Raw genomic sequence first — 63,763 nt, 5'->3', positions numbered from 1 at the left:
TTAATTCATTTCATTTATGTATAAAATACAACTTGGGTTGGGCAGAAAATTGGGAAATATGAAAAATTTATTTCCAAAGGGGTCAAATGATTCGTTAAAAGCCTATTTCATTGAAGCTCATTTCCACCTCGGTGCCTATGTTAATAAGATTTATCGGAAAACCCAGGCATCGTGCAAGAGAAGCCAATGCACCCAAAACGAGTGACTGTTTGGTGCGGATTTTGGCTGATTGGTTCTTCGGCAAAATTGAAGTGGAGAACTTGGACGGCATTTGGTTTCAACAGGACGGTGCAACGTGCAATACAGTGTCAGCCACAACCGATATTTATGTTACGCGAACAAACCAGCAAGTAATATCTAATTGTTGCCCTAGGAAAGATGCAGAAAGCTTAAAATCAGGTTATGTTAGTGAGTGATCGTTATTTAAACAGCATTTTATTCATTTTGTTGCATTTATCACAACTATCCTGTTCCTGATTAACAAATTTATTCTGTTACCAGGACTTTCAGATTGAATTAATGAAATAAATGTATTAAATTCTGGTTGTTTCTGTTTGTATATTTCAGAATGCTGTTGTTCTGACAACTTCTTGTCCTTGTTGTGAATCGGTTCATCGGTTTATGCAGAGAGGCTTTGGCCTGAAACACTTAGCCACAAACTTCATACCGGAATGATTATTCGCCGGTATGAGTTCGAATGTGTTCCTTAAGTTGGGATTGCCGTGCAAATTTGCGAGTGCAATGAGGACATTTATTTTGGTCCCTGTCGTGAGTTTTCATATGGCGGCGCAGGTTGGTTGTTGAATGGAACGTTTTACTACAGACTTTACACATGAATGGCTTTTCGCCGGTGTAAGTCCGAATGTGGTCCTTAAGTTGGGATTGCCGTGCGAATTTGTCAGAACAACGAAGACATTGATGTTTGTCCTTGTCGTGAATTGGCATATGATGGCGCAGGATGTCTGCCGAATGGAATGTTTTGCTGCACACTTTACACTGGAATGGCTTTTCGCCGGTGTGAGTCCGAATGTGATTCTGAAGTTGTTCTTTCCGTGCGAATTTGCCAGGGCAATGAGGACACTGGTGTTGGTCCTTGTCGTGTGTTTTCATATGGTTGTGCAGGTACCGTGCCGCATGGAACGTTTTGCCGCAGACTTTACACATGAATGGCTTTTCGCCGGTATGAGTCCGAATGTGTTCCTTAAGTTGGGATTGCCGTGCAAATTTGCCAGGGCAATGAGGACACTTATGTTGGTCCTTGTTGTGACTTTGCATATGAAGGCGTAGGTTGCGTGCCGCATGGAACGTTTTGCTACATACTTTACACAGGAATGGCTTTTTGCCTGTATGAGTGCGGATGTGACTCTTCAGCTTGGACATGTATGGATACGTGGCGGAGCAATGAGGGCACTGGTGCTTTTGCTTGTTTCTATGCACATTACGAGTAACTTTTGGGATCTGCGTTGTAGACACAGAGAACTCTGCAGCGGCGATATTCTTTTGGAAACTTTGTCCCCTATTTGACCTCAACAGTCGCTTCTCCCAGACTGCGGATTGATTATCAGTGTGTTCTGATTTTTCTTCACCATTAGTATCCATTTGATTCAATGTAGGGCCTTCGGTGTCACACCTGATCCACGAATTATTTTGACCTAAAGTTGATGCTGGGTCGTCAGGAACCGTGATGGTCCTTCCTTCAACAGAAGCTTCCCTTTCGACATCGAACGGCTCCGTTTTGAGAATATTATGTTCATGTTTCAGCTCAGTATCTGATGGCTGATCCTGCTGCTGCTCGTCCATTGTTTCACGTTTCAAAAGTGTTTCCAGCGATTCTTCCTCTGCCTCAAACAAGTCGTCATGGAGATTATAATCGTATGTACTACTTATCTGTTGTAAATTAGAAACCGTTTGGCTCGATTGACAATCCTCTCCTGAATCTCCTGTGACAACATCTGTTTTAACTAACGATTCAACGCCATCGCTTTGCTGAATGCCACAGTCAGAATGCTCTACAGTTGCTTCGAAACCCGTCAAATTGGTGGTGTCCGCTTCTTCCTTAACCCGTTCGACTTTGACATTGTTTAGAGTGCACAGCGAGCGATACATATCCAGCAAATCCAAGCGCGATGTGCAAGTCGAACACAAATACGATGGAAATTCTGCCAATAATTTCTTCTGTAAAATGATGAGGAGCATGTCGCAATCGTTGTTACAAAAGCCGGAGAGAATTCCATTTTGAAAAGGTATATTACCTGAACCTTGGTACAGGCGAATATTTGTTGGAAAAGATACGCGACCGATTCGTCGGAAGTGACCGGCTCCAAAGCGCCATCAGCCGACAGCCACCTTCGACACATAGGCGAGGTTCTAGAAACAAATTTGTTATTACACATATTTATCCTTGTCTCCCGGCAACTTACGCGGCTGATAATGGATCTTTAGCAGGGTTAGCAGTTTCCATTTCGACTCCAACAGGTTTTAACAGAGAAAATCTTGGACGCTTTGCGATTGTTTACCAAACAAACGTTTCTTTCCAACTGTCAATCGTCGATTTTTGACAGCTCCTTTGCGGCCCAGGTAGCAAAAAGATGGTCACTCAGAGATGCTGTGAGTTGCTGAACACTGTCAATTTATTCATTCGAACGAAATCGTTCTCAACGGTTTGGTAAAATTTATTGTTTTCTAGCTGTTCCCGGCCTGCGTCGCCACCTCAAATGCTCATTTAATCCTCGTTTCTCGATTATCCAACGATTCAGAGGATCGGGCTTCCCGTTGACGTATCCGATCGGCTTCCCTTTTCGGTTCCCGTTGGATACACGGCAAAACTCGCACCAGCTGAACCTGAAATGAACCTAAATTTTATATCGGAGCGCCCCCTTTTTAATGTGGGAAGGGATTTCAAACGTTGTCCGGAACATTTCCCCTTTCCTAAATTTCCCACCTGGCGAATTTGGTTCGATTTGTTTTATGTTACGTTTGTATGGGAGCCCCCTCTCTCGGGAGGTGCGGGAGGGTCAAACTTTTCTATTCACAGTCCGGTGTCACGAAACTACGCTAGGCAATAGAAGAGACAGACAGAAGAGACATATATAGAAGACTACCAGGCTTACTTGTTGTTAGTATTAGGTAAGGAATTCAATATAGAGAAACAAACATCTGTAGGCTAAAAGTTGGGATCGACGGGGTAAGGGTAAAAATCCGGCAGGGTGAAAACTTCTCACAGGACGTTGCAAGCCGAAAGAAACAATAAATTGTAATAATCATGGTAAAAAGCAAAGCAGTTTAGCTACTGAACAGCTACTGAATAATAGTTGATTTCTGTGTTAAACATTGTTTAAAGTCATACAAACTTTTGCCACATACTGTAACTGAATTTCCCGAACTTCGAGAAACTTCAGGCTCGCAATGAAACACCGATTCCGACGGTTGGCATTTTGAATTTGCACTACGACATCTCGTTCGCTTTATTCTATCTCTGGCGGTTTGCGATTAATTTACGTGCTTCCTAACTAACTACAACGAAAGCGTCTATCGCACACTCGCACGGTACTTCCCTGTTTTAAACGCGCTTAGCTCCTAACATTCTTATCCCGTCACCCCGTCAGATGCTCGTCGTCTGCGGTGGCGTGAGGGGCGTCCAAGCGCTGCCCGTGACGGTGTTTAGCGCCGACCGGCCGGGGCTTTGCGGCCCCATCTGTCCCGTGGCCGAGCCACCCGGTGAAGAGGTTACCGAGCCGAGGCTCGACACGCCACCCGTCCCGGGTGCCGGCTCGGGGCTTTGGTTCTCTACGCACTGCGGTGCCGCTGGTCCGTGCGGTGGATGGTGGGACGAGGGAACCAACGACGATCCTTCGCTCATGTGGTGATGATGGTGGTGCGTGTGGTACTGCAGCGGGGACGACGTGCCCGTCGAGGGGTCCAAATGTCGATGCGGAACGCCCACCGACGTCAGCTCGGTAATGTCCGAGGGGTGGTTATAGGTGCTACGGGGAGGGGAGTGCGATTAGACACGTTGCGCCGGGGTCGGACTGCGGAGGCCCCCCTAGACTCACTTGATCTCACCGATCATGGGTATGTACTCGGCCGTCGGGTAGTGGTAGCTGCTCTGGTACATGCTGAAGTCGCCCGCACTGTGCCAGGACGTGGAGTAGCCCAGGTTGGTGATGGACGGTGCGTTCAGCACGTTACCGTACAGCTGGTGGTTCGGTGACCCGACCTGCGTCGGCGTCGGGTGATAGATCTGTAACGAGTAGGGTGCGTTCGTTAGTGAGCCGCTGCAGCGTTAAACCGGACCGAACGTACCTGATGACTCGGAGGGGTGTAGATTTGCTGCGGTGAGCCAGACGCCGACTGGTGGTAGACGCCCCCTTCCATTTGCGAGCCGGACACTGGGATGTAGGGCTGCTGCTGTTGGGGTGTGAGCCCGGCCCCGTGGTGCCCGCTGGTGGCCGGATAGCCGGGCGAGGACGTGGCGTACGAGGGCGACCCATTCGACGGGGTAGGTGAAATGTTGGGCGCGATCGAGTTGGGACTTCCGCCCGGGTTCCCGGGTTGCCCACCCTGGTTGGAGACCGTTCCGGTCGCGTTGCTCCAGTAGGAACCGGCCGGGGTGGTCTGCGTTTGCCAGGTCGACGGGTACGAGGAGAAGACCGGCGACGGCACTGTGTCCAGCGGGAGGTAGGATCCGTGCTGGGGCGAAGAGCTTCCACTGGTGTTGCGCGAGCGTTGCGTCGTGTACGGTGCGACCCGGTTCGAGCGGGAACCGGCGTGCGGATGCGGCTGGTACGAGCCCCGGTCGACGGGGGGCGCCACCGGAGCCAGCGGGGATTGGGCCGTCGCGTACGACGGGTGGAAGTTGAGCCAGCCGTAGGTGGAACTCTCGCGGGAAAACACCGAGTCCGGGCGCTCCTTGGCGTCCAGGAACGCCTTCGCGAACGGATTGTACTTGATCTTGAGCGAGGTCACCTCCTCGTTCTGGTACGCCGTCACCGCGATGAACTGCGTCTCTGGGAACGGGTACGTGTGAACGTTCCGCTGGTCCCGCGCGTCCGACACCACCTGCACCAGGTGGACCCGCGGCTCGTACTTGTGCAGCGAGTTCAGCATGATCTGCCCGTTGCCGTTGGTCTTGTTCGTTAGCTTCACCTTGGCGAACGAGATCGGCTCCTTCATCCAGTGCTGGCCAAAGTTCGGCGACTCCGGGTGCACGTACACCGGGTTCGGCGGCGGCGCTTCTGCCTTGCCGCCCGCTACCTGCAAAAGTACCGGGGGGGAGCAATCGTTAGCGGAGATGCACAGGCGGCCATTGCAAAATGGGCCCAAGGGCCCCCAGGGCCCCGTGGTCCGTTCTCATTAGCACCACCGGATACTTGTTGTTTCAGTGCATTAATTAGCGTAATGCAAATAGTTTGTTACGGAATAAACAAGCGGGTGGTTCAGGTTCCTTCCTGCAGCGGCGGCCTCGATGCATCTGCCCCAAGGGCTGCACCGCGGCTGATGTTTACCGACACCACCTTCAGCGGATGTGCGGTCCGCGGATTTCCCTGAGTGGCGCGATTCAGAACCCCATCGGGCCGCGTGTTTGTCTAATCATTGGACTGCCCTGCCATCCTGGGCGCAACTTACCCACTCGCCGTTGACGTACTTCCAGCGGTGTGAGTCGACTTGGGAAAATTCCAGCAGCACCGTGTACATGGCCGTCGGATCGAGCCCGGTGGCGGTCACCTTCACCACCGGAAACATGCGCCTGCCGAGTGAAAACCCACCGAGAGGAGTGTTAGACCTTCACGAGCACCGCGATCACGATCTCGATCCCCGATCCGCCCTTACCTGCCGTTCTTGGTGACGATCATCTCGTTCGTAAGGTTCTGGAAGCGTATCCACAGGTCGCGATCGTCGAGCGTGACCGAGAGGTTGCGATCGCCCATCGAGCCGCCTGCCGAACGGTGGCCCGTCATGGTTACCGCGCCCGAGCCGGATTGGCCACCTAAGCCGCTGGTGCCGTTGCTCTGAGTCCCATTGGCTGAGTCGCCACCGTTCATTCCGCCGCCGCCGCTACCGACCGGGCCGCTGTTTGTTGAGCCAGTTAAAATTGGATCAATGGCGGACAGTATGTGCGACGTTGCCATCGCCTCGACTGATCTCATCGATCCGCAAGGAGCTACAGCGAGAGAGAGAGAAGGGAGACCAGAGATGAAGGAAACAAATAAACGGGGCGCAAGTGGCGAGTAAAACAAAATGGTTGGGACCCCATTTATTATTGGGTGACGTTCGGTGACGGGCCACTTTTACTTATTCCTTCGCTGCCGTCGGAGTTTCTTATTTTGTGGCTCCCCCCCACCCCGCGCCACGCGAAACCCGTCGCATCGAGATGTCCGACGCGCAGACCGGTCAGTAATGAAATCAACCCGTCCTCAAACAGCACCACGGTCTGTTCAAATACACCGATCCGAGCGCAAACAAATCGTAAAACGTGTCGTGTCTGTGCGTCGGTCCGATCCGCTCGATCTGCTTTAACGCGCCTTTTGAAGCAGAGCTTCAAACGCCCGAGACCCCGGACCGGACCGGGACGTCCAAATCTCAACGCCACGGTCCGGACACTCAGAGCGAGGCGGGCCAAACACTTTGGGCTTCGGGTTTCTCGTGGCCGTGACCGAAGGATGCGGGACGGCGACGGCGACGGCGAAAGCGCCACGGTGTGTGTTTGACGATAGACACAAAAGGAACCCACAAAGGCGTCCACGGCGTAGAGATGGGCGCGTGATGGAAATAATTACTGGAAGATGGTGGATTTCAAAATAAGAAAACAAATCGCAAACATGGCCACCCCGGAGCTGCGGGTAAAACCGTATTTTGTCGAACTTTTTTTTTCCCCGAATGCCTGCCGGATGAGGTCACGTCACTTATTCAGGGGTGCCCGTTTCGGGGTGCCCTTTTGCGGGCGCCCATACAGTCAACTAATGTTCATAATCAACCGTCACGTCGGCCGGCAACCGGAGTGTGTCGGAGTCGGGCTTAATTTATGTCACACGACTCTCGAGGCTTTCAATTACTGACCCGCTCCCGAAGCTCGTGAGCCCGTTCCCGGGTCGCCGGCCTGCACCGGTGCGATCAGCCGTAATCCGACCAACCGACCGGACCGTGCGCCAACCGGCGTCGGCTGGTGGTGCTCGGGGTCGCCAAGTTTGGCTGGCTGGCCGGCCATTATAAACGAATTAGCATTCGGGACCGGTGACGTCGTCGGTGGCTCGAATTGGAAGCGCAAATATCGACGCAGGGTCAGCCCAAAGCCCGCGTTTCGGTTGCCCACACACACACACACGCACTTTGCTCGATCAAATATCGAGATCACCGCCATCGATGCGTGCGTAAAGCTCTCCCAGCCCGTCACATGTCCCGGTGGCCGCCAGACGCGACGTCATCGAAGTAGGCGGCGTGCAAACAAAAGAGCGGGGCACTCCAAGGGGCACTGCGCGTAGGCCAACGTGGAAATTGCGGTGTTCACAAGCTGACGATCGAATCAGAATCTCGGGCTAATAAACGCTTTCTTCGCGCGCGGCTACCGGGGTTTCGGTTGGCCGATCGAAAGACTTCAATGCGCGGGAAGCGGCGAACCTCGCGCTTTGATTCTCGGCTGCGGCCGGTTTTCGGTCCGGTCCACACGGGACACGGGTGAACTTTGGAAGACGGGTGAGCCATCAATGCCATGCGCGAAATTGCGGGTGATAAAGATGGGCTTGATGGGAGTGTAGAGAGAAAAAGAAGTCGCAACCGACGGGCGAAGCTGGGAAAATGGGAGAAAAAAGCTAAACATGAAACATAAATCAGAGAAATATTAATTGATTCATCAACAAAACACTCAAGGACGGGTTTATGGCCTCGGCAGCCGACGATGGATGGAACCGCTCCCATGTTCAAGCTGTTTCGGTTCGGGTTTTCGGTCTCTCTTTGCTCCCAGCGGAAGACCGCCTACGGGCGACCATCGGGGCACCGGGACACCGAAGTGTGACAGAGGGATCACCAGGCGGTCGGGCGGGTTCTTTGATTTTTCCCACCATGCAGCCCTCGGCTATGCTTCCGTCGTCGATCTAGCCGATCCCTTCACCCGTTCGGTTGCGTTCGGATTCGCAATTGATAATTTTTAAAATGAACTGCAACTGGTGGAAAATAATTAAGCCGGGGCTGACCTTGCCGCCACTTGGGCCCTGCCGAACCGAGCCGAAGCCGGGGCCAAAGCCGGTCAGCTTCTGTTCTCCCTTCTCCTTCTCGCGGACGTTCGCGCGTTATTACGGTCAATTCTTGAGATCCCTTTGGCCCCGCAGTGGCGGTACTTTGGGTCCCGATTAGACCCCACGGCAACGGCAGCAGCGTGTACCGCCCGGGCCGCCATAAAGTAATAAAAATTAAATGATATTTTCCAATAAAAGAGATAAAAATAATAAAATATTGATATTGTGGTGCGCGTAGGGTTGGCGGACGGAGACGGGGGACGGATTTTGTGCTCCCGTACCGGGCCCTGGAAGCTGCTCCGGAACGCTATGAAACACTCCACGCACGCCGCCGCCGTCGGAGGCGAAGATTGACGCGCGGATTTTGAGCCGTTTGTGTGTCGGTGCCGGCCGACCGTATTCGGGCCGCGGGCCTCCGGGGCCGGGGGGCCATAAAAGTAATATGGCAGGGAATTCTCTTTTACACCGCGCGATCTCGAGAGAGTCCATCGCCGTTTCGCTGCTGCCATTTTTCTGTCGCTTCTGTACGCGCCGTCGACGACGAGTGGGCCCCCTCGAGTCTGCCCTTAGACGGCAATCGGTGATCCGAAATAATTAAGACATTTCCGATGGTTGTAAAGACACACTCTCGATAATCCATCCTTCGGAGTGGAGAGGAACAAAAAAAGCCGCTTTACGAGCGCACCCGATCGAGCGCGCGATCGAGAGGTCAATCGGCGAGGCGGCCCAATGGACTTCGACACGCCGCTTTGCTGTAATGGCACGCAGAGTAGAGCAACACGACCGCGGGCCCGATTATGGCCCAGGCCGAGCACAGGGGTTCGCTGAGAAAATGATGAACGGATCACGGAAAGATGAGCATCGATCGGGGAAAGGCACAGCGGGAACGACGGCGCAAACCACAGGAAGGTGAGCAAAAGGTGAGAAGACTCCGAGTCCCCGCGGGACACAGACAGCCCCCGGCGGACTCGAACCGAAGAAAACGGAGCGCGCGATCTGAAGTTCGCTGTCGTAAAAAATTAACTGGTAATTTGAATTGTATCACTTTCGAGTGTTGCTAAGTGGCAGGCTACATGTCATGATGTGTTAATTAGGTGTTTATACATTTCGAATGCCGATCGTGGCCCCGGTCCGAGCCGGCGCATGTGGACGTGTGGAGTTCCGGTGAGGGAACAGCGCGCAGTGCGCGCAAAGTGTCCCGGGCAGGGGGGAAATCTACAACCAGATTAAGGTTGACATTCGGCGTGCCAAGATCGTCCCCGGTGTTTACTTCTTCAAGAGTTTCGTTACACGCTGATGTCCTTCTAATCATTGCGACAGCTGATGCGGTGATGGTTTGGTTTTGAACAGCAAAGACGAGTCCGTGTTCGAGTCCGTGAACTGAGGATGGCTCAGAAATCGTGTGCCTTCATTTCTTCTACGGAATGGCTCTTCATTAGACTAGATACTTCTCCACGAGATGTTTCGACAGGTTGAGTGTTTGGATCCATCATATTAAAAACATATTTAACAAACATAACAAAGTGGGGAGCCTTCAACTCAAACTGTACGAAATTAGACAATCTCTTTTAATTTAATCTAATTTCTACATCGGTGGTTATCTTATAAGCAGAACTGGTGTATTCGGAGCTCGGAAAACCCACAAATCGTGCAAGAGAGACCAATGCGTCCACGACGAGTGACTGTTTGGTGCAGATTTTAGTCTGGCGGTATCATCGGCATTCCGAGAAATGTTGAGTGATTATTTCATGGGCGAAATTGAAGCTGAAAACTTGAACGGCGCTGGGTTTCACATCGAACCAGAGTTAATTTTCTTTTAATCCTGGATAATTATTTTGTAGCCCTTGGTAGCCTTTCAACGCAAAATCCCAACCCCAAATAATAACTGTGCCTTCGCAATCGAAATCTCGGTTCCCGATTAGTTTGGGGCGCATTGTTCTACACGGACCATCGGTTGCATTTGCATATTCATACACCGGCCCACTGTTTGTTCCCGCTTCAGCGCACCGAATTCTTCCCGAATCTCCTTCAACTCCGTCTGCCTCTATTTACCCATCACACATTGACCCAGCCGCCGCGGGTGGTCTTCCTGCCCTCCTCCATCTCCGGGATCGTTGATCGTTATGTGCGAGAACTTTCCCACGCGATTAGTGTTTTAATGTTGATTTCAAAATTCAATAACTCACCACCGGTGGCCGCACGGACGGGGAGACGCACGGGATCCTTACGCTGCGTCCCGCGCGGTCCGATCACCCTGTGGGGACTGTGTGTGGACTTGTTGTTAATCACACGAACAACACCCGGCGGTAACGATTGTCACCACGCGTGCGGTGCAATTAGGAAAATTATCTCCTCTTTAGGAACCGTTTGGCACCCGCGGGGTCCCGTAGTCAGACTGGGGTTACGAACTGGGGCGTGTTTGGTGGGCCGTCGGCAAATCGGCACCGAACTTTTGACGGGACGATCACAATACAATTCGCGCGTCGCGTTTGAATGTCCTTTGCTCACTCACACGATCGTGCGAAGCAATAAACTGATTACCGTTTTAGCAGCTTCGTGTCACAGGCGGCGGCGGCAGGAGGCCCTCGTATCCATCTGACACCTCGTTAGGTTCGTGTGTGTCGTCCGTCGTTAGGAAATTGTCTTCAAATGGCCACGCGAACAATAAAAAAAAGAGCGACCGAGACCGGGCGATCACACACCGCACCGCACACCGCACCGCATCGCACACGTTCTCCACAAATATGGACAATTTTAATAATACTCCTTGTAATAACGCCGTCGATATACACTAATTAATTAGTATGGGTTTGTCAAATGTTTTATAAATAATGGGCGCTCCGCACACGCACACCGGGCCGGCTAGCGTCGGCTCCGACAGGAGGATCGTAGCGGGTGTCACTTCGCACTCGCACTCTCGGTGGGCAAGGCTCGAATGAGGGGGGCAGTCAGGTGCCAACTTTATCGCGATCGGCCGTCGGGATTGACACTAGCGATCCGGCAACCGGATCGTGGAACACTTGTTCGGCCCTTCACAACCCACGCACACACACAAACGCGGAAGAATGATGAATTAGAAGATCACCTTTCGACGGGTTCGTCACTTTAGTTGGCGCGGAAGTCACCCGAACACGGCGCCGCTCGCGCGATCGATCAGCGCGTCCTCGCCGGGATGATGGCCGACAGCAAAGTGTGCCGTGTGCCGTGCCGTGTGGATCCACTGTCCAGTCTAGTGGTCAGCTCGTTCGCTTGCTCTCGCTCACTCCATCGCGCCATCTTCGTCGTGCTCGTTGCGTGTCCAAACACACGCACACAGCAGCATCAGCAGCCAGCCATGCTGGCACTGCTCGGTCAGGTGTTTGATCTCCACCATTGGTGTGTGGAAGGGTTAGCCATCCCCGACCGCTGCGGTGCTGGCTCCGCCCACTGGCGATCGTGCGCGGCACGAAAGCAGAAAAAAGCTAAAAGGATGCGTCAACCATTATGGCCACCGTGGGCCACGGAGGGCCGCCTTGGCGTCGCTTTTTCGTTCGCCGCTTGCCATTCTGGTCGTCCTTATCCGGCTGACCGGCCGACGGCGCTTTTGGTGTGATTGTAGATCGGATCGAAAGGCTGAAGGATTTGAAAAGAGCCCGCGGAAGGCCACCTTTTTGTGGGCCACACTTTCCCGCCATCCCGGTCGGTGGGGGTCCGTGGCACGATTTCCTCCATTTTCCAGCTCACCGCGCTCTGTTTGCTCGTTGGACGAATTTACACTTCCAATTCCACAGCGCGCTCCACATACCCCAGCGGGCGAGGCAGAAGGCTAGCGGACGCCCGCGGACGTGACCCCCTTAATGGAAGGGTCCCTGGGGAGACGCGCCGTGCACCAGTTACCCCGCCCCGGGACACCCCGGGGTTTGTTTAATCACCAAGCAACGGAGGGGCCGATCGTATTTAAACGTTCAATCGAACGCGGCTGCCTCAATGTTGAAACAGCCGCGGCCGACGGTCAAGACGACGACGCCGTGGTCGTGATACCGTTTTCTTAAAAATCTCACTAATTTCTCCGGCAAACAGTACCCCCGCGCTCGCGCCCGCTCTCTCGCGTGAGGATCGGCCGGAGGGCTACAAACAAAACAGTGGAACACAGCACAGCACCAGCCGGTTTCGTGACTTGAAATTAATTCAAGCAAGCGCTGGACGCTGCCCGGCGACGGCTACGGACTCCGGACAGAGTGTCGTCGTCAGAGGAATGTGACGACGCGCCACTCACAGCCACAGCGAGACGGAGTTGCGATGTCAACCCGTCGTCGTCGTCGTGTGCGGAGTAAATAGTGCGATCGCCACAGCGCCCGGTGGGGTCGATTTGTTTTGATCCGGGCCATGCTCCGGGACCGGCTACTCCGGTTTTGCTGCTGACTGGTCCCGTCCCGGCCAGCCGGCCGGACAGTGTTTCGTTACACATTGCCGTGTATTTGCTCGGGCACACGGGGAACGCTGACGGGGTTTGTTTGCCCAAAAGGGGGGCCGCGGTGGAGGACCCCATCTGATGTGTGTGACGATTCGCTGACGTCGCCTGACGCGCTGCTGCGGTTGCTGCTGCGTCGTAAAAACTCTCTGACGAACGATCATCACAAATTCCAGCGCAAACACACAGCGGCGAACACGGCGTGTTTAATGTCCGCCACAGTTCAGAGGAAGCGCTCTAGGTTCCGAGAAGTTCCCCAGGATCTTGTAACGGCGGCAAGGTACTGTAAAGCGATAAAGTGGCCGAACGTTTCGCGCTACCTGTGCGCTTTTGCATCGATACTAACACACACACGGACCGAGGATTGCAGTTCCGACCTCCGTTGCATATTGCTCCTGTCAGCGCGCTCCGGTAAAACAACAACCCGGGCAACCTGGTCAACCTCGTCGCCGCCGCCGCCGCCGCCGAACACGAAGGCCGAAAGGTCAATAGGCGGCGATGGTGGTGGCCGGGCACCGTCGGCGAACCCGCCCGCCCGTGAGGTCGTAAAACAAAACCCGAAAAACACCGGAGATGCGTGCCATAAAATTATTAAATCATATAAATTCACTTCTGTAACCGGCCCCAGCCTTCCTTTTCTCGTCCCAGTGCGCTCGCGTCCGTCTCTCTCTCTCTGCTTTGCATTCCCCGGGCCCCGGGGCCCCGCGGGATGCGTGCACTTTTGTGTGTTTGCGCTTGGACATGCTTGACCGGGAGCCGAGCGGCGCGCGCTGGGTCTTATTTCCGATGCCGATCGCGATGCCGATCCCATCCTTTGCCCGATCCTCGGGCGGGCCTCGGATGAATGAAGGTGGTGGTGTCGGCAGCGCAACAGTCGCCCCGGCGGCGACGGCGTCGGCTCTTGCCTTTGATCTCGCACCATCTTAAGCATCGGGCGCACCGACTAATTAACCAAAAGCCTTTACTGATCATTACTATGCCCCGTGCAAGAGGCCTACGAGAGTGAGAGAGAGAGGGTGATCCACCTGACTTGCTGGGCCCTGTTGTGGCCGTTGACTCCCCGCTCGCCGCTACAGCTCCTCCCGTGTGTTGCCCTGCAGATGGCGCAGCGTTTTGACGGCCGACCGGACCCACGTCTCCGCGTACGACGATATCTGGTGGCAGCCGCGAATGTTGAGCGTCCGCAGCACCTGGCAGTTTTCGATGATGTACCCCATCGCCTGGTCGGTGAGCAGCGGACAGTTCTGGAGCTTGAGCGTCGTCAGCCGGGGCTCACACTTGGCGACGATCTCGATGCACCGGTCGGTGATCGTACGGCACTCGCTGAAATCCACCAGCTCGAGCGAGGGACACCCGAGGACGAGCTGCTCGATTCCGCGGTCGGTTATCTGCAGTAACCGGGCCAGGCTGAGTTCCTTCAGTTCGCGGAAATGGAAGCACCGCCCGAACGACACGTCGGTGATTTTGTAGCACCCGGCCAGCGTCAGAGAGCGCAGCCCGGTTAGGTCGGAGATCGAGAACGACAGCTCAATGTCCCAGATGGCAAACGCTTTCTCCTCCATGTCCACGCCCGTAATGCCGGCATCGGAGACCTACGAAAGCGAAACATAGCATTAGGGCGAGGGCGACTACTAATCCTTGCTAGCACCGCTAGTACCTTGGCGCAGCAGTCCAGATTGAGCTCCTGGAGCCGGGTCATGTGGTAGAAGATGTACTGGACCGACAGATCGTTGATGCTGTTGGAACACCCGCCCAGATCGAGCACGACCAGGTTGCAGAACTCGAACGACACCTTCGTCAGCGCCGCATCGCTCATGTTGGTCAGCAGTCCCAGGTACAGACGGCGTACGTTTTTGCGATTGTGCGTGAACAGTCCACCTATGAGGCCGGCGTCGGTTATTCGTTCACAGTTGGTCAGGTCGATGTGCCGCAACCGAACCAGACTCTTGATTGCCGTGATACCATAGTCCGTGACCATCCAACAGCGGTTAAGGATGAGCGTTTCGAGCTGCGGAATCGAACGCGAGATCTGAATCAACGAATAATCGTTGAGGGCGAGCGACTTCGAAAGGTCCAGGTGCGTCAGTTGGGTTTGCGCTCGCAGCAGATCGATGATGCCACACTGCCACAGCTCGTTGTTGGGGATCTTTTCGCACACCATTAGTCCCAGCCCGTGCAACGTTAGCCCTCTGATATCGGCCAGTCCGCGCAGGAACAGATTGTCGACCGGGATGCCACCGATGAAGAGGTGCCGTAACCGGGCACGGTTCACCCGGACGTACTCGAGCACGTGGTTGAGCATCAGGATACGCTGGCGGGCCTCGATGCTACTGAAGCACTCGGAAATATCGAGCGACTCCAGGTTCGGTGCCATGTTGACCAGATAGTCGAAGTGAAACTCCTGGAATCGATTGTTGCGCGCCAAACTGAGGTGCCGTAGCTGGGGCAACACCAGCAACCACGAAACAGTAATGTTCTCCACCAGCTTCCAGCTTTTGAACAGATCCGGGCAGTTGTGAATGTTTAGCGATCGCAACCGAGGCATGTGCTTCAGGATCGAGATCAGTTTGTGCTTCCACACGACACAGTTGTCCAGCGTGAGTGTTTCGATCGCCCAGCCAAACTCACTCCAGAACTCGCTCCGACTGCCAAACACCACCTTCGTAACGCGCACGTCCGTGTAGTACCGGAACGACGTTAGCAGCCCCTTGAGCGGGTGGCCATTGTCAACAAACTCCACGTCGTGGATGTGCAGACAGGCGGCCCGCAGAAACTCCGGATAGCGGTAGGCATAGTACCACGCCCGGCACACCAATGCTGCCGCGCTGCGATCGCTCGGGTTCAGATACTTGAACAGATGTATGATCAGCTGCAAGAAGAATGATCGGGCTCGTTAGCATTGCGTGGCTTCGAGACAGCACCGCGTCGGCCAGAACCTTACCTCGGTCGGTAGCTCCTCAAAGTTGGGCTCGAAAAAGTAAATGAAGCTGTCCTCGTAGTGCACGTAAAGCGTCCGCTCGATGCGCGCCACTAGCCGTGCCAAAGCCATCGCCGGGGTTGTCACACTAATTTATTCGCGCCGATCGCTCGCCCGTCCGTCGATCGTCACCTCGTTCACAACTCTCGTCGGTGAAGGTGCCAACAAGCAGCGCCGCTTTTCACTCGCTTTCCTATCTGGCCGCCGGTTACGGTTCGACTGAAGTGAGAGTGCCGTGACTTCCTTCTCTTGGTCGCGGTGCAGCAGCTAATTTCGGTTCTTACCTGCGCGCGCGGCGGGGGCGATCAGATCAGAACCCTAGTTCTTTTGCCAATTCCGTAATTGCGCATGGGACACACTCGTGAAGTACACTTTGTTTACGTGCGAACTGGCGAAACGATTTATTTTTAAGGGGTGGTATCAACTTGTAAATAACCTTATGCTAGTTAATATAAAAGAACGGATTGTTGGCCGGAGGGCCCCCCCCCCGCCGTCTAGGACTTGTACACTTGGCGCAGTGATGAGATCGTCGACAGCCGATCCATTATGTCCGGCGGCAGCTTGAAGCAGCCCCTCACGTACAGGTACTGTGAAGGGAAGAAAGAACTTTAGAAAACTTGTACGCACCTTGTAGGCCGCGGTGGGGCGGCTACCAACCTTCAGGGTGGTGCAGTATTTGGCGAGATAGTCCAAGCACGTCTCGGTCAGCAGCGGACAGTTGGCGAGCTTCAGCGTGCCGATACGTTTCAGGGCGATGGCGATCAGTTTCACACAGTAGTCGTTAATGTTGGGACACTCGCCCAGGTCCAGGTACTCGAGCGCCGGACACGACGCGACCAGCCGTTCGATGCCGGCTTCCGAAATCTGTGTGTGTGTGTGTGGTGTGAAAATGAAGACCCCAATTTACGATCCGGCGCGCCCCGTATATGCTCACCTGGTGGCACCGCGAGAGACTCAACTCCTTCAGTTCCGTGAACCGGAACGCGTACCGGAGCGCAAAGTCCGTGATCTTGTAGCACCCGGACACTTTCAGCACGCGCAGCTTCTTCAGCCGATCGATCGCGAACGTTTCCTCCACGTCCCAGATGGAGAACGTTTTCTCCGGCAGATCGATGCCGGTGAAGCCGGCGTCCGTGAGCTGCGCGGAGGGGCAAACGGAAATCAATTAACGCTGGGTCTAAACAAGGACTAGACCTCCCTCTGCTAAGCTGAATGTTAATGTTAGTTACACCGTTCCGTTCCGGACAAACCTTCGTGCTACGCTCGACGTTTAAATGCTCCAGGTTCAGTAGGTTACAGAATATGTACTGCGCCGACCAGTCCGTGATGCACGTGCTCGACCCGCCAATGTTGAGCACGGTCAGATTGGGAAAGTTGGCCCCGATCTTCACCACGCACTCCTCGTCGAGCGTGTCGAGCAGCTCCAGGTGGAGCTCGCGCAGAATCTTCCGATTGCTGAACGCCGCCCCGTCTATGATGCCGTGCTTGGACATGCGGATACAGTTCGAAAGGGTCAGCGTTTCGAGCTGCTGCAAGCGAAAGATCTGCTTGATGCCGTAATCGGACATTCCCCAGCAGCCGGTCGCGTTGAGCACCCGCAGCCCGGGGATGTGTTTCACGATCACGTCCACGCAGAAATCCGTTATCCCCGTCGAGCCCGTCACGTCCAGGTGCCGCAGATTGGTTTGCCGTCGGAACAGATCGACAATGGCCGGGGCGCGGGCTGGCATCTTCTCGAGGTACATCAGACACAGCTCGTCCAGTAGCAACCCGTTGGCGTCGGCCAGTTCGCGCAAGAAAATATCGTCCACCGGAATGCCACCGATGTTGACGGCCCGCAGATCGTACTGCCGGCGGACGATGAACTTTTGGATGCAGCCGAGCAGGAACAGTTTGCGGCTTGCCTCGACCTGCCGGAAGCAGTGCGAAAAGTCGACCCGCGTCAGGTTCGGCATCATCTCGACCATCGACTCGAACTGTAGCTGGCTAAAGTTGTTCCGTGCCAGCGACAGACTTTCGACGCCCGGGAAGTCGACCGTGTAAAGGCCGTTGTCGAAGAACTTCCACGTGCGGAACAGGTCGTCGCGGAGCAGATCGCACTCCACGAAGCGGGCCACACGCAGGTTTGGCATGTGCTTGAACAGCGAGATCACGCGCTCGCGCCAAATCATGCACTTTTCGAACGTGATCTCGCGCACGAACGGCCCATAGTTGACCCAGAACTTGCTGCACACGTTCAGCTTCACCCGGGACAGCTTGATCAGCGGGTAGGTCCGGTCGGCCAGTATCAGGTTCTTCACCGGCGGCTTAAAGTCGTCGAACTCGACCCCGATCAGGTGGAGTACCATCTGCTCGGCGAACCGGCAGTACTTGGACGCTTCATACCAGCGGCTACAAACGTAACACGCCGATCGCCTATCGCTGGGACTCAGGTACTTGAAGATCAGCACCACCAGCTGCCGATACGGTGGAGGGAGGGAAAGAGAACACATTCAAACCAGGGCCATATTCACGGGGCACTCCGCGGGAACTCACTTCCACTGGCAGCAGCTCGAACCGGGGTCGGAATATCGGCAACGTTTTCGAACGCATCGCTCTCCTGATCGCCTAATGTCACTAAACAACCTCTGCGCGTGGTGCTTACGGCCAACGGCACACGTTAAATAACGCGCCTCACGCCCGAACGATCGTGGCCGACCACCGATCGCGCAAAGCGGCTTCGGATTCGAACAAGGAAACGGTCGGCGGTGCCAAAAAATCGGCGACGCGGCGTTCGAATATTTTTAACTTTCGTGTGGCCACCGCCACGATTTGTTTTCGATTTTTCGTTTGTTTTCGAGCCCTGCGCGGGGCGCCGCCAGCTGCCGACGACGTGGCGACTTTCCTTTTCCGCCCGTCCCGTGAGGTTACCGAGGTTAGCGACACATGAAACGAAAAGGGTGCAGTGGCAGTTGCGTACCTTGGAGCAGGATTGGAGGTTTAGGTTGCAAAGGTCCTGCGAGTAGCAGCACAGATACTGGAGCGAAGTGTCCGTGATGGTTGAGTTGCTGTCCAGGTCGAGCACCTGCAGGTTTTTGAACATCAGCACGAGGTAGTACATCGTGTAGTCGCTCAGATTGCACAGCAGCGAGAAGTACATCTCGTCCACTGGGCGGGCCCGCTTCCCGACGATGCCGACCCGCATGCCGTAGTCGGAGATGCGCTCGCAGCTCGAAATGTCCAGTACGCGCAGGTGGCGCAGGGTGTGAATGTCTTGAACGCCCTCGTCCGACAGGAGCCAGCAGCGGCGCAGTTTGAGCACCTCCAGCAGTGGGCAACTTTCGACGATCAGCTGCAGACACACATCGTTCACGCCGATCGAAGACGTCAGATCGAGGTGGGTGAGCTTCGTTTGGGCGGCAAAGAACTTCAGGATACCCGGATCCTTCAGCGGTATACGATCGCTGTAGGTGACGGTAAAGTGCGTCAGGAAGAGGCCCCCAATCTCCGCCAGACAGTGCCAGGCGACATCGTCGAAGCACGGGATGTCGGCAATGTTGAGCGCCTTCATGATGTTCCGGTTCTTGCTGACCAGCCGAAGTACGCGCGAAATCATCGTCATCCGGCGCGACAGGTACAGGTTGATGAAGCAGTTCGAGACGTCGATCGACTCCAGATTGGGGGCCGCCTCGATGAATCGCTCGAAATGGTACTCGTTGTAGTAGTCGCAGGCCGCCAGCGAGAGGTGCTTCAGGTGAGGCAGCGCGAACGGGAACATTGGCTCGTCGGTGCTGTAGTCGAGGGACCAGTGCTTGAACAGCTCGTCGCACTGCATCAGCTCGAGTCGCTCGAGCAACGGCAGATTCTTCATGATCGAGATAAACTTCTTCTTCCGGATCAGGCAGCACCGGAGCGTCAGCTCGCGGATGTACTGGCCGTTGTTGACCCAAAAGTCACTGTGCTTTGTGAACTCCACGAACGTGAACGACAGGTACGGGAGGGTTCGCATGGACTGTGTAAAGTACGCAATCGGGCCCTCCTGGTCGCTGAACTCGATTCGATCAAAGTTGAAATACATCCGCCGCTGAAACGGATCATAGCAGTGGGCCGCCTCGAGCCACCGCCGACACGTGGCACTGGCCGCCAACCGGTCGCTGGCGTTGATCATCTTAAACACCTTCAGTATCAGCTCCATTGGCAGGAGATCGTAGCGCGGTACGAAGCGCCCGTCGCAATTGAACGGGGCCATCCAGTCGCAGTACTCCACTTCCACCTGAACCGGTTCCTCCTGTCGCGGCGGCTTCCACTGCACATCCGGGAAGAGGCTGAAAAGGCTGTCCCTGTGTAGACGCCTTTCCTGCACCTTCGGTTCTGGCCGTTTCTTCGACGACGACGAGGACGAGGATTTTGAGCCATGACGCCTGGAGTCCTTTTCGCGTCGCGCTTCTTTTGACTTTTCGCTGGTCGTCGGCTGATCGAGAGACTTTGAACGCTGCGGTTGCGTTGGTCTCGCCGCTGGCAGAAACACACTCACCGGACACACAAAGTCCATCGCGTCTTGATGCATCTGTGAAACTGAAAGGCCGCCGCTTAGTAGAAAATACAAACCCCCAGGTGCCGCCGCCGGATCCTGCTTCCCGAACCGAGCGCGCCGAATCCCAGGCGCCCGAAATTGGCCGACCACGATTCAGGAAATCGAAGCGAACGAAAGCAAAAACGGTCGCACGCGAACCTGAACCGAGAGCGCGGTTCGTGCCGATGTCCCTTCGAGCCTTTTCGTGGTGATACACCCCCGCTGGGGACACTTGCTACGATTGGTTCTATGCCTTTATTTACTTAAGCAGATGGTTCGTTACAATTGCACTACTAATCTGACGTCGTCATCAAAGCGCATTTGGCTTCATTCGGAGCAACCTGCAAAGAAGAGTGTACCGTTGTAACGCCGAGTCACCGGACGAAGAACACTGTTTGGACAGGACACCACCACGACAAAACCAGGGGACATCACGGACACCAAGGACACTCGATTTACACTAACACTTGGGTACGTTACGCAGCGTAGGGATCTTCCGCAACCGGTCCGCCGAGTCCTTGGGCAGCCTGTTGCACCCGCGGATGTGCAGATACCGGAGGGCTTTGCAGTGACACACGAGCGAATCAATGCTGGCCCCCGTGAGCAGTGGAAGGCGGACGAGCTTCAGCAGCCGTAGCCGCAGCAGGTTCTTGGCCATCGCTTCCACGCATCGATCGTTGACGAGAAAACAGTCACTCAGATCGATCTCCTCCAACGCCGGACAGTTTAGCGACATCGCCACGATACCCTCCTCAGATATCTGAAAGCAGGTAAGAGAAAGGATGCAGGATGGAGCGCACCTTCACACTGCGAACCGATTGGCCGTATTGCTGACCTGCACGCAGTGGGCCAGATTGATTTGGCGTAGTTCGCGAAATCGAAACGAGTGTACCAGCGCCAGGTCCGTCACCTTGAAGCATCCGGAAACTTGCAGCTCCTGGAGGCTGCGTAGCTCGGCGATCTCGAATGTCGTCTGTACGTCCCAAATCTCGATCACGGCCACGGGCAGGTTCTCGCCCGTCAGCCCAGCGTCCGATATCTGAAACGGGGGATTCAGAGTTCAATGCCAAGCATTCACCCGGGGGGGGGGGGGGCTGGCTTTGGCTCACCTTCACACACCCGTTCAGGCGCAGAACGCGAAGGAACTTGAGGTAGCAGAACAGAAACTGTACCGACGTGTCGTTCATGCAATCGGAGCCACAGAAGTCGATCACGGCGAGGTTCAGCAGGGTCAAGCTGATCTTCAGCATCACACTGTCCGTCAGGCCCGGCAACATACTGAGGTAAAGCTCGGTCATACAATCGCGCCGCCGGTCGACGATCGCCTTCATGAACCCGCGGTCACTGATCTTGTCGCAGTCGGACAGATCCAGCACCCGCAGACAGTCGAGCTTGTAGATGGACTCGACGCCAAAGTCCGTCAGCAGCCAGCAACCGTTCAGCTTGAGCGTTCTCAGCCGGTACAGCGAGCCCGTTATTTCGATCAGCGCAAAGTCGGTCAGGTTAAGAAACGACGACAGGTCCAAATGGACGATGTTGGTGTGGCACTGCAGGATGTCGATGATGCCCGGCTCCTTGATCGGGGCGCGCTCGAAAAACGAAAGACTAATCTGGCTGAGCGACATGTTCTCGATCTCCGCGAACTGCTTGAGGAACAGATCGTCGTACATGGTGTAGCTAAAGTCGACCGAGCGCAGCTTCTTCTTCCGGCGCTCCATGATGGCCAGGATGCAGGTGAGTATTTTCACGCGCGTCGGCGCATCGATCTGCTTCAGACACTTGGAGATCTCCAGCGACGCTATGTTGGGACCCATAGCGACCAGGTAGTCTAGGTGGTCAACGGTGAACGAGCTGCTTTTGCGTAGCGCGAGCTTCTGCAGACACCGACAGATCGGCTCGACCCGCTTCCGGTCCACGGGGGTCCAGCTTTTGAACAGCTCGTCACACTCCTCCAGCGCCAGGCTCTCCAGAAACGGTAGGCGCTTCAGAATCATCGTCAGCTTCGACTTCGTGATGGTGGTGCAGTTTGCGAACGTGATCTCGCGAATGTACTCCCCGAAAATGTCCCAGAACTCGCAGTACCCGTTGAACCGCACGTTCGTCAGCTTGATGTTGCAGAAGTGGCGAAAGCTCTGCAGGAACAGTGCGATCGGTGGCGCACCGTCGCAGATGCTGACATCCTCGAAGTGATAGCACATCTCGCCCAGAAACTCCCGGTAGCCCATGGCGTTGAACCAGCGTTTGCACGCGAGTGCCGCCGAGTTGCGGTCGACCGTGTTGAGAAACCGAAAGAGGTGAATTAAAATCTGCAATCGGAAACAATCGCAGTGGCGATACGGTAATTAGTTCGATCCTTCTCCGAGCTCCCCGAGGACATCCCGTACCTCCATCGGCAGGTTATCGAAACCTGTGCGGACCCGTGGCGCCTTCACGTTAATGTAGAACACATCATCGTGAAAGGGAAATTCACGGTCATCGATCTCCTCGATCGGTTCCCCCTTCGAGCCATCGTCCTCTTCGTCTTCCTCCGGTTGCTCCTCTTCGCTCGAAGACGCGCCCTCGTGGCCAAAGCCATAATAGTGCAGATTGAACCAACTTTCAATTGACATCTGCATTTTGCTGGTACTGCTGCTGCTGCTGGCAAACGACGGAACGGTGGAACTCGGAGCACTCGCAAACTGGCGAAAGTCACACTGGCCACTGTGCTTGCTCGAAACTGGGCTACTACCATTTCCGCCCTCTGAGTAGCCCAGCTGATCGATCTATTTTTACTTTCCGTCTTACGAATCGCGTTCGATCCCCGATTGATTGATCGGAGATCGACCACCGCGACATTGACATTCACGAAGGATCTTCTGTGCGCGAGCAATTGTTTACAAACAAATACGCTCGATCGCGTGTCGCGTGTATTGCGTCACCGAATCCTGGCCTTTCGGGGGAAATTTCGTAACCGCGTCGCGTAGACACACAACAATTTGGGGGTTTTAAAATAGCTTTTATTGTTCTTCAAGTGAGCGAAAGAGCTCTCCACCGCCACAGCACTGCTTCCGTGGCCGATCGCCGCCAACGCCAACGCTACCACTCGAAGTAGACCGCTTTCAGGGACGGAAGGTGCGCTAACCGTTTCTTCGATTTCTTCACCCGGTCGCAGCCGCTTACGTGAAAGAACTGTAGGAGAACTTCAAGCATGTGAGAACATTTATCCAGACAACGGTTGAGACAGCGAGCGGGGGACGGCAGCTAGACGGAACAGACGTGCACTGGGAAGCTTACCTTCAGATAGCTACAGTTGTTGCCAATGATCTCCAGGCAGGCACTGGTGAGCAGTGGGCACTTGTTAACCTTCAGCGTGCGCAGCCGTTTTAGGTTGCGGGTCAGCATCTCGATGCAGTTATCGTTGATGTTGGTACACTCGCTGAGATCCAGGAACTCAAGCGCTTTGGCCGTTTCCGCCAGCACCGCGATGCCGGCTTCGGATATCTACAGAGCAGGGCAACAGCACGCTATTTGAATGCCTGCACTACTTTCCCTATTAAAGGACTCTTTGGCCGGTAACCCACCTGATAGCAGCGCGCCAGGTGAAGCTCCTTCAGTTCGGCCAGCTTGAAGGCTTCCTGGAGCGATAGATCGGTGATGCGGTAGCACCCGATGAGATTCAGGACACGCAGCTTGAACAGACGATCTAGCGGAAAGGTTTCCTCCTTGTCCCACGTGATCATGGGCTTCACCGGTAGGTCGATCCCCGTGAGACCGGAGTCGGTAAGTTTGGTGCAGCAGTAAAGGTAAAGTTGCTTCAGCGAAACCAGATAGTAATTCACGTACTGCATCGTGGCATCCGTAGCGGCGTTCGGGCTGTTGCTAAGGTCCAGAATTTGAATCATTTCGAAGTTCAACGTCACCTGTGGGGAAAGCAATACCAGATTAACATCGGCCGGTCGGTTCTCCGATTGTCGTGCCGGATCGGAAGGCCAGATCACACCTGTATGAGTGAGTAGTCGCTTAGCGTGGGCAGCTCGCACAGATAGAGCTCCTTGAAATTCTTCACCTTCCGCCCAATCACACCCCGGTACATGGCGTGATCGGAGATGCGGTAGCAATTGGACAGATCCAACACCTCCAGATCCTGCAGATTGACTATGTTCATTATGCCCTCGTCGGTCACTAGGATGCACCGGCGCAGTTTGAGGGTTTTCAGCTTCGGCAAACACGTGGTAATCAGTTCCATCACTTCATCGGTGATCCCTAGTGACGAGGTCAGGTCCAGGTGGACAAGATTCGTCTGGCGCACGAGAAAACTGATGAACCCGGGCGCCTTGATCGGATGGCGGCCCACTTTCCACTCCAGATCCTGCGTGATGTTCAGGTCCGGCTGGCGGCGCAGCAGATCGATGATGGCCGACGGGATCTTATCACAGAACGTCATGCTGAACGTCTCCAGGCTGAGCCCATCGATCATGGACAGCGTGCTGAGGCATATGTCGTCGATGGCGAGCGTGCCGCTGAAGTTCAGCGTTTGCAGCTGGAACTGGTGCATGTTGATAAAACGCATAATATGCTCCACCATGGCCACTCGGCGATGGGCGGCCACCATTTTGAAGCAGTTCGAAATATCCAAATGCGCAATATTCGGGGCCAGCGTCATCAGCTTGTTAAAGTGCAGCTCATCCAAGAAGTCATTGTTCGCCAGCGACACGTCGGCCAAATCCGGCAGCACAAAGTGAGACTCGCAGCAGGTGATGCGCTTTGTGAAGTGCCACGTTCGGAACAGCTCGTCGCACTGCTCTATTTTGAGCTGACGCAAATTTGGCACGTTCTCCAACACGAACAGCAGCTCCGTGTCCCTGATCAGGCAGTTTTTTATCGACAGCTCCATCACGTAGTCTCCAAAGCTGGGCCAAAACTGACTGTTGCCGTAGAAGGTGCAGGATTTGATTGAGATCCGTGGAAAAATGCGGAATGCCTCCAGAAACGTCTTGATCGGTGGCTCGTAGTCACAGAAGTTGATGTTCGTAAACTTATAGATGATGCGCCGGCCAAACGGCAGGTAGTTGTGGGCCGCTTCCATCCACCGGTGACACGTTTGCCCGCACGCAAGCCGATCGTCGACCGAGATTTGTTTCATGATCTTCAGCAGCAGCTAGGAGCCCGACCGTGGCGGGGTTGCACAAAGATAATCTCAATGTCCTGATGAAGCCCACGTTAACTCACGACATACTTACCTCCATCGGTAGATAGTTGAATCCTGAGAAGACGGGTTCCGGTGGAGGCGTCGGTGGTGTCACCATGATCGTTGGTACCTTGCGCTTCTTAACCCGTTTTCCGTTCACCTGCTTCGTAGAGTCCGGCAACGTGGCCGACACCGCTGCCGGGTCCGGCGTATTGTGGTTTTTGGCGATAAAAAAATCCATCATCGTGGATCGTGGAAGCAATTGGTGGTGTTGTTCTGCCTCTCGATTGGTAACCGTAAACTCTTTTCGATCGCGTAACACCACAGAACCCGCCCGGTCGGTGTCCGATCGAGTAATGGTCCGCGTGACGGCAGGACTAATGCCTTCGCCGATGGGTTTTCTGCAAAACAGTTTGCGCTATCACTTGCGGGAGTAAAAATAAAACGGATAAACGGAAGTACGAATCCTGCTCCGCTGCACACCGTTCCGAGCTGCGAGCCCGGCGGTGCGATGATTTGTTTGCGTGGTACGATGCCAAAAAAGCGAAAACATGCGAGCGAAAGGCGACACACCGGTCGAGTGACCGGTTACTGACCACCAGCGCATCGTGCGTACATGCGAATTTCACCTATTCGTAGCAACGTCGATTCGTGGTCGACCACATTGTGTTTAAGTTGTAGTTCGATTAGGTCACTAATCGCCGGGTCGAAATTGCGGCGGTAGTTGTACTGTACATAAAACAACGTTTTCGCATCCGTCTCGTGGACATGTACAGATAGAAACAATTAATTCGACCATTCGACAATACAACGTTTTTTTGAAACTGATGACCGTTTTCTGTAAAATTTGAATGTTTATCGTTCGACAATGGAACTCGAACTCGAACAGGGAACTGTCATTTCTGACAGCAGAACACGCGAACAGAAAATCCCATGTGGGAGTTGTGGGAAGTTCAAAACACACAACGTTGCTGGCCGAAAACATGGAAGTGGATCCGATCGAAGCGGACCCGGTTACGCACACCCTGCAGGCCCGGTTCGTCTCCGACACCGGCGAGGAGGCAGGCCCACCGCTCGATTTACCCATTAACGTGACGAAGGAACAGCTGGAACTCATTTGCAATGCGTTGTTGAAGAACGTAAGTGACCGTGTCGTTGGACCGGCCGCGCCACAGCAAGTTCTAGTGTGTATTGTATCGGTTTTCTTGTGTTCGCCAGGAGGAACAAACACCGTACCTGTTCTTTGTCCACGATGAGGAAATTAAACTGACCATCCAGCAAACGCTCGACCAGAAGCAGCTAAACGTGGAGGATGTCCTCGACATCGTCTACCAACCGCAGGCCGTATTCCGGGTGCGCCCGGTGACGCGATGCACCAGCACCATGCCGGGCCACGCCGAGGCCGTCGTGTCGCTGGCGTTTAGCCCGAACAGTGCCCATCTGGCCAGTGGGTCGGGCGATAAGACGCTGCGTCTGTGGGACCTGAACACCGAAACGCCACATTTCACCTGCGTCGGCCATCGCCAGTGGGTGATGTGTGTGGCTTGGTCTCCCGATTCGCTGAAAGTGGCTTCGGCCTGCAAGGCGGGCGAAATTCGGATCTGGTGTCCCGACACCGGCAAGCAGCTTGGCCGGGCGCTGGTCGGGCACAAGAAATGGATCAGCTGTCTTGCGTGGGAACCGTACCACAAGAACCCCGATTGCCGGTTCATGGCCAGTGCCGGCAACGATAACGATGTGCGCATTTGGGACGTGGTGCTGGGTACGTGCGTTCGTACAATATCCGGCCACATTGCGGCCGTCACGTCGGTCCGCTGGGGCGGCACCGGTCTGTTGTACACATCGTCGCGCGATCGGCTGATCAAAATGTGGCGTGCCGAAGATGGTGTCCTCTGTAAAACGTTCACCGGGCACGCGCACTGGGTGAACAGCTTGGCCCTGAGCACGGACTACGTGTTGCGGACGGGACCATTCCATCCGGTGATGGATAAAGCGCAAATGTACGGTGTGGTCGACAAGGACAAGGACACACTCCGGCGGATGGCGCTCGAGCGGTACGAGAAGGTGTGTCCGGATGGAGTGGAATCGTTTGTTTCCTGCTCCGATGACTTCACGCTCTACCTGTGGAGCTCGAACCAGAAACAGTTCATAACGCGAATGACTGGCCACCAGAACGTCGTGAACGATGTGAAGTACTCGCCGGATGTTAAGCTGGTAGCGTCTGCGTCGTTCGACAAGTCGATACGGCTGTGGCGTGCAAGCGACGGAGCGTTTATTTGCGCCTTACGGGGACACGTGCAGGCCGTCTACACCGTGGCCTGGTCCGCTGACTCACGCCTGGTGCTGAGTGGCAGCAAGGACTCGACCCTGAAGGTGTGGAGCGTAAAGGAGCGCAAGCTGGCCCAAGAGCTCCCCGGACACGCCGATGAAGTGTACGGCGTTGACTGGGCTCCGGATGGTTCGCGTGTTGCATCCGGCGGTAAAGACAAGGTTCTCAAGCTGTAAGTATTGCCGTTCGCGCCACGTGCTTGTATGCTGACTAAAATATGCCTCCGATCTATTTTTCAGGTGGGCATACTGATAAGGCAGTTTCGGTTCATTTCTGACACGCAAGTGGCAAACGATAAAATTTATTTCCACACTTAAACGATAGTGTTCTGGTTGCTTGAGATAAATCACAGTATTCTTCCTCGTAAGTGTCGTCGAAAAGTTGCGTCAGCTTCGGTAGCACTTTGCAGATCGCTTCCCGCTGATCGCCCAAACTCCACAGCAGGCTTATGTGGAACGATCGGTCGGTGTAGAACGGTGGCAGTTTGTATTCTCGCAGGCACTCGTCAAGCTTACCCACCAGGGTGTTGAGCGGTACGCAGGACACCTCGGCTATGCGCACGCCAATGAACGTACGCGAGCGCTCCTCGTTCGCGTAAACGCCAACCCCTTCAAATTCGAGCCGGAAGCGTTGACAGGCGCCGACGAGTTCCTGTAGACTGCTAACGAATGGGGCAATGTTGTGGTGCCGGATGGTGAAGGTTTTCGTGAGGCTAAGATGCATGCGATCGATGGGTTGAAAGTCAAACAAGTGGTACGTTTGAAGCACATTGATCCACTCCTCTTGCAGACGCACCAATGCATCGGCTTCGCCGTCTGTGGAACAAGGCATCGATATGGTTCGTATGTTGATGCGCCACCGCTTCTGGTTACCACTTACAGTCAACATACACGTAGCTGGACCATATGCCGCGTTCGTGAGGGAACGAACGCTTGCGTCCTTGGTGTTTGCTGGAATCCTCAGCATGATCTTCGCCGGTGGTGGCCGAAGATTGTATGTTGAGCACTGGCGGCGGAAGTTTCGCTTGGCAATCCATCGAATACGGCAATGATTGGGCGCAATTACGGTTGGTGTCCGATCACACTCGGTGTTCAGACGAACCGGCACGATTTTTAACCAAAAAAAAACAGAAGGAAATAAGTAAACATTCGCGAACGTTTGAAGTTGTCATTTTTTGACAGCTCCGAACAGCAGGGCTGTGCGAATGTGTATAAAAGTTTAGTCGATTTCGTGTAAGTTTTCAAACTATTTCCAAGTAAGAAAATGTATTTTATTTATTGTCGCGAATTCCGCCCAGAGTTTTCTAAGCATTTCGAAAACGTTCGCGCAAATGCACCGGAAAGCGGTTGGTTGCATATTGGGCCTCCGTTTACGTGCAGCATCGTATAATCGGTGCAATCCACCAGCCCGTCCAGGTTACAATCCGTAGCGTACTTCTCCATGTAATGGTTGATAATGTTGGTCGCACAATTATAATCGTTCGCACAATCCTCGAAAGCGCCCCAGCGTGTCGCTTTGTCCGATGGTAGGACAACCTTGCCAGCATCTATCCAGTACGCGCGCGATATCGCGAATGGACCACAGTACTACGGGGCGAATATAATGAGCCTTTGCGTTGTTCCACTTTACCTTGCCTTACCATCTGTCTGCACGCTGCCTTCACATTGCATCCGGTTGAAGCCTCGCACATGCACCGGAAACAGGTGGTATTCAGGTTTGAAAGAAACGCGGCCTTGGTGGCCAAGGGCAATAGAAACAGCAGCAAAACAGCGTTTACCGAACGGACCATCGTAGAAGTGTGGAGTAGTTCAAATCTGTTTCACAACTCATACGAGGTTGAGATGACAGCACGGTGATAAGAAGGAAGTTTGCATTGATTTATGGGCACGACGACGGGTTGATGCAAGCATCGATTGATTACAAAGTTCAAACACCACAGCGCTACCCGTTCGTGTGCGTATTTATTTCGATTTCCAGGATACCCCTGAGTATTGCAATCTTTAAACGATCCGTTCAATTTGGCAGACTCTGTAAGAGAGTTTGTAGTCCTTTTGGTCCTTATCGTGAGTTTTTATATGGATATGCAAGTTTTTTGCCGCATGGAACGCTGTGCCAGAAACATAGTATAGGAATAGGAATGCTGCTGGTTCACGCCACAAAAGTGTTTCCAGCGATTCTTCCTCTGGCTCATACACGTCGTCATAATGATTATAATCGCATTTGCTGCTTATCTGTTGCAGATTGAACTCCGTGTGATTCGATTGATGATCATTCTTTATCACAACTATCGTGTTCCTTCTTAAAGAATATATTCTGTTTTAAAATACCAGTATCTCAGGACTTTCAAATTGAATTAATGAAATTAAATTAAATTCAGATTGTTGTTTATTGTGAATTTCAGAGTGCTGTCGCAAGTTCTTGTCCTTGTTGTGAATCGATTTATCGGTTTATGCAGAAAGGTTCTCGCATGAAGCGCATTGCCACAAACTTCATACCGAAATGACTATTCGCGGGTGTGAGTGCGAATGTGTTTCTTAAGCTGGAATCGTTGTGCGAATTTGCGAGGGCAATGAGGACACTGATGTTGGTCCTTGTCGTGAATTTTCATGTGGATGTGCAAGTAGCTTGCCAGATGGAATGCTTTGCTACAGACTTTACACATGAACGGCTTTTCACCAGTATGAGTCCGAATGTGATCCTTAAGTTGGGATTGCCGTGCGAATTTGTCACGACAATGAGGACATTGAAGTTGGTTCTTGACGTGAATTTGCATATGGGTGTAAAGGTAACGTGCCGCATGGAACGCCTTGCCGCAGACTTTACACATAAACGGCTTTTCGCCGGTATGAGTCCGAATGTGATCCTTAAGACGGTGTAGCAGTGCGAATTTGTCAGGGCAATGAGGACACTTATGTTGGTCCTTGTTGTGAATTTTCATATGGCCGCACACGAATTTGCCAGGGCAATGAGGACACTTATGTTGGTCCTTGTTGTGACTTTGCATATGAAGGCGTAGGTTGCGTGCCGCATGGAACGTTTTGCTACAGACTTTACACATGAATGGCTTTTCTCCGGTGTGAGTGCGGATGTGAATCTTCAGCTTGGACATGTATGGATACGTGGCGGAGCAATGAGGGCACTGGTGTTTTTGCTTGTTTCTATGCACACGAGTAGCTTTTGGGCTCTTCGTTGTAGACACTGAGGACTCTGCAACGGCGATATCCTTTTGAGAACTTCGTCGCTTATTTGACCTTAACAGTCGCTTCTCCCAGACTGCGGATTGATTAGCAGGGTGTTCTGATTTTTCTTCACCATTATTATCCATTTGATTCAATGTAGGGCCTTCGGTGTCACACCTGATCCACGAATTATTTTGACCTAAAGTTGATGCTGGGTCGTCAGGAACCGTGATGGTCCTTCCTTCAACAGAAGCTTCTCTTTCGACATCGAGAGGATCCGTTTTGAGAATATTATGCTCATGTTTCAGCTCAGCATCTGATGGCTGAGCCTGCTGCTGGTCGTCCATTGGTTCACGTTTCAAAAGTGTTTCCAGCGATTCTTCCTCTGCCTCAAACAAGTCGTCATGGAGATTATAATCGTATGTACTACTTATCTGTTGTAAATCAGAAACCATTTGACTCGATTGATAATCCTCTTCCGAGTCTTCTACGGCAGCCTCTGTTTTAACTAACGATCGAACGCCACCGATTTGCTGCATGGCACCGTCAGAATGCTCTACAGTTGTTTCGGGACCGGTTAAATGGGTGGTGTCCACTTCTTCCTTAACCCGTTCGACTTTGACATTGTTTAGAGTGTACAGCGAGCGATACATATCCAGCAAATCCAAGCGCGATGTGCAAGTCGAACACAAATACGATGGAAATTCTGCCAATAGTTTCTTCTGTAAAATGATGAGGAGCATGTCGCAATCGTTGTAACAAAAGCCGGAGAGAATTCCATTTTGAAAAGGTATATTACCTGAACCTTGGTACAGGCGAATATTTGTTGGAAAAGATACGCGACCGATTCGTCGGAAGTGACCGGCTCCAAAGCGCCATCAGGCGTCAGCCACCTTCGACACATAGGCGAGGTTCTAGAAACAAATTTGTTATTACACATATTTAACCTTGTCTCCCGGCAACTTACGCGGCTGATGATGGATCTTTAGCAGGGTTAGAAGTTTCCATTTCGACTCCAACAGGTTTTTACAGAGAAACTATTGGCCGCTTTGCGATTGTTTACCAAACAAAAGTTTCTTTCCAACTGTTAATCGTCGATTTTTGACAGCTTCTTGGCGGCCCAGCGAGCAAAAAGATGGTCACTCAGAGATGCTGTGAGTTGCTGAACACTGTCAATTTATTCATTCAAACGAAATCGTTCTCAACGGATGGGTAGAATTTATTTCAGTGTTCAATAAAGAATTCTAAGAGAGTTAAACTTCACCAAAGGATAGGCATTGAACGAAGTAATATCTAATTGTTGGCCTGAGGAAGCATAAATCAAGATATGTTGGTGGATGATCGTTATTCAAACTGCATTCTATTCACCCTGCATTTCATTCATCGTGTTCATCACAACTACTCTGTCACTATCTTAACGAATTAATTCTGTTATCACGACTTTCAAATTGAATTAATGAAATAAATGTATTAAATTCAGGTTGTTTCTGTTTATATATTTCAGAATGCTGTTGTTCTGACAAGTTCTTGTCCTTGTTGTGAATCGGTTCATCAGTTTATGCAGAAAGGCTTTGGCCTGAAACACTTAGCCAAAAACTTCATACCGGAATGATTATTCGCCAGTATGAGTCCGAATGTGTTCCTTAAGTTGGGATTGCCGTGCAAATTTGCGAGTGCAATGAGGACATTGAAGTTGGTTCTTGTTGTGAATTTTCTTGTGGACGCGCAGGAGCCTTGCCGTATGGAACGTTTTACCGCAGACTTTATACACACGAACGGCTTTTCGCCGGTGTGAGTCCGAATATGCTCTATAAGACTGGATCGCAGTGCGAATTTGCCAGGGCAATTAGAAAGAGAGAGTCTTCGACTCGCCGATCGTCTCGATCAGAGCACCCTTTGAGTACACGACTGTTTCTATACTGGGAGCGGAGAAAGTTAAACACTAAGTCCGTTCGGTTCTAGTCGCAGATTGATTCTAACTTTATTCTTACAATTAGATGGTTTATATAAAAAAAATTGTTGGTATAAAATGAAGGCACTCGGTCATAATGTTCTGCGAAGGACGCTTCCGCGGTGTTGTTACGCTTTCATTTAGCCGTAGTTTTTATACCGTGTGTATATTTTGATGCGAGCCCTACACCTTTCGACACCTAGACGTTGGGCCTGTGCAAGCAAATTTTTATTTAGGCCATCCACTACCGGGTGTTGATCGGTTCACAATGTTTTTCTTTCTTTCCCGATAGGACGCACGTTGCATTTTTCGTAATATTTCGTTCTTTCGCCGGCGGTCGAGCGTCGCTCATTTCGTAGAGTTGATTGTTTGTCGTGCCCGTTCTGGTCGTGCAGCAACAACAATGTTTGTTGTCCGGTCGCGAATCGTTTGGTTCGCAATTTGTCTCTTCTTTCTTTGTTGTTCGTTATATTTTCGTTGTTTTTCTTTCGCAATGTTTATCTTTTGTCGCCTCCGTTCTGCTCGTGCAGCAACAAAGTCCTTATCGTGACTTTGCATGTGGGAGCGCAGGTAGCGTGCAGCATAGAATGTTTTGTTACATACTTTACACATGAATGGCTTTTCGCCGGTGTGACTGCGAATGTGAATCTTTAGCCTCAATGTGTTTACGTACGTGGCGGAACAATGAGGGCACTGGTGTTTTTTCTTGTTTCCATGCGCATTTTGAGTAGCGTTTGGGCTCTGCGTTGCTTCTGAAGCTTCTTTTCGGACATCGAAAGGATGAATTTGCATATGGGTGCGCAGGATGTCTGCTGTATGGAACGTTTTACCGCAGACTTTACAAGGGAATGGCTTTTCGCCGGTGTGAGTCCGAATGTGATCCTTCAAACGGAATTGCCGTGCGAATTTGCGAGAGCAATGAGGACATTTGTTTTGGTCCTTGTTGTGAATTTGCATATGAACGCGTAGGTTGGATGCCGCATGGAACGTTTTACCGCAGACTTTACAAAGGAATGGCTTTTCGCCGGTGTGGGTCCGAATGTGATCCTTAAGTGAGGCTTCCAGTGCGAATTCGCGAGAGCATTGAGGACATTTGTTTTGGTCCTTGTTGTGACTTTGTATATGAACGCGTAGGTTGTTTGCCCTATGGAACGCCTTGCCGCAGACTTTACAAGGGAATGGCTTTTCGCCGGTGTGAGTGCGGATGTGAATCTCCAGCCTGGATATGTATGGATACGTGGCGGAGCAATGAGGGCACTTGTGGTTTTGCTTGTTTCCATGCACATTACCAGTAACTTTGGAGCGCTGTATTGTAGACACTGAGAACTCTGCAGCGGCGATATCCTTTTGAGAACTTCGTCGCTTACTTGAGCTCAACAATCGCCGCTCACCGATTACGAACACTGAAGTTGATGGTGGGTCGTCAGGACCCATGGTGGTCTTCCCTGCTACAGAAGCTTCCCCTTCGACATCGATTGGCTCCGTTTTGAGAATATTATGCTCATGTTTCAGCTCAGTATCTGATGGCTGATCCTGTTGCTGCTCGTCCATTGGTTCACATTTCAAACTTCCTTTCCAACCAAACTTCCAAACGTTCACACGTTTCACTTCCTCTGCTTCAAACAAATCGTCATGATGATTATAATCGTATGTACCACTTATCTGTTGTGTATTAGAAGCCGTTTGAATCGTTTGATGATCCTCTCCTGAATCTCCTGTGACAACCTCAGTTTTGATCCACACTGATTCGACGCCATCGGTTTGTTGCATGTCACCGTCAGACTGCTCTACAGTTGTTTCGGAACCGGTCAAATGGGTGGTGTCCTTTTCTTCCTTAAATCGTTCGATTTTTGCATTGTTTAGAATCCATATCGAGCGCAACTTATCCAGAAAATCAAACCGCGATTTGCAGGCCGAACACAAATACGTTGGAAAATCTGGCAATACTTTCATCTGCATAAAGATAAGGAGCATGTTAAAGCCGTACTGTTACGAAAGCATGGGAAAATTCAATTTATGTAGGGCATATTACCTGAACATTTGTACAGGAAAACGTTTGTTGTAAAAGATATTCGCCCCGTTCGTTGGAAGTGACCTTCTCCAAAGTGCCATCAGCGGACAGGCACTTTCGACATATAGCCGAGGTTCTAGAAAGAAATGCGCTGTAAAATATATTCGCTCTTGTTTACCGTCAACTTACTCGACTGCAAGTGAAGCTTTAGACCGTTTCGAAGGTGCCATTTCGACTCCAACACTTAATTACAGAAGAATGTAAAATTGTTCGTTTTCTAATTGTTTACCAGCCAAAGGTTTCTTTCCAATTGCCAAGCGTCGGCGTTTGACAGCTGCTGAGCAAAAAGACGCAGCTCACGGATGCTGTCAGTTACTGAAAACTGTCAATTTGTTCATTCGATTTTCGATCGTTCAAACTTTTCACAATTCGCGTCGTTTCTGAAGGCATTCAACTGACAGCACAGCTGACAGCATTCTTCAGCCTGCTCACGAAGAATTTCGAAGGAGTTCAGTTCAGCAGTGTGTGCGAGAAAGAGACGCACTATTTTCACGCATCTTCTCGCACAATCCCAAAAAAAAAAAAAAAAACCCAATCCCGCGGCCAGGTAGAGAAAGTCAAGTCGTGCGTAGTGAAAATTGGTGTTTAATCGAATCCGTGTTCTGCACGGCCACACAAACTGGACTTTGAAGGAGTGCGCGCGCCATGGATTGAGTCCGTGACTCTCACCGTGTTCCGCCGTTGTGTGCTGTAATTTCGTGTTTCGTGCTGCTGATGGGACGTGACAATTGTTCCCGTCTTGCGCCTCTTTTTGTGTCTTCCGTGGCGCTTGAAGTGTGAAGTGTGAAGTGTGAATTGTTGGACTCGAACTGTGTAGAGTGCCGTGAAAAATCGGAACGAATGACCTCGGAATATGGCGTGCGCTAGTAGTTCGTCCGCGGCCGCTAGTATGGAAGTGGTCAGCGCGGCACCGACCAATGTCGCAGCCGCTGCGCGACCCTCGCGCTTCACGATGGAAGGGGTTGGATCACGAGTCATCCGCGGACCGGACTGGAAGTGGGGCAAGCAGGTGAGTCGCAGCGGGCGGCGGGGTCGTTCGATTCCGGCACAGGCAGCATCCGGTTCACACGGTGGTGCATTCCTGTACGTAGTTCGCGCGCGGTGGCCGCCATTACTCGGGTGGTGGTCGGTCGTCAAGATCGCAGGATTTTGCTCTCACAACCTGAGGAGGGAATCCGATGTGGGTCACAGTGGCACAGGCAGGCAAAAGCATAAGATGCACAACACCACACATATGTCACGGGTAGCGAAATGAGCGAAGACGAGCAGCAATGGGAAAAATGGCCGTTGTCGGTCAGGTAGTGCCATGAAATCCTACTTAAGCCCAGCCTCAGAGGAAGAAGGGCCACAGATATCCTTCCCGATTTATGCGGATAGCAAAGAAGGCCCTGAGAAAAGGTGCGGTGTATGACTGTGACGCCTTGTGTTCCCGACTCTGTTGTCGCGTTGGAATTGTGAATAATTAAAAACTAATCATTTCGTCCCTTTGAGGCGGTGCCCTCGGCATGCCTTGGCGATGCTATGAAATGGGCCAAAACCGTTCGGACCGAACGGAATAGAGCGAACTCGGTGTGACATTACATCATCTGTACGATGCTGGCACACACAGGAACGGAGTAGGCGGCGGCGCCTTGACTGGCGATGAATCAGTTGATGGATTTTTAAATCTAAACATCACCCCAGCAGGCGGCGTCGCCCATCCTGCCCCCCCTTGTCTAGATCGGTCTAGATGGCGGCGAAAAACAAACGTCGATCGCACGGATCGAGGGTTGATAAGCTCTGGATTTCCGCACTGTGGCGTGGTGTTATTTTTAATTCCAGGACTTCCGCATTTCAGTTTTTAATGTTTTCGAACGCTTTTTCGTAGGACGGCGGCGAAGGGCACGTCGGAACGGTCCGCAATTTCGAGTCACAGGAAGAGGTGGTGGTCGTGTGGGACAACGGGACGGCGGCCAACTACCGGTGTGCCGGGGCGTACGATCTGCGCATCCTGGACAGTGCACCGACCGGCATCAAGCACGAGGGCACCATGTGCGATACGTGCCGGCAGCAGCCAATCTTCGGCATCCGCTGGAAGTGCGTCGAGTGCACCAACTACGATCTCTGCTCGATTTGCTACCACAGTGACAAGCACCACCTGCGGCACCGGTTCCACCGCATCACGACGCCGGGCGGCGAGAAGACGCAGCTTGAGCCACGGCGCAAAACGAAGAAGATCGCGGTGCGCGGCATTTTCCCCGGTGCGCGCGTCGTGCGCGGTGTGGACTGGCAGTGGGAGGACCAGGACGGGGGCAACGGTCGCCGGGGCAAGGTGAACGAAATCCAAGACTGGTCCTCGGCGTCGCCCCGTTCGGCGGCGTACGTCGTGTGGGACAATGGGGCCAAAAATCTGTACCGGGTGGGCTTCGAAGGAATGGCCGATCTGAAGGTGGTGAACGATGCCAAAGGCATGACGGTGTACCGCGATCACCTGCCGCTGCTGGGCGAGTACGGGCCGGGTCGTGGGCCACACAACTTCCAGATCGGCGACCAGGTGACGGTGGATCTGGACATCGAGATCGTCCAGTCGCTACAGCACGGCCACGGTGGCTGGACCGATGGGATGTACGAGTGTCTCAGCACGACCGGCACCGTGGTTGGCATCGACGAGGATCACGATGTCGTGGTGGCCTACCCGAGCTCGCACCGGTGGACGTTCAATCCAACGGTCCTCACGATCGTTTCGTCACCGGTGTCGATGCTCACCGACAATCAACCGCAACAGTTTGCGGTCGGCGACTTCGTGAAGATCTGTAGCGATCTCGAACGCATCAAGATGCTCCAGCGGGGACACGGCGAGTGGGCCGAAGCTATGGTTCCGGTAAGTCCTTCGTGCCTAGTGGTGCTTTCCGTGTGACTCACTTTCTTGCTGTTACAGACCCTCGGAAAGGTTGGCCGAGTCCAGCAAGTGTACCACGATAACGATCTCAAGGTGGAGGTTTGTAACACATCCTGGACGTACAATCCGCTGGCCGTGACCAAGGTGGTAAGTGAATGCCCCCCCCCTCGGGTTTGTTGTCCCCCCGCTGTACACGCACACTCGCCCTCTCCCCTTAGGCTTCTTCATCCGACGGATCGACGGCCGTCACAACGAACGGGGAACGATTGTCGGCGATACTGAAGAAACTGTTCGAACCGCACGCATCTGGCGACACGACCGAGGAACTGGTGAAGGCGGCCGCGAACGGTGACAAGTCGAAGGTGGAAGAGTTCCTGTCGGGCGCAACGGGCCCGCAGAATGTGGCCGTCTCTTCGTCGTCCAGCGCGGCCGAACAGCAGCCATCGGTGGTGGTGGTAAAGGTGGACGTGAACGGTGTGTTTGCAGGCCACACGGCCCTGCAGGCGGCGAGCCAGAACGGTCACCTGGAGGTCATACAGGTGCTGCTGTGCTACCATGCGGACGTCGAGATCGAGGACAAGGACGGCGATCGGGCCGTCCATCATGCCGCGTTCGGGGACGAACCGGCCGTGATGGGATTGCTGGCCAAGGCGGGTGCCGATTTGAATGCGCGCAACAAACGCCGCCAAACGGCACTGCACATCGCCGTCAACAAGGGCCACTTCAACGTGGTCAAGACGCTGCTGGAGCTGAGCTGCCACCCGAGCCTGCAGGACTCGGAGGGCGACACGCCGTTGCACGATGCCATCTCGAAGGAGCACGACAACATGCTGTCGCTCCTGCTGGACTACTGTGCGGACATTACGCTCACCAACAACAATGGCTTCAACGCGCTGCATCATGCCGCCCTGAAGGGCAACCCGAGCGCGATGAAGATCCTGCTGACCAAAACCAACCGGCTGTGGATCGTGGAGGAAAAGAAGGACGACGGCTACACGGCGCTGCACCTGGCCGCGCTGAACAATCACGTCGAGATCGCCGAGCTGCTCGTGCGCATGGGCAAAGCCAACATGGACTGCCAGAACGTGAACCTGCAGACGGCCCTGCACTTGGCCGTGGAACGGCAGCACGTGCAGATCGTGAAGCTGCTGGTGCGCGAGGGTGCCAATCTGAACATTCCGGACAAGGACGGGGACACGCCGCTCCACGAAGCGCTGCGACATCACACGCTCTCGCAGCTACGCCAGCTGCAGGACGTCGAGGGCTTCGGGAAGATCCTGATGGGTCTGCGTAACGTAAGTGGCCGAATGCCGATCGTGATTGGTGCGTGAGTGACGTTGTTCCTTTTGATTCCCATTCCAGAACACGGACAAGAAAGCATCCGCATCGATCGCCTGCTTCCTGGCGGCGAACGGAGCTGATTTGACGATCAAGAACCGAAAGCTGCAGACTCCGCTGGACCTGTGCCCCGATCCGAATCTCTGCAAGACGCTGATCAAGTGCTACAACGAGCGCAAAACGGAGGACATGGACATGACGGCGGCTGGTGGTGGCGGCGGCAACACGGCCAATGTGCAACCGATTGTGCTGCGCGCAGTGCCCACCGACTCGTCGTCGTCGGCGGCGGCATCAAGCTCAGGCAGCGCTCCGTCAACGTCCGCCGGTGCTCCGGCCGGTCCGAGTTCCATGGGCCTCACGCACGCCCAGATCGATGCGAGCTTGCTGCTGGATTTAAGCAAAATGTCCATCCAACCGAATGTGGCCGGTGGGGCCAACACGAACGTCAGCGTGAACAGCAACAGCAGCAGCTCGGGCGGGGGCGGCAATGGAGGCGGTGGCCCGCTGGACGAGTGTCTACTGTGCTCCGACCGGAAGCGCGACACCGTGTTCAAGCCGTGTGGCCATGTGGTGTGCTGCGAAAACTGTGGGCCGCACATCAAGAAGTGTCTGATCTGCCGCGACGCCGTGTCGTCGCGTGAAAAGATCGACGAGTGTCTGGTGTGCTCCGACCGGAAGGCGTCGGTGTTCTTCAAGCCGTGCGGCCACATGGTGGCCTGTGAGCACTGCGCACCGATCATGAAAAAGTGTGTCCAGTGCCGGACGCAACTGGAACAGATGGTCCCCCTGTCGGTGTGTAGCGGTGGGCCGGGCAATGTGATCAACATTCAACATCACGCGGACGACGGCAAAAAGGACCATCTGCATCACAACGCGACCGCCCAACAGCAGCAGCAGCACCAGCAGCATCTGCTGCAAGGCACAAACAAAGCTGGCTACGGTGTTGCCATGAACAACACGATGTCGCCCAACACGAGCGCAATGGTGACGACGAACCTGTTGGTGGCGAACACCACAGCAGGCGGTGCCGGTAGCAGTATGCTCGGTGCAGCTGGATCGAGCAATGCTACTGCGACGGCCCTGACTACGACCAACAACACCGGCGTCGCTGGCGGTGTGGCCGGCTCGGGCGTCGCACCGAACAATCTTAACTTGGCCGACGACGTGCAGAAACTGCAACAACAGCTTCAAGACATTAAGGAGGCTGTAAGTAACGGAAGCCAAAGTAACCACATGGTCGAAGATTGACAGCTTGTTCCTTTCTTTTCTCAACTTTGTAGACGATGTGCCCGGTTTGCTTCGATCGCATCAAAAACATGGTATTCCTGTGCGGTCACGGTACGTGCCAGATGTGCGGAGACCAAATCGACGGGTGCCCCATCTGCCGCAAAACGGTCGAGCGCCGGATTCTTCTATTCTAAGCAAGCGGCGGAGCGCGCGCGCAAGCGTAGATGATGTCTTCCTTCGTGCTCCGTCGGGCCCTCCAAGCTTTACACATTTCCATGCTTTGCCCCCACCCCGCTTCCCGGCAAAACACTCTCTGACCCTGCCCGATCCGACCCGGTTTGGAACTGCTTTTAATTGTTTTACATTACCGTCGCCCGGGAGGCGGTGCTTTCCATTAAATTATGTTAAATATTTTACGCGGCCGGTATCGGTGGTAGCCAAACGAGTGCTACCGGAACGAAACAAACGTTAGGTTTACAGGAGAAATGAACTGGATGTGAACACTGGTGGTGCTAAGCCGACCTGCCGATTTAGAGGCAAAACACTTTACGCGGCATAGCGCGCACCGATTTATTGTATGTTGATCGTATATCGTATATTAATTTGCGTTCTTTTGTAACCGGATATGAACGTTAAATAAAGCACTTGGTTCGCCCTGCTCCGCTCGGCTCATGAACATCACAACGATTGCGCACCGATGCGGTCGAGTGAGCCAGCAAACGGCAGCCCAATAGAGGGGAAAAAAAGAAAAATAGATGATTTTGGGACGATAGAATCGCTAGGTGACACGCTACTAGTTAATGGATTATTTATTTCTCAACCATTTTCACTTTGTTCGTCTCCTGAACAATGACCTCCTTCAGAAGATCCTTTTTCCGCTCGAAGTAGTCTCGGAACCAGAAAATATGATCCCGTTTCGCTTGCGCCGTAATGTAATGGTTCTTCGACAGACCCACACAGACCAGCTCCATGAAGTGACGAATGGGGCCCTTCTTTGGGCACCACCCCTCGAGGTGTTCCTCCAGGAACACGTGCTCCGTGAACGACACTTTCCGTTCGTCGTCGCGCCCCTGTTCGTTGTCGATCGGGAACTGCCAGAGCTTACCCTGCTCATTCCACAGGGCCATTTTTTGGAAGTGGTTGGCCGGCGGATGCGTAACGGTGAGCTTCAGCTCCCGTTCATGCAACTTTGCCCACGTCGGAAGCTTATCGGGAATTTCTTTCAGCGAGGCCAGCTCGGTAAAAATGCCCAGCGGTTCCTCGCCGAACAGTTTCACGCTGCCCGGACCGCCGGCGGCCGTAGGTAACGATTTCCGGGGGGCCCTGAAACGCCCCTCGGCACGTTCATTTCGCGATGGTTCAGCGGCCCACGGTCTGCCGTCGTCGCGTGATTTCTTCGCTCGTTCCATCACCTTCTTAACCAGCGTGCTGCGAGCGGTGTCACGCACGGGTTCCCTTTCGCGGTCGTCCCTATCCACGCTCATGCCAGTAATGATGTCCGTAATGGCACCACTATGGCCAGCGGTTGACGACGAGTCCAACAGTTTCGACAACAGTTCCGCCTCCGTTCGCTTCGTGTCACCGCCCAGGGCGTTGGCAACGTTTCGGGTTGCGTGAGTGAGATCCTTCGGACGTTCATCGTCCGAATCGGAGGAATCGACAGCGGTTGCCTTGCGCTCTTTGGCTTTCGTTTTCCCTTTTCCCGGTCGCGGAAGGTCCACCTTCTTGACCAACTTCACTTCGCTCTCGGTGTTCATCATGGAAAGCAGCTCGTTGAGCCGGTTCAGTGCGGCGGCCGATTTTTTGCCCTCATCTTCCTTTGCACTATCTGTCGCACTTTTGCCTGCACGCGGCTTTTGCTTCCCCTTACCATCATCGCTCGGGGCACCAGTATCCGATGCGAAGCCCTTGCCGGTGGCCGAACACCCGGGAACGTTTCGCAGCTTATGTAACCTACCGGTCGCCGTCGTTCGGAACATGCAGTGGATGTCGAGAAAAGAAAGTATACAGTTACAATGGAAGATAAAGAGCAAACAATGGCACCATTTACCGAAAGAACGAGCGGCGGATAATGTGAAGCATGATCACGTTGCGATCGACGGGGAATCGTAAAAATCGCTCAAATCAACCAACTCTCGTCTGCTCGCTCGTGTGTTTGTTTACAAATGAGTTTGATTGACGTTAGCTCGAGGGACTCTCAAAAGTTGAAATTCTGTGATTAAAAAAATGAAAAATTGAGTGATTTTTTCGTTCGGGTTTTCGCGAACAGGCCGAAGAATGCTGTCAGTTGAATGCCTTCAGAAACGACCTTTCAGGCTTACTGTGGTTGCTAGGGAACACAATTTTGCAACACACAAACACACAGTTTACTGTAGCTTCGTTTAGACAGAATTTAAAAGCTTCCAGCTACCCGTTTTCAATGCCGTTATTGTTTATTGGTACATTCCGTAACATATTGGAGCCTGAATCTGAAACGGAGCCCGCAGCCCGCATGGGTTGGGTGTTTAACTGTCGAACGCGAACCGCGCACACGATTGAACCGTCTATCGCTCCTGCACCCGATGCTGCTTTGAATAAGAAGTAAAGATGATCGTATCCGCAAGGAGAACTACGCCAACAAGTGAAATGCATCAATGTACGGTCTATTGTTGATTGACGCGCCTTGATTTATCGTCTTTTTCGTATTCGCATTACAAGCGGCCGCACTCGAGAGCGTGACCCAGACCGTAATTATTATAGTCTAAAATTAGTTGAACAACAGAAAACTATACTCTTTACACTCCGTGCGCCTCGTTACCGCCTAGGTATTTGTTGTGTTGTGTCTCTTAACCATGATCAGCAGCGAATTCTCATCTCGCATCTCTCTCAAAGGCCCTCGCGCCTGTTCATTGTACCGTATCCTGTATTTAAGATGAATCTTTTTAAATCTACGATCAATTAGAAGACTAAAAACAAGGAATACACAATCTCTGTCTTTACGCACAAATAATAAAACTAAAGATTGCAACTTGTTGTAAAACCGGCGACCGGTAGCTTCAACCGCACGTTGGAGAGATCCTTCCACGAGTAGGGAGGCACGATTCCGGTTGTACGAAACGGAAGCTTATTCGTCCAACACGTGCTTACGTATACGAAAGCAAATTTACTAACAACCATCTAATCGCCGGGCCGGCTTGAACAGATTATAATAAATATACGCGCGTACATCTGGTTTTTCATCTATTTTTTTGCTACATCCTTACCACCGGTGCCGAGCCTGGCATGAATTCCTTGCATCGCTGCCCCCTTTTGCTGTTTTGGGCGCTCCTTTGCGGTCGTTCAACTTTAGGAACAGATAACTATGCTCGCTGAAGAACGGCCGGCTTTTACGTCCAGCGCACGGAGCTTGGCCCCAACTGGCGGCGATTGAATAAATGTGTACGGAGAGAAAATTCTTTTGCTGATGAATCCCTTCAAGGAGGGCTGGACATTTGAGAATCTCTCTCTCTCTCTCACACACTCTCTTTCTTTCTCTGTCACTCTGCACGCTGGCTTAACTATTTTCACTAGCAAAATGTACATTTCTCGTTTCGATTACTTACACAGCTATGAGCGATCATAATATGTTTGCCTCAGAGTACTCTCGACCGATCGATCGAACAGGTACCAAAATCGGCCCCCGACCCAAGCGCGTACGGCGGGCTACGAGTAAAGGACGAGGTTGTTACACTTTGTCTTGGTGCAAACGGAGAAAGAGAGCAACTTAACCTACGCGGTTTGTGTGAAGGGCGCACGTGTGACGCGCGTGGAAAATAGTGCGAATAGCGGCGAACGATGTGTACTCTGATCCGCCGTTCTTTACACGGTGGTGGCTGGTGTTGAAGGCTTGTTTGGACCAGTAGCTGCCTCATTGGTGCTGCCCGAACTGGCCGCATCCGGCGAGCTGGCGCTTGCGGAACAGCTCGGTTGAACGGGAACCACGGCCGCGGCCGCGGCCGCCGCCTTATCCCGGTCCCGTTCACGGCCGGGCCGGAACGCTTCCAGCAGCGCATCGACACGGGCCTCGGTCGGTGCCCACCTGGCGTAGCCGGCCGCGTTCTGCAACCACACGACCATCGTACCGACGATGCTCTTGAAGTTTACCTCTGACCTGTTTTGAAATGAGCAGACATTGAATCCGTGTGCCGTGTGCTGGAAAAGACGGTGGGTGCCAAACTCACTTTGGTATGCAATGTTGCATTCCGTGACGATACTCGTGCTCCATGGCCATTACGACCACCTGCTTCCGTTTGTACGAGCTGTCCTCGATCTTCGACAGACACTTCAGCGGTGGATCCTTCCACTCTTGCAGAAACACGATGAAGCTGAGAAGTGGAGCCGCAGATTAATGACACGACACCCGGACACACACTCGCACACTTACCTCAAGGGATCGGCCGAATCGGTCAGTAGCCGATCGATGTGCTGCAGTGTGGCATCGATCAGCTCCTCGCAGTACGGAGGATTAACCTGGAAGGAGCCGGACACGGGCTTAAACTCCAGAAACGAACCCCGGGAGCCGAAGAAAGAGTCGGTGTCGCCGAACGCCGAGCAGAACTGACGGAAGTAGCAGTTCAGCGGGCTGGCAAAGCACTCGAACGTGACGTTGAAATGGTGGTGCAAGCACTCAAACACGACCGCCGGCAGGGCGGACTGGGTTAGCTCAGCTTCCGGGTGGTTCGGATTGGCGCTGCTGCCCAGGAAGGTGGAGTACCGCTTGAGCATGCAGTAAGCGCGCCCGATGAAGAGATCGAATTTTTTGTCATCGAAACAGTTGTACCGATAGAGCTGCTCCAGTTTCTGCAGGTGCGAAATGTTGACGACGTGCGTGTCCGGCGCCGCCATGACTGCGGAGTTGGTGTACTTGATCACCATGTGATCGCGGTCGTTGCTGTAGTCGATCTGGGGCATGCGCGGCGAGGGCAGCGCGAACTGGACCGGGTAGCACCACACCTTGCGCGTCACCGGAGGTTGCAGTGGCGTCGTAAGCTCGGGTATGCCGCTCTCCTTCAGGATCTGCGCGTGCCGATCGCGGATGGTTCGCGCGTGCTGCACCGACAGGTGGTACAGCTTGGTGCACAGCTGCTCCACGCTGACGCGCACCGTCGCGATGATGTGCGGCTCGCACTGGCGCTGCAGGTGCATGAGCCGATCCTGGAAGTCCTCGTAGCTAGCGCCGACCGTTTTCCGCAGCCACTCGTACGCATCGTCGGCGTTCCATTTGACGATCTTCTTGCTCTCCTCGCTCGCCCCCCGCCGTTCGACGATCTTCTTCGCCGCGTCACAGTACCGCGAAAGCTGCTTCCGCGCGTCACCCGTAAACTTCGGCTTCACGATGCGGATCGGAATGTCGCGCAGTATTTCGCGGTACATTTGGGGCGAAATCTCCAGCGTGCACTGGCTGGGCAACAGCGGGTCGCTGCCCATGTCGACGATCTTTCGCTCCATGAGCCACCGCTGGAACGAGTCCTTGGGCGGTGCGATCGATTCCCGTTTATTGCACAAATCCTCGTACGTCTTGGCCAACCGCATCGTCAGCGAACCCCGCAGAGCTTCCACCTCGGGGAAGGGCTGCGGGTTCGTCGAGGGGAGGCGCTCGTAGATCAGCACGTTGGTGGCCACCTCCAGATCCCAGGGTCCCGGCAGGACGTACTTCTTGAGCGGCGGAGGCCCTCCCGTCCCGCCGGACCCTTGTGCTCCGCCTGCGGCGTTGTGGGGCGCCTCTTCCGAGGCACGCCGCTTCAGCGTGTGGTTGTGGGGCGACGGGTGCGCATTGTTGTAGTTGTTGTGCGGCAGCGGCCCATTCGGACCGACCGGATGGCTGCTGCAGATGCCCAACGGGTCCGTCAGGGGATCAAACTGCTGTGGGCCACGGTTCAGGACCGGCGGTTCCCAGAGCGACTCGCCGGACAGTTTGTTCCAAAAGTATGGGCGCCCTTCGCGTTTGGACCAAAACTTTCGCCACCCTTGCTGGGCCAGCTCGGGTGCCAGTTCGTCGGTGTAGCTCGGTGCGGAACCCGGAACGCCCGGTCCGGGGGTTGCCGGTGCACCGGACGGTGTGTGCGCAACATCCGGCGGTGGCGAGGTTTTGGTAGGCGTTGCCGGGAGCGCACTGTTGACCGCCTGTGGGCTTGACGCTTGCAGCTGCAGCGCCGGAACGGGGCTTTGCGTTTGTTGCTGCTGGGGTTGCTGAGGTTGCTGAGGCTGCGGATGCGACTGTTGCTGCTGTTGCTGCGGCGGCGCTTGCTGCGTTTGTTGCTGCTGTTGATGCTGCTCGGCGAGCGAGGGATTGGTAAGCTGTTCCCATGCCGACGGTGCCGGATGCATCGTTTCCGACTTGCTGTTAACTCCTACCTCGCTCATCGTGATCCTTTTGAGCGCTGCAAACATCAGACATAATATTAGCCACAGAGTTGCCACACCGTATTCTGGAAACAGCGAAATCTATACGACTATAAAATCCGGCGATGGCGATCTGTTCCGACATTTACGATCTACGATCGTCGGATTCTCTTCAACGCACAACCGCACACGTCTCCGTACTCGGGCGGTGCTCGGGCCAAGAGTCGGGTGCCGAGGTGTCACATGGTTTCGGTGTTTTAACCGGTTCCAACAGAGCTCCCGCTGAATTGGTTCATCTTCTCCGACGGTTCGCGAGCGACTGACTCGTGCGAGGGAAAAGTGTTCGCTAGAAACGGAACTATCGACCCGGCCCTCCCCCCACGCTACTGCGCTGTTTGCGGGTGGGTTGCGTGAAACCGATACCGCCCAGTGGACCCAGTGGTTTTGGTACGGGGAACCACAAAGGAGGGCCACGATCCACAAATCCCCATTAATCCGAGGCAGTTTTTGGCTACATTTTCCAAAAAATGTCGCATTTTCCGAAAACCAAACACACACTGGGTGCGCCTGTGTGTGAGAGACGGAACGAACGAAAACAACCAACACGACGACGACGGAGTGACGTCTGTTGTTGCGATGCTGAAAACAAATGCGATTATAAGGCGATTCCGTACTCACTCGACTACGAAGCGATGCAGAGAGCGGACGCGCGTTCCTGCCGTGGCCGCCGTGGGGCCCGTATCACCGTTACTCGCGTGGGGTGGCCTCAACTCCGCCGCAGCGCGTCCCGCGTCGTGTCGTTGCCGCTGCCACCGCCTGTCGAGGCGCGAAAAATCTGAGACCACGATTCGGCACCGTTCTCGGATTAACGCCACCAGATGGATTTACGTGCTGCCCACCACCATCGCCAGAGCCGCGCGCGGGAAACGCAGCGAAAATCGGGAGCGCGCGCGCCAATTTGTTGTGATCTCCGCAAGCCACACTACGCAACACAGAACGCCAGAAGCTTGTCGCCACCGCTAGCGCATGGAAAATGATGCACAGCCGATTTTGGCAGGAAAAACACACTGTCCGCGCTGTACTCCAGTGAATCGGTATTCCGGATCGGTTGCACCTCACTTTGGCACCGAAAGTGTGTGGCCAAACATGACGTAAAGTGTAGCGCGGAACGAAAACGGGCGGCGAAGAAAAATTCACTGCGACTGTCCCGCGTTCGCCATTTGCATTTTCTCCTGAACTGAACCGCCTGCGAACCCGTTGCTGCCGCGCGCTTGGAGTCCAATTAGGTGAGAAAGAGCGCCGAGAGAGCGAGAGCGTACGTGTTTACAAACGGCGGATCGATGAATCGACAAAGCGACAGAGAGGGAGAGAGAAAAGAAGAAAAGAGAACGCAACGCGCACACGTCACTCGAAGTAGTTCGGCACACGGGCCACTGGGGGCGCTGTGTGTGACACGCTTTGAAAAAATTCCGTTTCGTAAATGTTCCTAATGATTGCAGAAGAAGCACCTGAGCCAAAATCCATCCACGCAGAATGCAGGAGTTTAAAGATGGTTCCAACGGAACGCAGAGACAGACTTCGCTGAATTTGGAGCATATTGGCGTTGCTCTGTTTTACCACCTGAAAAATGGCTGATGGCGCTGTCATCCGAAGTGTCAGCTGTCGAGATTGCAAAAAAAGGGAAAAGTATCGTGTTTTTTCCTCGAAGACGATTGTCCAAAATGTCCAGCGGAACGGAACCAAACATCAGCAAATATTTCGCCAATGATCCGCCCAGCTGCTTCGATAGTCTTACCGTTGGTGCGTCCCGTCCCGTGTATTCGAGAGTGGCCACTTTAGATGGTTGTTTCTTTGTTCCAGGCGACCGATCCAAGAGGGACGCGACTGTGTCGGAGCCGTACCTTTCGTACGACTATCTGGTGCAAAGTTCCATGGCCGCGAAACCACACACGAATGTGCCGGATAACTTGCGCGACCTTTGGGAACCGCCGAGGATCGTGCCCGGAGTGCCACCTTCCAATCTTACCATGCCCGGAGTGAGTGTTGCCACCGATCTGACTGATCCGGTTCAGGAAGCCGTTGGGTTGCTGATCGATACGAACGAGGCACAGCAGCGGAAACTGCTGCTGCCTGACAACGTTACACAGGACGAACGAGGACTGCGCGAGCTCATAGAGAATGGTTGTTTCCGTTCGGCCGTTAACCTGACCGCCCGTTTGCTCACGATCAAACAGCAGGGCTTCGGCCACGCAGGGCACCCGGTGAAGCACAGTCCCAATTCGTTGCAGTTGTGGTTCACCCGGCTGGCACTGCTGATAAAGCTCGGCCAGTACGAGATCGCCCGCGTAGAGGCGGAACCGTTCGGATCGCTCAGCAATCCGGACGTTTTCTACGAGTTCTATCACCCGGACATGCACAGCGAGCGGAAGGGATCGATGGCTCCGTTCTCTTTCCGCCTGCTGCTGGCCGAGCTTCCCATCTACCTCGGTGCGCCCCGCGTGGCTCTCGATCGGCTCACGGAGCTGTTGGCGATCGTCAATCAAATCAAAGTATACTTCGATCGTGCCGGTGCTCCGCACGCCAAAGAGGCCCATGAGCTGTGGTCGTCGAGGGAAACCCGTGTGTTACATTCCATCATCAACTGTTCGCTGGCTGTAAAGGATTTTGGCTTGGCCGAGCAGCTTCTGAACCGTCTGCTGCAGGACCAGACAATCTTGCTGATCTCACGACGCACCCTTATCTCGGCCTGGGGCCGTATCCGTTTGCAGTGTGGTGATATTGTAGGAGCGGAGAAAAAGTTTGCAGAAGCCCGGCGGCTAAAGGAAGAGTAGGTGACCCTGATCGTGTCCTTCAGGGCTCAAATAACGTGGGCTTGTGCTTTTGCTTTTAGTAAATGTTCAGAAGTGCCCGATCTCATCGACCGTGGGCTGCTGGCGGTTGCCCAGAACGACTTCCAGAGTGCTTTCGAGCTGTTCCAAAAGGCGTCCGTCGAGGCTCCGACCAACACGATGCTACACAACAATATGGGCGTCTGCTTGCTGTACTCGGGCAAGCTGAAGGAAGCGATCGCGCTGTACGAGGCAGCGATCCAGCGCAATCCGAAACCCTGCCTGAACGAGTCCTTGTTGGTGAACTTGTCGACCCTGTACGAGCTGGAATCGAACAACGCGAAAGAGAAGAAAATCAACCTGCTAAAGTTGGTCAACCGGCACCGGGCCGATCTTACTGTCGGGCTCGATGTGTGCCTGAAACTGCAGACGATCGTTTAGAACAATGTTCTTTTACCTCCGAGGCAAATATAGCAATAACATTAAGGTAGCAAGGTGTTTGGTGCTTTTCTTGTTTGAACAGACAGAAAGGTTCCAGACAAAACTACGGCGCAGGTACAATAGGGCGCAGTCTGTCCGTCATGTAAGATTCTACCCAACTCGGTCGTTCTTTTTAGTTCGTTCTAAAGAGATTACTATAAAAACTAACGCTCCGATAGGAAAAGTTCAGTTTCCTTTTGGGCGAACTTCAAGCAGCACTCTGGAACGAATGGCGCCAACCGTGTACTGTGTCGTCATTTTGCTTACGGGCATAACACTGGTGCATTCTTCCGGATTCTACACTGACAACGGTGTTGACCAGACCGTCCGCGAGAAGAGTGCCTCACCGCACGAACAGGAGGAGATCGAGCACGAATTACTCGAACTGCTTGGGCTTCCCGACCGGCCAAACAAAACGCACGTACATCCGTCCCTCAGGTTAGTAGCGTTTTGCCTTTGGATGTGTACTCCGGAACCTCTTCTTAAATGTTTTGTGTTTGGCCACCAGGAAATCAGCACCACAGTTTCTGCTCAACATCTACCACAAATTCGACGAGGAAAGTAATGACGTTCCGCGAAGACGAAAGCGATCCGCAGCCATCGGCGGTAGCAACCTTTTCACGATCGCGGACGAACGAGCCATCGGTGAGAGTGACATCATAAGGTCGTTTCTCAACAAGGCCGACCGACATTTGCCGAAAATACGCCACCATCACCGTCGGCTGTGGTTCGACACGACGGAAATTACGGCCGGCACCGACAACCAGCTGTTGTACGCCAGTTTGCGAATCTACAAAAATCGGAGCGCTATCCGGCCGCTGGATGTACTCACTCGCGGCAGGCAGATTATCGTGCGCGTTTCACTGATAAGGGGCTACGATGCGGCACAGGAGCGGCACCGCTTGGAATACGTTGCGGATCACTCCGTACCGTACAACTACGAAGGATGGGTTGAGATAAACGCCACGAAGGCACTACACCGGTGGGTTGTGGACCGGGTCGGCAACAAGGGCGTCTTCGTGGAGGTCTACTACGCGGAGAGTTCGCATTTGGTAGTACTACCTCACGAAGTCGGGTTGATTTTATCCAACAAATTTGGTCTCTATCAACCGTTTCTGGTGGGCTACTGGAAAGGACCGGAGGTTCTGCAGCAGACGGTACACGCTGCTGGGAATGGTGAAAATCCTGCTGGCGGTGGTCGACGTTCGAAACGGAGCCTTAAGCACAAGAGTGCCCCCAAGCGAACTGCGCGTCCTTTAGCCCACGATCTATTCCGGCAATGGCCCAGTGGGCCTCGTGCTCTTAAAAGACAAGGCTGCCAGATACACACACTGTACGTGAGTTTTCGGCAGCTCAACTGGCACGATTGGATCATCGCCCCGGATGGATTCGGCGCGTTCTTCTGCTACGGGGAGTGCAACTTCCCGCTTAACGCACATATGAACGCGACGAACCATGCGCTGATCCAAACGCTGGTGCATCTGATTCGTCCGAACCGCGTACCGAAACCGTGCTGTGCTCCGACGAAACTGAACCCCATTTCGGTGCTGTATCACATCGATGATGCGAACATCAATCTGAAAAAGTATAAAAATATGGTAGTGAAACGATGTGGCTGTCTGTGACGTGAGGCGAATTAGGACGAATAAAGTTTCAAACTTTAAAATACACACGGAAGGATCAACTCGCGTAAGTCGATTAACTTATTTTTTTTTAATTTCTTTATTATCGTTTCATTTTCGTCGAAAGAAGGTTTGTTTCGGTATTCTGTTGTCAATCTACAACCGATTTTTAATCTTACCTTTTTGGTTTGATAGCGTTTTTCGGAGCGAAATCTTTCACAAAACGCCATGAAGTCAGTTTATAAACGAATACGCATATATTTCTGAACGTTGTACGATCCAAAATGCAGATGCAAAAGCTAACGATGAGTAAATCAACAAAAAACTTGCTCAAAATCCCTCGTGGTCGAGAGTGAAGCATTAATCGATCGGAGATTGGTATTTGCTGAAGACGCACCGGTGATGTGTGCCAATATTTTTCGTCCTGACATTTTCACTCGTTATTAACCTATTGAAAAATAACCGCAATATTGTACACAACCCTGCAGTTTCTGTTTTGCAAGCTTTACTCGAAACATAGCTATCGTCTTAAAACAGTTTAAGTAGTAATCCTCATCACAGATCAAAGCTAGGTGCGTGATCGTAAAGCACAGGCACATTGCTGATCCTATTAGCCGGACTAGGAAGTGGAAAAGATATCGTTCAGAAAATATCTGGTTTGCTTGCTAATCAAGCGGTTTAGAATGTAGTCGTAACTTTCTTACACCTATATTGTAATCGAATAATGTTTAAAGCAAACAAAAGTACACTTATTTACCAGCCAAAGCTCACAGTTTTCGTGCATTCCAACAAGCAAGCAAACGGAATGGGCCATTCTGCGGTTTAAAATGTACAATACTTTCTTAGGGTGGAAAAGGTCTTAAGAGTCTGGTAACGAGTCATTTTGGAGTTCAAAGAAAGGTGAATGTATTATTTAGCTTCATGGTTGGTTTTCAGATACTTATAGTTAGTAATTCGTTACTCTCTTGATTGAGCCCATTACATGGATGCGCCGTGTGCGGTGTGCGTCTAACGATTGTATTTTCTCATCACCTTGTCGCTAGCGTGGTATTGATCACAGAGTAGAGTTACTTTTTAGTGCCAGTTACGTTGCAACAGGAAGCTCCACCCCGCGTTTGCGCACCCAAACACCCGCCATTGCGCAAACTTTACGATGAAACTCCGCGCACAACAAACTGCGCACTTACATCTTAAATTCTAGTCCACAGTACGTTTGTCCCCGTTTGTCGCCAGGCGTATTTACAATGCGCTGCGAAGGGTTTCCTTAAGCCTTAATGCACTAATTGAGGAAATGAAGCGGAAAAGATGGAATTTGTTGGAAAAAAGGGTCGCACCGGAGGATCGGGATGAAAGTAGGTCACATTTACAATCTATCGAGTGCGCGAGTAAAAGAGCGTAGGGCGGTTGGATCCGCCATACGCAACGCAATAATTTATTGTCACTCCCGAAGGATAACAAGATGAACTACCTTGAGTAACGCGAATTACAGAAACTGAACATCACACGGATCCATGATCGGTGAGTAAGATTATCAACGCATCTTTGAGTCTGATATGCTCGTATCGTAACGTCGAACGATTCTTTGGATTAGTTTGATGTTTGTGGGCAGGACCACCGTCACCGCGCGCGATGGCCAAGAGCGGCTAAAACTGGCACAGAAGTGTTGCGTGAGCGAGAGTTGCGGTGTTAGCTCTGCTTAAAACATTTTTCTGAAACCGATTAGTTGTATCCTTCTTTATGTTTCATTGAAACTATGCACCACCGAGAGCTAAAGCCATTGTCGTACGCCACCATCGTCGTCGTCGGTAACAATCCGAAGGAAATCCCAAAGGCAAAACGAAACGCTGGCGGGGGCCCAAGGAGAGTTTCTGCACTAACCACAGTTTAGTTCCACAGCCACAGGGTTTCTAGTCGCGGGTCACACTGCACACGCATTACGTTTCAATATTGAACAGCTTCCTGAACCCCGACACCATCGTCTTATTGGCCAGCGTGGTGGCGATGGTCGTGGTCGCCTGGATTGTGGCAACCTCGGTCGGGGCCAGGAGCAACCCTCACGTCCGTACGTACTTGTACACCACCAGAAACACCAGAAAGCTAACCATCACTAGGACACACGCGGTCACGACCTTCGCGAACGTGTTCAGGCCCGATTCGTTCGGGTTGAGCGGCCGGGACGAGCTCTGCTCGGCCGAGTTGCGCCGCTTGGTGGCCAGCCCACGGGCCAACGCCGGAAACGCGAGCGATTGGGTGAAGGTCAACTTGTGTAGCGACTCACTCAGTGAGTAGGGGCCCACGGAACCGCGGGCCGCTGCCCGCAGCAGCGCGTACTCCAGATCGAGCGCATCGAACAGTGACAGCCGGGCCGTCATCGTCGAGCCTCGCCGTTGGTCCAGATCGGGATTGTCTTTGTCACGCTCCGGTCGCAGCCACGGGTCGGAGGATCTGTGGAGTGAAGCGAAGCAGTAACACACATTCTGATGCTTCCTTTGACATGAGCGGCGCAAGTACCTTTGTGGATGTTGTCCCAGGTTAGCTACCGCTACGGAAGTCAGGGACGACGTGGTGCTGGAGCTGGCCGTGCAGAGTTGGTTGCTGGTGGTGGGCCCGTTGAACTCCGTGTTGTCCTCCAGCGAGCTCTGGAATGGATGGGTAGAGGTTGCCCTGTGATTGTCGCAAATGGCGGACAAGCTGGCCAGGCTCACTTGGTCCGGCGATGTGGGGGCACGTAGCGCGAAGATCCGCGCGTGGTCCGGGTGCAGCAACGAGGTCGACGGGCGTCTGGTGGCCCGGTCCACCGAGGGTGTCGGTGAGCCGGCCGTAGGCGATGCACTTGGTGAGATGGCGTTCGACACGACCAGCGGGTGGCACGGCATCGCGATCGGAGAAGGCGACGCCTGCACGGAATCGATCCCACTGTCGCCCGCCTGCAGGTGATCGACAAACAGCGAGTTCCGTCGATCGTTCATTTGTTGCTGAAACGGAAAGTGGGGACGTTTTTACGGACGTTCTTCCCGGCACCTGATACGCGGTCGTTACCTGATCGTCCGCCACGATGGGAAAGACGAAACTTTGGCCATCGGCTTCACCGCGCGGTGAGTCTTGGCTTGGCCACACCTGCAGGAGTGGCAGCGAGCAGGCCGGCAGCTTCGGCGGACTATCGCTGCTGCTGGTGCTGGTCGAGGCCCTCATGCCGCCCGGTGGCTGCTGGAAGGCCTTTCGTCCTAGTTTTGTAGGACTTTCGCAGCCGCCGGACTCCTCGGAGGAGGTTGGCGGTTTGGTTGTGGTGCGCCAGAATCGTTTTAAGCGCAGCTCGCGACGTTTCTCTTGTTGCTGGTGGGAATGGAATCGGAATTGATAGAAAGTAAGTTAGACACCGAGTCAAGTATCAATCCTGAAAGGTATTCCATTTCTAAACTTCAATTTTACTTCAAACCGACAAAATAGTTCTGAAACCAATCGACGGAATCGAAGTACGGCTGCCCGAACTCCCGGAACGCAGGCGAACATGCAACGAGTAACGAATAAAACGGAACGATAGAACCGATTGGTCGTGTCGATGGGGCAATATTTGTTGGAAAACTATTAATTTCCTATTGGGAGTTGTCGGAAGGCGGAAGTTCTCATTGCCATGGCCTCATCTTGCTGCGCTGCTGCTGGTGCGACGTCAGCACGGGCGAGAACAGGGACAAAGGAAACTAAGGACCCACCAAAGGCGCAATGCTGTTGCACCGATTGCTGCGGCCCGGCCGCCGACGCCGACGCCGCCGCCATTTGCATAAAGTATTAAATTTAATTAATATTGAATGCAATGTCGTCCTTACTTCCTTCCCGTGGGTATTATCTCGTGTGCAGCGCATCGTCCGAGTGTGGTGGCCATCCACCGCATTCTAGCGCATTCGTCGGCCGGTGCAATGCGGTCGAGTTGGTCCTGCACCTGCACGCTACTTAAGGGGCAAACGCTGCATTCGGACTATGCGGACGTTGCCGCCGTAGGCCGTGGTCCAACAGTTGGTAACCGGATTGGTAAACATTGATGGGAACGTTTTCGAGACAGGGAATCCCGATGGTTGGTAATTTGCTTCACTCTATTCATCGTGGCGTCGAATGGGACCTAAGTTTTAGTTTATGTGGAACCATGTGTCAAATTGTGATCATTTTACTTTACCGTGCCACCCATCAAGAGGGGAGCGCTTTTTTTCGCCGGCTCCAAACATGGCCCCTCCATGTGGGGTGCATTGCGGCATGAATAAAACATTTGCGTAAAGTTTTTCTAGTGCCTCTTTGGCAACGATTTGGCCCCGCGGGAGGCCACCGCCGAACATCGTGCCAGTGCGCGGCGCTGATGAATTATGAATTGCCTCACTAACGAACCAACGGAGAGCGCATGAAATGCAGCTATTTCGAGCACCACTTCAGATGATACTGCGCCAATTGGGACGGCTCCGTGGATGCCGTCTTTTTATGCCCTGTCCCCTGTCCATGGAACACATGTGAAGCGCGAAGAATGGGACATTTTCCGCCTTCGCACCGCAATTTTAAAATATGGTCCCCTGTCGAAAGTAATGTATTTAAGAAGAAAAGCAATTTCTAAGTCTACCAAAACCATTTCGGTGGAGGCATCTGTCTTTTTGACCGTTCATTCGACGCCCGTTACTGAGAAATGTCGAATTTACGAACTGCAAAATTCATCCCACCAAGGTTGCAAATGTCCGCTAATTTTATCATCCTCCCCCCTTTGTAGCTTGATTGACGGTGTTGAATCCTCGCTCTCGGAATCCTCGTGCAGTCATTCCACAATTCCCCAATCGAACATTTCGCCATCAGATACGCCGAAAGTCCTGCCACTGTTGTCTTGGGGTGTTAAAAAAAGACGATCCACCACTCCAACCGCCTGGAGGGTGGACGTGCTGGCTGTCAAATTGTCGGCCCCGGCCGCCGGTCCGGATTTGGAGTGAAAGTGAAAATATGTGTCGCTTGGGAAATTAATTCCGGTAAGCGGAAGCCTTCCGAGGATTATCACGATTATTTGCACTTAATTCGATCGCTTTGGCCGGGCCGTGCAGTGGCGTGAAATGTGACGAGGGTATGAAAGACCGCTCGTTATGGTTCCTGGCGGTGGTTTCCTTTCTGGGGTCCCAAGAGCGATTTTCTTTATCAAGCGTTTTGGTCGAATATTGACACATGGCGAAAGTATGTTCAACGTCCTACAGCATTCGTGAATCGAGTCCACCTTTGATTGATTTTCAACAACTCTCTTTAACCTTTGTCAACCCCCGGCTGAACGGTGAGGTCGATCAGTTGGCATCATAAAGTACACACCGCAACGGAATGCAACCCACGTGCAAACTCGAACCCACCAAAACCCAACCCAACCCAATCGGGGCAGGATAGCTGGCGCCACCGACCGACACCGGCACATTATAGCCGGCGTTAATGAGAGGTCGTTGAAAGTTATGCCACGCTGTGCAACTAGATTCCGGTGTCGTTCCGTGTTCCCCGTGGCGAAATTAAAGCGAGACCTAATCATTGGGATAATAGGATAATGATGGGCGGATATAATTTGTGCACATTCGAGCCGCGCTTGCGTTTAATCGTTTCAATTGCAAATTCATTTACATAATTACTGCAGCCAATAGGGATTAGAGGCGAACGCAGGCTGTATCTCGTTAGTTCTGCACTTGTTGAAACCGGTCGAGCAAAAAAAAGGAGCCACTCGGGGCTTATTGTGGTTGGCCACAAAAGCACTCAGCAACGTCTCAGCATTACTAGAGGGGACACCATCGTCGTATTGCGATATGCGCATTTTCGTGAATGATGATGCCCTCGGTACGTTCCTTCCTCATTCCGCCATATTCTGATGCCGTTTTCGGTGCATTAAAAATTAATAGTAAAGTCGGTTCTCTTCTCAAACACTTCTCGTCTACTGCCAGGACAGAAAGGAGACCATTTTGGACTCATGTCACGTGTCTAAGGACGTGCTGGCTTACGGGCTTTCGCTGGCGGCTTCAATCAATCTCTTCGATCCGGTTGAGCGTTTCGGACGCTCTTTTCCGTTATTTTCAACATCATCCCCACCTGGGTCGGAGCATCCGGTGGGCTTCCGTCCGGATCCGCCAGTGCAGTGCTGTTTCGTCTACTACATGAATTAATTACGAATTATTCCTCGCCAGCCAGCCAGCCAGCCAGCCAGCCAGCCGTCGTCCCTGGCGTCATCGCCGTCGTCACGACTGAACGCTAATGATGATTGAGTTTTGTGAAAATTCAATCACTTCGCCACTACCATCATCGTCGCCATCATCAGAAAGCGGTTCGCCTTCAGTTCCGTTAGTTAGTTTCCCCAAAGTGCACAACAACTCCTAAAAGGGGAACAACGGGAACAGAGGGAAGGCCCTTCAGCAGAACTTTTCCACAGAAGGAAGGAGCATACGCTCCCCGGGCAAAACACGGTGTGGCGTTATGCACCGCTTCCGGTTGTCATTTCCGACCGGGTGTTGTTCCGTTATGCGGGCCTCCGATTAAAATTGTGATCCTTTGTTGCAGGGCCGGTGTTTTCGTTCTGTCCAGCACCACAATTCTTTCTTCGAACGATGACTGTGATGATGATGATAATGAGGGTTGTGTGACATTCGCCAGTCCGTCCTGGGATTGCGAGCCGCGTAATTTGCGCTTCCGGAGCGAACAGCCATTTGCGATTATTTTGTAATTTTATTTCCATCAACGGCAGGCCTCGGCAGGTTTGTGGAGTGTTGTTAATCAGGGCACACATTGCCCGCTGACCAGGGCCCGCCGATCGTAACGCCGTGACATTCGCGTATTACCGTAGACGGAAGTCCACCAAGGTCGCTGTAGATTGCCGAGATTTGTTACCAATTTCTTTGACGGAACAACGGTTATAAGACAGTGCAAGATCGGTTCTGGCAGTTTTCAGGAGCATAACTTAAAATTTTAGCGAATACTTCACGCGAACGGCCCGGAAACAGGGATCCGACTCCGGGATCCGGTGGCAGTGGCTTCTGAATTATTTATCTAGTTTTCTCGCAACTGTTCACTTAGGCGAGTGAGACGGCTGCCTCCGGAAAGAGACTAGCATTCCTCGGGACGACACAGCCAGGGCAGGAACACGGGGCTCAGCGTTCCGCATTCCGCCGTCAAGACGAGGGTGGAATGCGCGTTCATATTTCATTCCAAGGTGGTTTCCGCGCCCGTCTCGTGCTCTTCCTTGGGGCCTCCACCACAGACCGCCGAGTGCGCCGAGAGGTTAGTTTGTGGGGACCACGGTAAAGTTTCGCTAAAGATTGCACTCACTTCATGGTGGCCACCCGGTGATAATGATGTTGCCCGGGCGCCGGGCGGGTAACAAACAAAATCAGTGTGCGGTCAGTGCAGAATGGGGCGTATCCAGAGTTTTTGTTAATTTAGTTTCGCCGAGATTTCGCCGAGACGTGGCCTGGTAACTTTTTCGCTTCCGGCTCCGGGGGAAACTCGTGCACCAAACTGTGTGTCAGAAAGTGTGCCACGAAAACAGGATGTCATGATAAATGCGGCGGTCTTCGAGATCGGCCCCGACAAGTTGGCAGGTTGGAAAGGTCAAACTATCGGGCGGCGGCATCGAGCTGTTTTTCGCACTGGGAAAGGAAAGAAAATATTGTTACCCAACTCACCTGCATCCTGTTGCTGTCGTCGGCTCTCGGTCGGCTCAACCAATGTTTTCATCCCCAAAAGCAGTTCTATGATGTTTGCCACGCCAGCAACGAGAAGCTTGACTCCTTCGGCACAGCCACCTGTTTCTGGTATACGGGAAAGAGAAATATGAAAACTTGGCGCATAAAAGATGGCAATAAACGATAGACATATTTCAAAATAACCCCAAGGGATGGTTATTTATTCACGGAACAATTGTGCAGAGAAGCGGAATATAGATTCATTGGCAGGAGGGTCACAAACTGCTTCCCGGAGCTGGTGTCAATTCAAATCAACCGATTGAGTTTTTTTTATGGCACGTTAAATGCGCTTTAAACAGGATTGCTCAAGGTTTGATGGAAAGTAGTTTATAAGTTACACACGATAAAAGTGGAACGACGGTAATTACGATAGTGAAGCTTATTAGAAACACTTCACTTCTTCTCAATCCGCGGTGAATTTTATCCGAAATCAGTACGGAAGTTCGTGTACTGTTTCGAAACGCAGCAGGCGTCGATCGACTTGTGCCAGTGTTGAGGTGAGCCCGTGGGACCGTAAAATTTGTGATCAACGTTTCGAATTTATTTTGTTTCGAATCGGAAATTGTGTCGTTGTGTTGCGCTCGAAAAAGGAGAAGCAAATCACGGTTTTCTGATTCGTACAAAATGGTGGAAGTGGCACACGATCCGTGAAAGTTTTGCTATCCTGAAGCCCCAACGCATGTTGTTGATCTCAAAGACAGAAAGCGTGGTGCAATCGGTTAAGTGTTTGTGATCTTCGAGGGTCGGTTTGGCCGTTATCCGTTCCCAAACATCACAGGGTAAGTCAACGATTGTTTACTTAATTTTCCCAAAACCGAGTTCTGAGTGTCGAATATAGTTGCCACTAAACTTCGCTATTCGAAAAATCTAAATCAATTTAAAATGCATATTCTAAGCCATGGGGTTTCCCTTATGCATAAAAACTGAGATAACAAAATGCCGTTTTCGGTACAAAACAACGAAACAAATATTCCTGCAACATACTTCCTGCTGGTAGTTTTATGCATACATTCCCCCGTTTTACGGTCTCGTGGTGGTGTTTTGTTGGAGGGCGCACCGAACAGATGTTTCCCGTCGATGGGCCGCCCGTTTTTCGGGGGTCTCGGGACCTCGGGTATGCACAGGAACCGGAAACGGGGCTGAGTGATTTATGAAAATATTTAGTGGATATCAAGTGGCAAACATCAAGTGCAGTGCCATTGAGCAACTGCAACTGGCGCAAGAAGCCCGGCGAGAGAAGACAGGGAGAGAGAGAACGGTGGCACACCGGGGCTGGCCGAAATTGCGGAACATGCCGTGCCGCAACCGCACGGACGCACGGTCGATCTCGATCGTGACACTCCGGCCTATGTCCTGTGGCCGCTGGGCCGCGCGGAGCAGGATATTGAATTTTGGCTTCGCCGGTTTTCCAAATCAATATTGGCGCTGAAAAGCGGTTGGCTGTTATTTCTGGCCGTGCCGTGTAGTGTTTTTGCGCCAGGGACCGGTTGCCGCAAACCGGAAAGAAGGCACGTCAGCTTTCGATATATGCACCGCACGAGCTCTGCCGGGGCCGATGATGACGCTGCAGTTGCATGCATGCACTAAGGCTGCCAGCAGGCTGGCCAACCAGGATTGGGCCGACGTATGACTTCCCGTAAAGTTATTGAACATCTATCCACCTGCGGCCCCAGAATGGTAGTTATTTTAGAACATGTTTCGCGAGGGGGCTCAAAAATGGGAATAAAGTGGTTCGGTTCGGTTCGAACTGAAACCGATGAGTAACGGCGTTGGCAGAATAAAGTTTGAACACCGCGCGTGACCGGATATTCCCGCGTCCCCGTTCTGTACGTTTCCATAATATTAATGGCCGTAGCGGCCGTATGCTTGCAATTACGGGTTGATGTGAATGTTGCTACACATAGCGCATATAATATCATACTCAATTCTCTCTCCCTCTCTCTCTCTCTTGATCGCGGGGGCCGCAGGGACAATGTTGTGTTAGTTTTCAGTCCAGTGACCACCGGAATGGCGCGGTAGCGAGTGTGTATCCTTTTTTTTCGTTTCGCTTCGTGTTCGTTTCTTCGTGTCATGTGACCATGAAGGTACCGACCGTGGCACGGGGGACTCTCGTTCCGGGGGCCAGTGCCAGGGACAAGAAAAATCGATGAAGGCTACGTGTTGCTGGCTGTCGCGTTTGTTGGGTACAAGTTTGTTGGACTAACAAAAAGGAGAGAAAAAACGGACAAACCGGAGCCGGTACCTGCCTGCAATCCGTGTGCTGTTAACCTGTGGAACGCGAACGCCACGAGCTAATACCCGGTGCCATAAAATCGTTTTTTATGGGCTGCGTCACTGCGCTGGGGTGTAATCACGGCTTGGTTTGCGCTCGTCAACCATTATGCCCACGCAAAGGTAGAGCCAAACTCAAACAATTATATGCTGTGTATTGCACTTTCTCTCTCTTTTGCTCTCTTTTTGGCAATACGCCTTCCATTTACACTGAAAACTGGAACAGTGAATCGGTGTTGTTGGATTGAAATTGGTTTTGAATGTTTTCTGAAACAATGCGGGGTCTCAAAAATTCCATAGAGTCCAATGTTCGAGTAACAAAACAATATGCACTGCAGCATTTCGAACTTTGGCATTGTTTTGTTGCGCTGCGGCTCAACTTCGATTAACAGTTTATTGTTCTCGAGTTCTGAGTGATCTCACGTGTCGGTCGGAGTCGGTTAAGAGGTGGGTTTTCTTTCGGTTCGGCCGAAGAAAAGAAACGGACCTCAAATGTGGCCAGGGCTGTGGGATTAAGGTAGGCCAACAACAAGCACATTTTTTGACAAACCACACTACCGGAAAGCCGGAAAAAGGAGAGATTGAAGCGGTAGCAAACATGAACCAGAAAATGACGGCGACGACAAAGACGACGGCGTTGATGACGATGATGAAGGTGATGACGGCGAGTGACTTATGTTTATGAGTGACTAAGACCGAACACAAAAGCCAAACCGAGGCAAAGCCAGCCAGCCAACCGGAAGGAAGTCATTTTAATCCTGCTTAGCAAGGAATGTGGGAACTGACGCGGAACGAAGGGCGTGAGTCATAGTGCTTCTAGGCTCACGGGTTGACTGATGTTGGGGTTCCAATTTAGAGAAAGAGCACGGAGCGTGGAACTCTGGCGCTCTTGTTATCGTAGATGAATATGAAACGACTTGATGAACACAACCCGCTGCATACCTTTTTTCCGCAAATGTACTTCAAACGGCCGGGACCGGGAATGTGTGGCTGAATTCGTTTAGCCCGGGGGTTACATAGTTCCTTTAGATTCGGTCTCGTTCGGGGGGGTGCACAAACAAAACTTCTATCTGTCTTATCATTCATGAGACGCATGATTTTTTGATACGTTTTATCCTCGCTATCAGTGGAGACGCATGGTGCTTCGTAGAATGCTAAGGGCATGTAGGGCAAGTTAATCAGAATTCCTAAAAAAAACTAGTGAATAAATCAGTTCATCTTATACCACTCTGTTGCCAAAGCCTGACGCTAGATGTGAAATTTTTCCAAAGAAATAGTTCCTTAAGCCACCTCCTTGGCGGTCGACATTGGCAGCCTGTCGACCGTTCGTTATGTCGACGCAGTGTCCGATCTGCACCATCAATTACGACTTGGTTTTACATCCCAAAACTGCATCACGAGCACATGGGCACAATGGGACTGCAAATTGGAACGGAAAGACCGCAATGTTTAAGGCCACTAATCACAGACCGCGGATGCAGTGATTCGATCGACGTGGTACAGTGACCTCTTGGCCTACTTGGCACCGACTGCCGTTGCCTGCTGTCAGCGTTTCCAAACAGTAAACGTAACCTCAGATGCTTTCGAGTGCCAAAAGCCTGTTTTTGTTGCCCCAAGATTTGCCACTCTTACTACCGAATCTCCGGCGGAAGGCAACGATGCAGCGCACACAGTCCACTCAAATTGACTCGATTTCTCTATACGTCATCGAAAGCCCCTACAAAACGCTGGAACGCTGGCCAGCAGTCAGGAAGAGAGTTTTGGGGTAAAGCGGAAAGTTTTTCGATTTAACGACACTTTGTTTATTTGTTTGCGTTCCGTGGCAGGACGTTGAGAAAGTGTCGGTGGCGCATTAGATTTAAATTTAAATTTTTTAAACAGCACCTGAGATGTACCAAACATGGCCAAGCCTCCGGAAAGGGTGTTTGCAGTTAATGCTTTTAACTTGACCCTCGCTTGGCCTTCGCTCGGAATTATGTTGCTCAACTTCGCCTTGTGGCCAAGATGTTTGAAAATATATTTTCGACGCGGATTGAATTTCCGCGCTAAATAATGGACGATGTTTTCCTGTGGTCCGGTGGCCACCGCAAAACACAAAACAACATATTAATTATGAAAAATGAAAGCAAAT

The 63,763-nt window shown here is 52.8% G+C and overlaps 16 protein-coding genes across 19 annotated transcripts; 4 read left to right on the top strand and 12 right to left on the bottom strand.

Moving 5' to 3' along the window:
- Positions 1-3,601: 3,601 nt before the first annotated feature.
- Positions 3,602-6,146, bottom strand: LOC128277862 (T-related protein). Its single transcript, XM_053016448.1, has 5 exons — positions 5,830-6,146; positions 5,626-5,746; positions 4,303-5,253; positions 4,053-4,240; positions 3,602-3,983 (listed from the first exon to the last, which is right to left on the bottom strand). Exons 1-5 carry the CDS (start codon positions 6,144-6,146, stop codon positions 3,602-3,604), a joined length of 1,959 nt encoding a protein of 652 aa, XP_052872408.1.
- A 7,113-nt stretch (positions 6,147-13,259) lies between these two features.
- Positions 13,260-15,869, bottom strand: LOC128277863 (F-box/LRR-repeat protein 7-like). Its single transcript, XM_053016450.1, has 3 exons — positions 15,620-15,869; positions 14,336-15,547; positions 13,260-14,270 (listed from the first exon to the last, which is right to left on the bottom strand). The coding sequence occupies exons 1-3, from the start codon at positions 15,725-15,727 to the stop codon at positions 13,749-13,751; spliced, it is 1,842 nt and encodes a 613-aa protein (XP_052872410.1). The 5' UTR covers positions 15,728-15,869; the 3' UTR covers positions 13,260-13,748.
- A 143-nt stretch (positions 15,870-16,012) lies between these two features.
- On the bottom strand, positions 16,013-20,196 carry LOC128277858 (dynein regulatory complex subunit 6-like). Of its 2 annotated transcripts, XM_053016444.1 has the most exons (5): positions 18,191-18,307; positions 16,906-18,111; positions 16,590-16,793; positions 16,313-16,519; positions 16,014-16,242 (listed from the first exon to the last, which is right to left on the bottom strand). In XM_053016444.1, exons 1-5 carry the CDS (start codon positions 18,245-18,247, stop codon positions 16,150-16,152), a joined length of 1,767 nt encoding a protein of 588 aa, XP_052872404.1. In that variant the 5' UTR covers positions 18,248-18,307; the 3' UTR covers positions 16,014-16,149. The 2 variants fall into 2 exon arrangements, with proteins under 2 accessions (XP_052872403.1, XP_052872404.1); XM_053016443.1 differs by lacking the exons at positions 16,906-18,111; positions 18,191-18,307 and adding an exon at positions 18,615-20,196 and having other exon boundaries at positions 16,013-16,242.
- Positions 20,197-20,441: 245 nt separating this feature from the next.
- On the bottom strand, positions 20,442-22,900 carry LOC128277861 (uncharacterized). The gene is made up of 5 exons (XM_053016447.1): positions 22,592-22,900; positions 21,317-22,513; positions 21,043-21,246; positions 20,673-20,967; positions 20,442-20,548 (listed from the first exon to the last, which is right to left on the bottom strand). Exons 1-5 carry the CDS (start codon positions 22,820-22,822, stop codon positions 20,535-20,537), a joined length of 1,941 nt encoding a protein of 646 aa, XP_052872407.1. The 5' UTR covers positions 22,823-22,900; the 3' UTR covers positions 20,442-20,534.
- Positions 22,901-23,190: 290 nt separating this feature from the next.
- LOC128277859 (dynein regulatory complex subunit 6-like) lies at positions 23,191-25,734 on the bottom strand. Of its 2 annotated transcripts, none has more exons than XM_053016445.1 (5): positions 25,427-25,734; positions 24,187-25,344; positions 23,768-24,106; positions 23,481-23,687; positions 23,191-23,375 (listed from the first exon to the last, which is right to left on the bottom strand). In XM_053016445.1, the coding sequence occupies exons 1-5, from the start codon at positions 25,616-25,618 to the stop codon at positions 23,283-23,285; spliced, it is 1,989 nt and encodes a 662-aa protein (XP_052872405.1). In that variant the 5' UTR covers positions 25,619-25,734; the 3' UTR covers positions 23,191-23,282. The 2 variants fall into 2 exon arrangements, with proteins under 2 accessions (XP_052872405.1, XP_052872406.1); XM_053016446.1 differs by having other exon boundaries at positions 23,232-23,386.
- Positions 25,735-26,357: 623 nt separating this feature from the next.
- On the top strand, positions 26,358-28,014 carry LOC128277865 (protein Notchless). Its single transcript, XM_053016452.1, has 3 exons — positions 26,358-26,513; positions 26,593-27,875; positions 27,943-28,014. The coding sequence occupies exons 1-3, from the start codon at positions 26,358-26,360 to the stop codon at positions 27,953-27,955; spliced, it is 1,452 nt and encodes a 483-aa protein (XP_052872412.1). The 3' UTR covers positions 27,956-28,014.
- On the bottom strand, positions 27,971-28,778 carry LOC128269458 (U6 snRNA phosphodiesterase 1). Its single transcript, XM_053006924.1, has 2 exons — positions 28,583-28,778; positions 27,971-28,518 (listed from the first exon to the last, which is right to left on the bottom strand). Exons 1-2 carry the CDS (start codon positions 28,737-28,739, stop codon positions 27,971-27,973), a joined length of 705 nt encoding a protein of 234 aa, XP_052862884.1. The 5' UTR covers positions 28,740-28,778.
- A 189-nt stretch (positions 28,779-28,967) lies between these two features.
- On the bottom strand, positions 28,968-29,516 carry LOC128277866 (lysozyme-like). The gene is made up of 2 exons (XM_053016453.1): positions 29,343-29,516; positions 28,968-29,289 (listed from the first exon to the last, which is right to left on the bottom strand). The coding sequence occupies exons 1-2, from the start codon at positions 29,490-29,492 to the stop codon at positions 28,978-28,980; spliced, it is 462 nt and encodes a 153-aa protein (XP_052872413.1). The 5' UTR covers positions 29,493-29,516; the 3' UTR covers positions 28,968-28,977.
- Positions 29,517-30,155: 639 nt separating this feature from the next.
- Positions 30,156-30,873, bottom strand: LOC128269456 (gastrula zinc finger protein XlCGF9.1-like). The gene has a single exon (XM_053006920.1). It carries the CDS (start codon positions 30,810-30,812, stop codon positions 30,207-30,209), a length of 606 nt encoding a protein of 201 aa, XP_052862880.1. The 5' UTR covers positions 30,813-30,873; the 3' UTR covers positions 30,156-30,206.
- A 2,039-nt stretch (positions 30,874-32,912) lies between these two features.
- Positions 32,913-35,134, bottom strand: LOC128277864 (gastrula zinc finger protein XlCGF57.1-like). Its single transcript, XM_053016451.1, has 3 exons — positions 35,034-35,134; positions 34,866-34,980; positions 32,913-34,786 (listed from the first exon to the last, which is right to left on the bottom strand). Exons 1-3 carry the CDS (start codon positions 35,072-35,074, stop codon positions 33,182-33,184), a joined length of 1,761 nt encoding a protein of 586 aa, XP_052872411.1. The 5' UTR covers positions 35,075-35,134; the 3' UTR covers positions 32,913-33,181.
- Positions 35,135-35,752: 618 nt separating this feature from the next.
- LOC128268889 (E3 ubiquitin-protein ligase mind-bomb) lies at positions 35,753-41,070 on the top strand. 2 transcript variants are annotated; one of them, XM_053006183.1, is made up of 7 exons: positions 35,753-35,913; positions 36,772-37,764; positions 37,822-37,929; positions 38,001-39,077; positions 39,145-40,118; positions 40,182-40,326; positions 40,401-41,070. In XM_053006183.1, exons 1-7 carry the CDS (start codon positions 35,758-35,760, stop codon positions 40,539-40,541), a joined length of 3,594 nt encoding a protein of 1,197 aa, XP_052862143.1. In that variant the 5' UTR covers positions 35,753-35,757; the 3' UTR covers positions 40,542-41,070. The 2 variants fall into 2 exon arrangements, with proteins under 2 accessions (XP_052862143.1, XP_052862142.1); XM_053006182.1 differs by having other exon boundaries at positions 39,145-40,326.
- Positions 41,071-42,535, bottom strand: LOC128268890 (28S ribosomal protein S31, mitochondrial). The gene is made up of 2 exons (XM_053006184.1): positions 42,398-42,535; positions 41,071-42,300 (listed from the first exon to the last, which is right to left on the bottom strand). Exons 1-2 carry the CDS (start codon positions 42,427-42,429, stop codon positions 41,157-41,159), a joined length of 1,176 nt encoding a protein of 391 aa, XP_052862144.1. The 5' UTR covers positions 42,430-42,535; the 3' UTR covers positions 41,071-41,156.
- A 1,486-nt stretch (positions 42,536-44,021) lies between these two features.
- On the bottom strand, positions 44,022-46,728 carry LOC128267217 (mRNA (2'-O-methyladenosine-N(6)-)-methyltransferase). Its single transcript, XM_053004016.1, has 4 exons — positions 46,609-46,728; positions 44,750-46,545; positions 44,547-44,690; positions 44,022-44,476 (listed from the first exon to the last, which is right to left on the bottom strand). The coding sequence occupies exons 1-4, from the start codon at positions 46,726-46,728 to the stop codon at positions 44,185-44,187; spliced, it is 2,352 nt and encodes a 783-aa protein (XP_052859976.1). The 3' UTR covers positions 44,022-44,184.
- A 1,650-nt stretch (positions 46,729-48,378) lies between these two features.
- Positions 48,379-50,019, top strand: LOC128267514 (trafficking protein particle complex subunit 12). Its single transcript, XM_053004364.1, has 3 exons — positions 48,379-48,507; positions 48,568-49,534; positions 49,598-50,019. Exons 1-3 carry the CDS (start codon positions 48,429-48,431, stop codon positions 49,974-49,976), a joined length of 1,425 nt encoding a protein of 474 aa, XP_052860324.1. The 5' UTR covers positions 48,379-48,428; the 3' UTR covers positions 49,977-50,019.
- A 160-nt stretch (positions 50,020-50,179) lies between these two features.
- On the top strand, positions 50,180-51,640 carry LOC128267628 (protein 60A-like). The gene is made up of 2 exons (XM_053004514.1): positions 50,180-50,453; positions 50,524-51,640. Exons 1-2 carry the CDS (start codon positions 50,245-50,247, stop codon positions 51,638-51,640), a joined length of 1,326 nt encoding a protein of 441 aa, XP_052860474.1. The 5' UTR covers positions 50,180-50,244.
- Positions 51,641-53,691: 2,051 nt separating this feature from the next.
- On the bottom strand, positions 53,692-59,328 carry LOC128268181 (uncharacterized). The gene is given in 4 exon segments (XM_053005208.1): positions 53,692-54,276; positions 54,343-54,604; positions 54,606-54,970; positions 59,302-59,328. Coding segments are annotated over 4 exon segments (1,218 nt in total). The 5' UTR covers positions 59,308-59,328.
- Positions 59,329-63,763: the final 4,435 nt, after the last annotated feature.

Source organism: Anopheles cruzii, chromosome 2 (assembly GCF_943734635.1).
Source record: "Anopheles cruzii chromosome 2, idAnoCruzAS_RS32_06, whole genome shotgun sequence".
In the NCBI taxonomy this organism is placed as follows: Eukaryota; Metazoa; Arthropoda; class Insecta; order Diptera; family Culicidae; genus Anopheles; species Anopheles cruzii.
This window is presented reverse-complemented; position numbering and strand designations above follow the sequence as displayed.

Coding starts and splice junctions, on each gene's coding strand:
- LOC128277862 (XM_053016448.1), bottom strand. CDS start 6,146: ATGAGATCAGTCGAGGCGATGGCAACGTCGCACATACTGTCCGCCATT. Junction 5,747..5,829: donor ATCGTCACCAAGAACGGCAG/GTAAGGGCGGAT, acceptor TTCACTCGGCAG/GCGCATGTTTCCGGTGGTGA. Junction 5,254..5,625: donor AGTACGTCAACGGCGAGTGG/GTAAGTTGCGCC, acceptor GTACTTTTGCAG/GTAGCGGGCGGCAAGGCAGA.
- LOC128277863 (XM_053016450.1), bottom strand. CDS start 15,727: ATGGCTTTGGCACGGCTAGTGGCGCGCATCGAGCGGACGCTTTACGTG. Junction 15,548..15,619: donor TTGAGGAGCTACCGACCGAG/GTAAGGTTCTGG, acceptor TTCTTCTTGCAG/CTGATCATACATCTGTTCAA. Junction 14,271..14,335: donor ATCTGGACTGCTGCGCCAAG/GTACTAGCGGTG, acceptor TCGCTTTCGTAG/GTCTCCGATGCCGGCATTAC.
- LOC128277858 (XM_053016443.1), bottom strand. CDS start 20,186: ATGGACTTTGTGTGTCCGGTGAGTGTGTTTCTGCCAGCGGCGAGACCA. Junction 16,794..18,614: donor ACCTCCAATCCTGCTCCAAG/GTACGCAACTGC, acceptor CCCTCCGCGCAG/CTCACGGACGCCGGCTTCAC. Junction 16,520..16,589: donor GTCTCTCGCGGTGCCACCAG/GTGAGCATATAC, acceptor ACACACACACAG/ATTTCGGAAGCCGGCATCGA.
- LOC128277861 (XM_053016447.1), bottom strand. CDS start 22,822: ATGCAGATGTCAATTGAAAGTTGGTTCAATCTGCACTATTATGGCTTT. Junction 22,514..22,591: donor TCGATAACCTGCCGATGGAG/GTACGGGATGTC, acceptor TTCCGATTGCAG/ATTTTAATTCACCTCTTTCG. Junction 21,247..21,316: donor GCCTGAACGGGTGTGTGAAG/GTGAGCCAAAGC, acceptor CCCCCGTTTCAG/ATATCGGACGCTGGGCTGAC.
- LOC128277859 (XM_053016445.1), bottom strand. CDS start 25,618: ATGATGGATTTTTTTATCGCCAAAAACCACAATACGCCGGACCCGGCA. Junction 25,345..25,426: donor TCAACTATCTACCGATGGAG/GTAAGTATGTCG, acceptor TCGGGCTCCTAG/CTGCTGCTGAAGATCATGAA. Junction 24,107..24,186: donor GCGACTACTCACTCATACAG/GTGTGATCTGGC, acceptor CTTTCCCCACAG/GTGACGTTGAACTTCGAAAT.
- LOC128277865 (XM_053016452.1), top strand. CDS start 26,358: ATGGAAGTGGATCCGATCGAAGCGGACCCGGTTACGCACACCCTGCAG. Junction 26,514..26,592: donor GCAATGCGTTGTTGAAGAAC/GTAAGTGACCGT, acceptor TGTGTTCGCCAG/GAGGAACAAACACCGTACCT.
- LOC128269458 (XM_053006924.1), bottom strand. CDS start 28,739: ATGGATTGCCAAGCGAAACTTCCGCCGCCAGTGCTCAACATACAATCT. Junction 28,519..28,582: donor CAGCTACGTGTATGTTGACT/GTAAGTGGTAAC, acceptor CTTGTTCCACAG/ACGGCGAAGCCGATGCATTG.
- LOC128277866 (XM_053016453.1), bottom strand. CDS start 29,492: ATGGTCCGTTCGGTAAACGCTGTTTTGCTGCTGTTTCTATTGCCCTTG. Junction 29,290..29,342: donor AGGCAGCGTGCAGACAGATG/GTAAGGCAAGGT, acceptor TTCGCCCCGTAG/TACTGTGGTCCATTCGCGAT.
- LOC128269456 (XM_053006920.1), bottom strand. CDS start 30,812: ATGTCCAAGCTGAAGATTCACATCCGCACTCACACCGGAGAAAAGCCA.
- LOC128277864 (XM_053016451.1), bottom strand. CDS start 35,074: ATGGCACCTTCGAAACGGTCTAAAGCTTCACTTGCAGTCGA. Junction 34,981..35,033: donor AAAGCTTCACTTGCAGTCGA/GTAAGTTGACGG, acceptor ATTTCTTTCTAG/AACCTCGGCTATATGTCGAA. Junction 34,787..34,865: donor TTTCCTGTACAAATGTTCAG/GTAATATGCCCT, acceptor ATCTTTATGCAG/ATGAAAGTATTGCCAGATTT.
- LOC128268889 (XM_053006182.1), top strand. CDS start 35,758: ATGGCGTGCGCTAGTAGTTCGTCCGCGGCCGCTAGTATGGAAGTGGTC. Junction 37,765..37,821: donor GGGCCGAAGCTATGGTTCCG/GTAAGTCCTTCG, acceptor TTGCTGTTACAG/ACCCTCGGAAAGGTTGGCCG. Junction 40,327..40,400: donor TTCAAGACATTAAGGAGGCT/GTAAGTAACGGA, acceptor TCAACTTTGTAG/ACGATGTGCCCGGTTTGCTT.
- LOC128268890 (XM_053006184.1), bottom strand. CDS start 42,429: ATGCTTCACATTATCCGCCGCTCGTTCTTTCG. Junction 42,301..42,397: donor ATCCGCCGCTCGTTCTTTCG/GTAAATGGTGCC, acceptor GGCGACCGGTAG/GTTACATAAGCTGCGAAACG.
- LOC128267217 (XM_053004016.1), bottom strand. CDS start 46,728: ATGAGCGAGGTAGGAGTTAACAGCAAGTCGGAAACGATGCATCCGGCA. Junction 44,691..44,749: donor GATTCGGCCGATCCCTTGAG/GTAAGTGTGCGA, acceptor TCCACTTCTCAG/CTTCATCGTGTTTCTGCAAG. Junction 44,477..44,546: donor ATGCAACATTGCATACCAAA/GTGAGTTTGGCA, acceptor ATTTCAAAACAG/GTCAGAGGTAAACTTCAAGA.
- LOC128267514 (XM_053004364.1), top strand. CDS start 48,429: ATGTCCAGCGGAACGGAACCAAACATCAGCAAATATTTCGCCAATGAT. Junction 48,508..48,567: donor CTTCGATAGTCTTACCGTTG/GTGCGTCCCGTC, acceptor TCTTTGTTCCAG/GCGACCGATCCAAGAGGGAC. Junction 49,535..49,597: donor GCCCGGCGGCTAAAGGAAGA/GTAGGTGACCCT, acceptor TTTTGCTTTTAG/TAAATGTTCAGAAGTGCCCG.
- LOC128267628 (XM_053004514.1), top strand. CDS start 50,245: ATGGCGCCAACCGTGTACTGTGTCGTCATTTTGCTTACGGGCATAACA. Junction 50,454..50,523: donor CACGTACATCCGTCCCTCAG/GTTAGTAGCGTT, acceptor TTTGGCCACCAG/GAAATCAGCACCACAGTTTC.